At 41.0% G+C, this 60,948-nt stretch overlaps 1 long non-coding RNA gene across 3 annotated transcripts; it reads right to left on the bottom strand.

Annotated features, from left to right (window-relative positions):
* Positions 1-12,491: 12,491 nt before the first annotated feature.
* Positions 12,492-19,864, bottom strand: LOC110014759. Of its 3 annotated transcripts, none has more exons than XR_002874054.1 (5): positions 19,713-19,864; positions 19,022-19,116; positions 18,799-18,944; positions 13,027-13,136; positions 12,492-12,931 (listed from the first exon to the last, which is right to left on the bottom strand). It is a non-coding gene; the product is annotated as an uncharacterized LOC110014759 (long non-coding RNA). The 3 variants fall into 3 exon arrangements; XR_002874055.1 differs by having other exon boundaries at positions 19,022-19,110; positions 19,713-19,863; XR_002874056.1 differs by lacking the exon at positions 19,022-19,116 and having other exon boundaries at positions 19,713-19,862.
* Between the last annotated feature and the right edge of the window lie 41,084 nt (positions 19,865-60,948).

The following is a 60,948-nucleotide window of genomic DNA, read 5'->3' as shown; positions in this document are numbered from 1 at the left end:
ATCTGCATATTGAAACATTAATGTGAATAAACAGAACAGACTGGTCACTTTCTTTTTTTATTGAATCACACACCTCAGCAGGTGACATCTACGGATTTCACAATTGAACATTTTTCTGTCTTCAAAATGTAAATGTTGGATTGTCTTGGTCTATGAGCCCACTCACCCCAACAAAGACACAGGCCTAGAGAGCAACATAGAGACAAACACACAAAATCACAATCACAAGACAATAGGCAAAAATTCTGAACAAGTAATAGTTTGTTAAAAATGCACTGAACCTTTTTTCTTCAATGATTTGTGATCTTCACTGGTGTCCATGGATTACATGAAATCTTTCCACCTTTATCCACCTTTGTCATGGTAGGGAGAACACGTCAATGGAAGGGGGGGGTCATAGGATAGCACAAGGGTTAAATGTTTCAAATAAACTAAACATTCCTGTTGGAGTAGACTGAAAGTTTTCTTTATGTTTTTAAAGTTTTACTTTCAAAATCTGGATCACCTGTGTGATGTCAGATTCTGATGTATCATATCTGAATCCTGTCTTTATATTTTATGACCATACCAAAAGAAAATAGCATAAATGAAAATACTGTGAAACTGTAACTGTTTTTAACTTTAAAAATCATAACAAGTAACTACAGATATGACAAGTAACTAAGACAATTAGAAAATAGTTTAATCAAATTACTTGTGGAAATGTCTAGTAAGGCCCCTCACTGTAAACAACCCAAGAATCATCGCACATTGAACCAGAGTTTCTTCAGGAAAGCAGATTAAGATAAATAAAATTACCACAGTAAATCTGTTTTATTGGGTGGTTATGGATATGAATATGATTAACACCGAAGAAGACGTGTGACAAAAACAAAACATTTCAGGAGAGCCACTGCCACGTGTGTGAAAAATATCCCTCATAGGGTTGGTTAAAGATCATTCATAGCCTAGTAGAAACTTCCTGAACTCAGACAAAATCAAAAAACCCTGATGACATATGTACAACTGGATAACCAGACAAACAAACTGAAAACCCCCTACATATGTCGTATGTTATTCTGAAAATCTTTTACAAGGCATTCTGGATGTGAGTCTTCTCTGAGAGTGAACATCTCAGACCTGCAGAAGTCAAGCAGAACAGTTTCTCTGTGTGGAAAATGAGGCATGAAATTAAAGCTCAACTTTGTAAGTGTTAGGAATAATTAGAAATATTAGAAATAGAACAGTTAAAAACTCCCTTTTTACTATTATTACATTTGCCTATACCTTTTATTACACTAATGGTTTAAACTTAATTCACTGAGCATGTATTATCATCTCAAAATTATATTACAGCCTAAGACAGCACAAACAAGCTATTGTCCTCACAGTTTCTCCTCATCCTCCCTTTTTACTTTTTGTGTGTTCTGGTGTTTGTGCTCTGGCAAATGTCTGTGGGAACATCAGAGAGATCTGACACTTGAAGCTTTATGACCTTCAAGTATCCAGCCTGCAACAGCATGTGGGTGGGTTTTTCACACCATAGATCCCCAGACCATCTTTTGAATATGTAAATGTCAGGTATATATACCAAGCCCTGTTCTGAGTGTCTTTGTTCAGACCTGGTTCAGACCTTGTGATCCTGTTCCTCTGTCTGTAACCCTGCGTACAAATCTGTGCTGTTTTGTGCGGAGTAAATCTACACTGAAGTTAAGTAACTGTCTCTGAGTCATTATTCATTCATTTCTGTGTGCTGGAAACTGAAAGGGGAAACGAACCAACCTAACTATTTTTATTATTACAGTCCTTTCTAGAAAATCCAGTTTCCTCACAGTAAGAATCGGAGCATCATTTGATGTGCGTCATGACTTTTGAGTAAGAAATTAGGGTCTGAAAATTAATACTGTTATGATGTGGTGGGATTCAGCTTTTTGAATCATTTTAATGTCTATAATTTCAATTTGAATGAAGGCACCAACATTAGCATTGACAAAATATGAAGGGCATTGAACTTACAAAATGTACCTTTGGCAAAATTCTGTTCCATTGAGAACTGTTGAGAGCTTCTTGAATTGTATATTATACACTGTGTTTTTAGGAATCTGCAGTTTGCAGTCCTGTGAACCTGATTTTGGAAGCTTTTATGGCAAACATTATCTTCTGCCTGTCTGGGATGCTGGTTGACAGACAGTAATTGTCTCCGTAGGGATGCCAACTTCTCCCTCTTCCACCTTTTACAGCCGCTTCCTGAAATTCAAGGTGTTCCGGATGCCAGATGGGATGTGGTGGAGAAGGAGCTCTGAGCTGAGTGTCTCCAGGATGACTTAGATTATGACGGACCCTGTCACTGTGGCTGCATTCAAACAGGAAGCCAAAGTGACATAAAACTGATTTGAAAATCATTTTGATTTCAATAGAACTTAAAGACCTTTTTTGATTGGCCACAGCAGATCTATAAACGTTACTTTGTTTGGCATAGTTTGCCATTTTCTGGAATGTTGCTGAGGTGGGCGGAGTAAACACCCGTTTTTGTGCCTCTCCCACTTTTAGTTTTATTTTCAGCGTGCAGAATCCTACAAGTTATGTCAGAGATGATCCATTCATTGCGTATATTTCTGTGGGCTCACCCCAAAGTTACAGTGCATTGAAGCTAGAATCGGATGGACGTCTGATTCAAAAGAAAAGTCGGAACCCACCCTCCTCCCACAAGGGCTTATGTTGCCACAACAAACGTCTAGTTCATTCCTGCTTTCAAAAAGTGTCTTTCATTTGAACCTTTCATTCACAACACACAGCTCATACCCAAAGGCAGGGGGAGGTCAGCTGGTAAAAAAAGAGTTCTGTCCTTCTGATGTCTTTGAATTCTTGCTACAACCAGGGGATTATAAAACATAGTAAAATTTACTGAAGAGATAACAATTTCTGACTCAAAAGTATTGTTTACCAATACAACTTCATTAAATCGGGGAAAAGTTCTACCCAAACCTCCTCAATTCCATACTTTAAAATTCTTGAATGTCTTTGGATGACAGCATTTCATAGTTTACTGGGACCTTTTTACTGTCTCTATTCCTCAGACGGCTTCTATTAAACTAATCCTATTTTTCAAGGATCTTTTATAGCAAAAAACATTTTTTTTTAAAATTGTACTCAGCTTAAAAAAAAAATTTGCAGTAAGATGTTTATAAAAAAGTTTAGCATTAAAAATACACTTTTTTCCAGTTGTATTATTTTAACTGCATTAAGAAATCATTTGTATATATTTAATTAAGCTTGTCTTTTTAATTTTTGTATTTTTTCCTTTCATTTATTTTTCAGAAAGAGTTCATTAAGTTTTTGCATTTGCAGTCGTCCTATAGTATGTGCATACATTAACATTTATCAAAAATAAAATCATCCGGTCACTGCGAGGATCCTTTCAGCTGTGCTTTTGGGTTTTTGTCAGGTTTTGTTTTCCCTCTTAGTGTCACCTCGATATGTTGGGCCCTTCCCTGTCACAAGACTCATCAATCTTTCTGCCATGAGACTTGGGTTACCTAGGTCTATGCACGTTCACCGTACTGTCAATGTGTCCAAACTCAAGCCCCCCTACTGCACCCCCTCTGCCTGCCCACTTTATTGATGGGGGCCAAGCTTACACCGTCAGGGCCCTTCTCCTGGCCGGACACAGGGGGAAGGGTTATCAATAACCAGCAGACTGGGAGATTTATGGTCCTGAGGAGCAGTCATGGATGCCCTGCAGGTTCATTCTGGATCATGATCTCATTTCACAGTTCCACCACAATCACCCAAGTGACTGTCAGGTCACTGACAGTGCCCCCCACTAAGGGGGGCACTGTCCCTCACCTTCACTTCCACCCACTACTTTTTCCTCCACTCTAATTTTATCCACTGTGCTGGTTGATTATTCCTTTTGCTCCAGCCGTGTCCAACAGTATTTGAGAGTTCACTCCACTTCCAGTTCATTGAGTGAGTTCACAGTCCAGCCCTTCCTCTTTTTTTTTTTTTTTACTTGTCCTGTCCAACAGCTGAGCAAGCAGATGAGAGCTGAAAGCCTCTTGTGTTGGACATATTTTACTGTTAAAATAGGGGTTATGAATCTTTGGCCTCACTAGGTGTTTATTTGAATCAACCCTTTTGTAATTTAGGCTAAACTAGTTCTAAACTATTCATTTATTCATACATATGACACTTTTTCTGGTTGTGTTTAAAAGTCCTGCCTGCTCCCTTTGGAAGTTTCCTACTTGTTTCTCCTCCTCTGTTTCAGCCTGGGAGATTAAGTAGTGTTTGGATTTGCCGCCTCATTACTTCGTTGAGAAGCGCCGCTCCACGCCGTCCATCACTGGTCAGGAGGATTCCAGCTCCACCCCTTTACCCTGAAGGAATCCCCTGCTCATCCAGTGATGTCATCCGCCCTGTGCTGTGCGTCTCAGGATTTTTCTTCAGCCTCTGTTGTGTCAGGAAACACCTGGCACTCACCTGTGCATCTGGTGGTAAACCAACTTCCTCCAAACTCTAAAACACCAATTTTGTCTCCTTACCTCTACCTCTTTGTTCTACCTCTCTGTTCTACCTCTTCACAACAGCTGATCTTAATGTTTGATCTCTATCATTGCCAACCATGGATTCATGGATTAAATACTATTAGTAAGTAGTATTTTACTATTTACTAACATTTACTATTAGTAAATGTTTGTTTATCAGTTACATGTTTATTTGTACATTGTTGTTTATGTACTGATGATTAAAAACTACACATTAAGATTACAAAAAGATAATTTTGTATAAACAGATGAGGCGTTTTATTTCAAAGACAGAAAGCAGCGACTATCTTATGTCTTGCTCTGTTGTAAACAATGCAATATAACAATGCTTGGCATTTCAAAGGTGCTGATGGCTGCGTACGAAGCGCGTGCCACGGAAAAAAACAGCTCGTATTTATCGGGCGAGAACTGCAGAAGTGATAGCAGGAGGAGACACGCGGGGCAGCTTCAACAAACACTCTGGTTGTCTGGTCTGGTCTTCTGCCGGGGACTTGACGTGCTGCGGTCAGAAAGCCACTTTCTGATGACAGACAGAATTTTCTCTCAGTTAATTTAAACGCGCATGTGCAGTGACGTATGTTTAAGAAGATGTCCGATTGGCCGTTCTGCATGTCAATCATGACCAGTACTTGTCAGTGAGGATTTTGATTGGCTGGTGGATTTTTTAGAAGTACATTTTTTTGTGGTTATTTATCTTTGCTGACCTGCGATCTACCCTCATGTTCTTGAAGATCGACCGGTCGATCTCGAACGACGTAATGAGCACCCCTGCACTAGACAGTGCTCTGAACCTTTTTTCTTCAATGATTTGTGATCTTCACTGGTGTCCATGGATTACATGAAATCTTTCCACCTTTATCCACCTTTGTCATGGTAGGGAGAACACGTCAATGGAAGGGGGGGGTCATCTAAGATAGCACAAGGGTTAAAGAAAAATTCAAAACATTGTGTGCCAAACTACAGTACGCCCAAAATAGAAAAACAGATGTATTTCAGAAATGTATTTTTAAAAATAAAGTAATTACAGTTATAGGATAAAAAATGTAACCACGGGTGCACTCTATCAGCTTATCTTTGCATTCATACATCTTTAGTGTTCACTAGAACTGGGGTTCAAATAAACCACTTAATCATTCTACAATTTTTTTTATAAATCCAAACCGCTTTTGAATCATTTTACAAATGACTAAACGGGTCCAGACTATATTTAGATGTTTTTGTCAAACTTGCCTCAGATATTCCCTCATGAAAATCCACTAAAGGTAAAATGGAGGAAATTTGAAGGAGGGGAGGACTTTGGCCTTGCCACCATGACAGGAGCCAACAGCCCAGAGTGATCCCTGCTGAGGATCAGGATGAAGCTGCTGATAGGTGTCTTCTGGATGTGCACACGAAGAGTAAATAAGAGGCTGTGGTTGCAGTCAGGTGAATAACAGAGAAACTGAAAAGTGACAGGCGGTGGGAGCTGGTGGAATGACAGGTCTGAAGTAGAGGTAAATGCAGGCTTGATTGAGAGTCAAATGAATAGGAGAATGAAACAGCTGCTGCTGTGACATCAATATGGATGCTTAAACTTAAATCCACTTTACTGTAAAATGAATATTTAATAAAACATCTCTGATGGATCATTTAAACATGTCACTGTCAGAATTATAATTATTTAATTTTTCAGAAGTGTTTTCATGTCTATAATATCAAACGAGTCATCAGTTGCTTCTTTGGTCATTTTGCATAACTGAAAATGTTGGCATACGTATGAGAAGGAATGTTGCCTGGTGTTCTTGAAGCTATGATTCCTTCTCTCAGGTCAGTTGCTGCCTCGCTCAGCATTTATGGTATTTATTGGGGCTACGTTCTCAAGTTCTATTTGGGCATTCTCTACATGAGACCAGTCACGGACAAATTGCTAAATCTCTGTGCAATAACTAATAGGACTGTGCAAGAATCATGGGACTTGTGAAATACGGTGTATACTCTCATTTGTGCAATGGGAGCCGGTTTAGCTCGTGCTGGTTTGCGGCGCCTTCCGTCCGTGAAACCTGGGTTCGAATCCGGGCTGCTCCCTGTTCCCTTCTCTACTTCTGTGCCGGTCCCAAGCCCGGTTGCTTTGAGAGGGTTGCGTCAGGAAAGGCATCCAGCACAAAACATTGCCAAGTTTACCATGCGACTTGTTCACTGTGGCTACCCCTGATGGGAAAAGCCAAAAGAGAAAGAAGACTCTCATCTGTGCAATATTCAATAGAAATCATAATATATCACATCTGTTCCTACCTTTCACTGTAAACGGCTGGCCCGGGACCAGAGATACAAGTTTCGTTTAATCCCTGTGGTAAAATAAAACTAAATAAAATAATCTTGAATCTTAAGAGAACTTGAGTAGTGAAATTCAGACAAAACCTTGTTCTTGTATTTATCCCACTTTCATCAGCTCTTGCTCCCCAGCACCTGATGCAGATCTTGTTTGGTTGGGCGACGTTTCATTGTCTCTTGAGGTCCAGTATAGCGTGAATGGGTCTTTTGCTGAAGTACCCACACTGGATTATGTTATCTGCTCATTGCACCCCCTTGAAATTAAACCCTGGTTTTCTGTGTGCCAGTCATTTATAAGATCTCAAAAAGCTTAAATATCCTTTTAGTCTGTGAATGAACTTTAACCATTAAATTCTTTCTAAATTCAAGTCTCTGCAAAGCTCGTATGCTGAGATATTTTAGTCAGAGGACAAAAACATACTTCTACACAGTTCCTGAATCTCCCAATTTACTTAATAATTTCACTTCCTTAGTCCCGGCCTGTTTTTTGCAGTCAATCTTTTCTTTTTAGAAAGGCAAAATTCTTACATCATGTTTCCAATAGATTAAAAAGCATTCATGTTTATACAGGATGACATTTTCTACACAGTAACTTTACAGAACTGTCAAAGAGCATTAATTTAACAAGTTCTTAAACTCTTGAAATTCTCCTTGGCATGATTACGTTCAGTCATAGACAACAGAAAAATATAGTTTCTAAAATGAACAAAGAAAAAACATCTTTTAATCTTTGCCTTTCTTTGGCCAAGTACATCTTTTTAAACATGTTTCTCTGAAGTGCTCTCCATCAATTTCTTTTTAACAATAAAGAGCTCTTATAAAAAGAATAGACACATTTACTTTTTAGGTAAATCTGTTCTAGTTTAGCAGAAGTGTGCTCAGAAGTCTGTTTGTAGCTATTCTTGGCACATCATAGTATCATTTGACTTAGCAGGAATTCTTTAGGAAGACAAACCCTGTTAGGAGGTTATCATAGTCTTTCGCGTTTCTTTGAGAAGTCAGTCTCAGAATCCCTGGATCCCAGAGCATGGGCAGGAAAAAACAAAGCTGGCTTTGTTTGTTTTGTTTTTTCATTACTCTGAGGGGTGGATTATCTTACATTATCTGCAGTTTAAATGGAATAAGGAGATATCTTTCAATGGTAGAGATTCTTTCCTCATGGTTGAGCATAAGATAGACCGACAGATCTCAAGCAATTCAGAATTGAAGATGAATCTCTCTATGTGCTTGTCACTCACACCCTCACCTGCAGTCATGACCTGTGGGCTGTCAACAAGAGGTAAAGATCCCAGACAACCAGCAGAGATGAGCAGCCTTCATGCAGGGGTGCAGGGATGTCTCTCACAGAAGAGTGGGAAGTTCATTCATCCAGAAGGAAATTGGAGAAAAGCTGCTGCTTCACATTAGATGAGGCAGTTGAGAACATCTGGTGAGATTGTTGCTGTCACAAGAAGTCCAAATGCAGCAGGTTTATTAGCTCAGCTAAAAGTCCACAAAGCCAAATCAAGGTCAACAGGCATGAGATCATCAGAGGAGAGACAGGGTGGTCAAAATTCGGGTGAAAGTTGGGGCAGGCAGGCAAGCAGAGTCAGGGTCAGAAAACAGAAGGTCCAGCCATAACACTTGGTAAGGAAGGCAGAGTGGTAAAAACAAAACTCTGCATTGAGCTCAGCTCAGTGCAGAGTTTAAATATGCTGTGGTTGATTAAATGAATGAGATTCATGTGTGCAACATCCAGTGGTTAGAACTCTTGAGATAGTTACCGCTGGTGACCAGAGGGGGAGACAGAGTTCTGACTTCTGACAGAGCCCCCTTCTGTGAGCGGGCTCCAAAAACGAGGGGACCTCCGACACCAAGGTCGGGGCGCTGGTCTGTCCGGGTGGCATTTGGGGAAGCCATTGATCAGGGAGAGCTCAGTGGATGTCATCAGCGGCGACCCAGGAGCGTTCCAATGGGCCGTACTCCTCCCAATCCACCACCTATTGAAGCCAACTCCCCCGGCGCTGGGAATCTAGGATCACCCTGACGAGATAGGCCCCCTCACCATCCACCATCAAGGGGGGCATGCTGACGTCTTAAGGGTTTAGACCGTGGCCCCCCATCCAGGGGTCCACCAGGGTTCAACAGAGAGACGTGAAAGGTGGGAAAGATGCAGTTTTCGGGGGGCAACTGCAGACGGTAAGAGACAGGAGTGATTCTCTTGACTATTTTGAACGGCCCCTCGTTCCTGGGACTGAGTTTCTTGCAGGGGAGCTGTAGCCGGAGGGCTCAGATGGAAAGCCAATCTGGCCGGAAACCAGATTGGGACCTTCCCCTCTGTTCTTGGATCCAGCGGACGGCTTGTCAGAGCTGCCTCCCACGTCTCCTCACAGCGGCGGAACCACTCGTCCACAGCTGGTAACTCCTTGGGTTCTCCTGCCCAGGGAAAGAACGGGGTTGAACCCCCAGCACAAACCGAACTGGTGAGAGCCCCACGGACGCCTTCTTCAGGGAGTTTTGGGCGTATTCTGCCCAAACCAGGAATCGCCTCCTATCCTCCTGGTGTTGACTTCAACACATGCGGAGGAACCACGTGATTACCTGGTTCAGGAGCTCCTTTTGGCCGTTGGACTGAGGATGGTAGCCAGAGGTGAGACTCATGTTAATGCCTAGACCCTTGCACATCTTGCGTCACACACTTGAGGTGAACTGGGGGCCACGGTCTGACACAATGTTGTCTGGGAGACCATAGTGCCGGAACACATGATCTATGAGTTTCTCTGCAGCTTCTAGTGCTGTGGGCGGCTCAGGCAACGGGATCAGCCAGCAAGATTTAGAGAATTGATCTATAACAGAGAGCATGGCGATGTTACCTCTCAACCAGGGTGGATCCATTATGAAATCCAACGCGATGTGCGACCAGAGCGTGCTCCAGTTGAACTCTTTTGAATCAGTGTGTTCCCTCAGGGAGATAAATATCATTTCCTGATCAAAAGAAGCAAACTTCTTTCATGTGCTGTCCTTCCTTCTTGCTCTATCCCATATCAAGGTTAAATTTGTTAATCATTTGATTTATTATCAACAACTAACTAAAATTATGCACAAAAATAATAACGGGTTAGGGTTAACTAACTAGTTAACTAAAATTGAAAACCAACTGCTTACAATTAAACATTTAGCTACAGTTTATCAACTTTTTTTTAGTTTTTTTTTCCTTTCAAACAAATTTGCAGTGCTTCAGACAAAAAACCTGCCGAGTTTAGCGGCGTGGTTCGAAGCCCCGTAATAGAGGAAACATCACCAGCTGCAAGTGACAGATCGTAGCAAACACTAGTACAACATGCAAGGATAAGTTGGTGAAATGCACACGTCGTATGGATTTTTCATTTTTTTCCAATCCCTCCAAAACCTGTGAGTGCACAAAAAGGCCATTAGTGCTGAACATGTGATAAGTGCACTCTTCTAGCATGGTTCTTGGGGGCTCTTTACAGTGCAGCCTGAATGTTAGAAATTAGGAAATTAAATCCCCAATGCATGCAGCATTTGCATGTGGTTAGTAAGGGACCAGTAATCGGGTTAACCCCCTTACGGGTGGGTAACATGCATACACCTATCAACTCGGTCACATGCCAACAGGGGTACGCATGTGACTAAGGTGACAGGTGTACGGGTGTACTTGGAATGATAGGGACTATAGTAACTCATGTGAATGTGCCATTGTAACTATTTTACTACTTTGAATGTTGATAATAAAATGTAAATGTAGAAATGTGGAAACACCAGAAATTTTATTTCTTTACAATATAAAAACACAACCATCATACGTATCGTTTTAGTGTTATTTTTTATTTATTTGTCTCTTTCAATTACATGTTTACACTCCGACCTTTACTTTGGAAAAATCTTGGATTTTGTAGATAATATGACCATAGACTTATGACAAAGCTTTTGTTTTCTTTATGTCCAGTTTAATCTAACTTTATCAAACCCACTTCCATATAAATGGTGCTATTAGTGTTTTTATTAGTGGTCTTGCTATCAAACCGTCTTCTTATGCCAGGGCAGTTAAACCAGCAGATGATGGGGTAGAAAGACAGGCAGAGCAAGAATCAGCGGAACAACAAGTAATAGCATTCCTAAATAAAAAAAGCATTGCCATCAACAGCAACGACATCGAAGCCTGCCATCCCCTACCGAGGAAAATGAAAAATACCCCCCCAGCAATAATAATGCGATTTATAAACAGAAAGCATAAAAATGCCCTCCTAAAGCAAGGAAAAAAACTAAAAGGAACAAACTTTTACATAAATGAACATCTAACCAAGAAAAATGCTGACATCTCACGGAAAGCACGGTTTCTCAGAAAAGAAAACAAAATACAATCAACGTGGACAACAAACTGCAAAATTTTTCATTAAACTAAACGGCCCACCTGAACAGGCAAAAGTAATTGCAATCAGAGAGATGGAAGAACTGGATCAATTTTGAAAAAAGACGGCAAAAGTACAGTCCTCTTTAACACGAATAAAAAAATAAAATAAAAAATAATACACAACTATGGACATAGACATTGACCCAGATACCAATTTCTTTGACTTTGTAAATAACCACTGCAGTTATTACACAGAAGAAGAATACAATAGACACACAAATCCTAATCACGAACTCTCAATGATACATTTCAACAGCAGAAGCTTATACGCAAATCACCAAACCATTGAAGAATACTTACAGCAATTTAACAAACCTTTCAAAATAATTGCAATTTCAGAAACATGGCTAAAGACAGAAAAGGGCTTACACTTCCAGCTTGAGAGCTATGACTTTCACTATGTGAACAGGAAAAATAAGCAAGGTGGGGGGGTGGCTCTTTATATACACAACAGTCTTAAACACAAAGTTGTGGAGACAATGTCGGGCTGTGTTGATGATGTCATGGAATATATATCTGTAGAGATTTGTATGAAACAGAGTAACCTCATAATCAGCTGCGTATATCGATCCCCTGCATCTGACATTGAAACCTTCACAAGTGCTATTGAAAACATGTTTGCCAATTTTTCCAAGAAGGTCATATTTCTTTGTGGCGATTTTAACATAGATCTGTTGAACCCAAACAATCACACCAAAACAGAAGATTTCACGCATATAATGTACAGTTTAAGCCTATATCCATTAATCAACAAACCCAGCAGAATAACAACAAACAGCGCAACCTTGATAGATAATATTTTCACAAACTGCCTAGAAAACAGAATAAAAAGCGGACTACTAATGACAGATATCAGCGACCACCTCCCAGTATTTAGATACTTATTCATGCATTTGTCTCCAGTACACTGCAAAAAACCACCATCTTAATTCAAGAAAAAAGTACTTGTTTTTAGTAGAAATTGACTAGAAATAAGTCAAATTATCTGTCCATGCAGCTAGTAAATTTTACTTAACAAGATGTCTTGATTTAAGCAAAAATATCTAATCCATAGTAAATCGGTTAAATCTTGAAATTAGGCAAAAACACTTAGTTTAAGCAGTAATTTAAGTCAAAAAAACTAGAAACTAGGATATAGGAGCTTGATTAGAATTTATTGCCTACTAAAATTCAGAAAATACATCTTGAAACAAGCTGTTGCAAAATATATTTTTTCTTGTTTCAATACTAAAAAGAATGAAAACAAATTCACTTTTCGATTCTTTTATTCAACTTACAAACTGAGATTTGTGATACAAATTTACCCAAAGGCACTAGGAATACAACTATTTCTTTAACAACACAATTAGAATACTCATCTAAAGAACAGACATAAACATTGACCTGCAAAAGCAGTTTATCTTCCAACAAATTCTTTACTTTAATGCTCTTTCATGTGGTGGTGATGTCCCACTTGTGAATTGTATCCTGAAGGATCTCTGTCTGAATGACAGAAGGGTGGCCACGCAATTTGTGTTGGTCAGATGTAGTGTGTAATAATATGCCATTTAGAAAATCAGACCCTCGTGAAGCTTTTCTTTTTCAAACGTCACTGGCATCAAACCAATAGCAACGATTCATCTGCTGCCATCAAACACCAAGACTGGACTTGACAGGCCTCTCTTCTGGATGAAGACGTTTGGATCTTCTGTTGATTATAAAGCAGAAAAAACGTTTTTCCTTTAGTATCTCCAATGTAGTAATTTCTTTATGTATCTGCTTAGGGCAAAAATAAAAATTTACCTCCTGAACATGCAGTAAAGCTTCACTAGCACACCCCAGTTTCTTTGATGGAGGTGCCACTGGGGGAAAGAGAATGGGAAGGGCCTTCACCAGAGCAAAGTTGGCTTCCACTGAAACACAATAAATTAAATTTTACTTATTGAAGAAGAAACACATAGAACCTAGTGTTTTCTGAGAAGAAGCATTCACGCATCTAACTACATGTATCAAAAAGGCATAAACTTACTTTTATCCCTTAACAGAGATAAAAGTAATTCTCTGTTAAAGGACCAGGAATTTCTTGAATTCTTTAAAAAAGAGTGGGCAACCTTCTTAGACTTCAACAATACTCCAGACATCCCACCGTGCGTTCTTTGGGAAACAGCAAAGGCAGTCATGAGAGGGAAAATCATTTCTTATTCAACGCACAAAAAACGCAAAGAGAAAGCAGATTTATTAGAATTAGAAAATAAAATCAAAACCCTGGAGACTGCTTATGCTGCTTCAGCACAGGAACACATTCTGGGAGATCTGAAAAATTTAAAGCTGCAGTTAAATGACATCATTAATAAACGAACACAATTTCAAATACAAAGGCTACGACTTGAAAGATTTGAAAACTCTAATAAATCTGGCAAATTTCTGGCTAATCAGCTTAAAATTAATAAAGAAAAATCAACAATCACTTCGATTATGGACCAAACAGGGAATGTCACTCATGACCCGGTCAAAATTAATAACGCATTTGAAAATTTTTATAAAAACCTGTACACACCGCAGATCAATCCGTCAGAGCAAAGTATTGACTAATTTCTTAATAATGTAAACCTACCCAGGCTAAATGAGGATCAAATCACAAACTTAGATTCTCCGCTCTCGCTGTCTGAACTTCATGAAGCTCTGTTACTTATGCCCAATGGTAAAGCACCAGGGCCTGACGGCTTTCCTGCTGAGTTTTAAAGAATTCTGGGAACAACTGGCACCAACATTTTATAAAACGGTCACATCTATTAATGAGAGCCAATCAATGCCACCTAACATGAACTCAGCCAACATAATTCTTCTTCTAAAACCAGACAAAGATCCCACTAGTCCTTCAAGCTATCGCCCTATTTCTTTAATCAATGCAGATGTAAAAATTATCTGCAAAGCACTAGCACAGAGAATAGAAATAATCACTCCTCACATAATTCACTTCGACCAGACTGGATTCATCAAAGGCAGACACTCGGATGATAATGTCCGTAGACTAGTTAATATAATAGACTTTGCCACCATTGAAAACCAGGAAATGACGGAACTATCGCTGGATGCTGAAAAAGCCTTTGACAGAGTAAATTGGAAGTTCCTTATTGCTGCCCTCCATAAGTTTGGTTTTGGAGAAGCATTCATCAATTGGATCAAAATATTATATCACAACCCCAATGCATCAGTTAGAACTAATAAACAGACTTCAAACAGGTTTTTTCTTGGAAGAGGAACCAGACAGGGCTGCCCACTCTCTCCTTCTCTTTTTGCTATATTCATTGAGCCTTTAGCTGCAGCAATAAGACAGAATGAGAGCATTATAGGAATAAAAACCAAACACAGCCATCATAAAATTAGTCTTTATGCGGATGACATATTACTGTTTTTAAGGAATTTACATTCTGTAAATGAAACAGCAATGATCATAAATGAATTCTCCTCCATATCAGACTATTCCATTAATTGGAATAAGTCTGTTTTATTACCACTCAACAGGAATATGGAACAAAGACTCACAATTCCAGTTAAAACAGGAAATATCAAATATCTGGGTATCTACTTTTCCCCCAAACTATCAGAACTGGTGCAGCTAAACCACACCCCATTACTGAAAAGCATACAGGACGATCTAACACGCTGGACCAACCTGCCTCTGTCCCTTATGGGCAAGGTAGCCACGGTTAAAATGAAAATCTTACCCAAGGTTAATTATCTCTTCTCAATGATCCCCACACAACCGCTATTAAAATGGTTCAAAACATTAGACTCATCCATATCAAGCTTTCTATGGAACAACAAACCTGCAAGAATTAGTCTAAAAACTTTAAAATCTGCAAAAAGCTGTGGAGGATTAGAATTACCTAACTTCCAGAAATACTTTCTTGCAAATGGATTACAATATATCTTAAAATGGTTAAAAAATAATCCAGAAACCAACTCATGGTTAGACTTGGAACAGGCGTTATGTGGAAAGATCAACCTGTCACAGCTACCATTTATTAGCCAAACAGTTAAAAAACAGGATTGTTTCAAAAGCATTAATATAAATGCCACTTTAACAGCCTGGTGGGAATTTCTCAAAATATCAAAATCATCAATTAAACCGTGCAAAATGACACCCATCTGGAAAAACCCGGACATCCTTATTAACAAAAAATGATTCACTTCCCAGCTTGGCAAGCAGAGGGCATAAAACAACTAGAGCACGTAATCATTGATAGAAGATTCATAACTCCCCAGGAACTTCAAGACAAACATGGAATAAATAACTTCTTGGAATATTAGCAACTTAAATCAAGTATTACTAAAAAGTATAAAATTAAAGACGACGATTTAAAGCTACCGGATGTAGTTACCACTCTGATTAATTTTTCAATGAATAGAACTCTCTCCAAAATATACAAACTTTTATGTAATTTAGATAACAATATTGCCCTTCCAACAAAAAAATGGGATGCAGATTTGAGCATCAGCACAGATGAAAGCTTCTGGTCAGAACTCTGTCTAAACACCTTTAAACTGACAAAAAGTCCAAATCTGCAGCTAATCCATCTCAAAACTCTTCACAGAATTTACTACACTGGACAGAGGATGTTCAAGATGGGTCTCAGTAACTCAGACATTTGCGAGCACTGTGATAATAATCTACCCGACAGCTACATGCACGCACTGTGGTTCTGCACTCCTGTCCAGGCTCTCTGGCAGCAGGTATGTGCCGATTTATCAGTCTGGCTTAAGGTTTCAATCACAGCTTCACCGTCACTTTGTGTGCTTGGTGACATGAGTGCCATCGATATAGAAGAAGGATTAGCATCTATCATTTTCATAACTCTTTGTATTGCCAAAAAAACTATGTTAATAAATTGGAAAAACAAGAAAAATATAAACATAAGTCAACACAGAAATCTGCTGTTTGATCATATCAGCTTGGAAAAAATGTCAGCCCAAAGCTCAAGTAACTTTGAAAGAATTCAGTCTCTCTGGTCTCCTGTGGTTGACTCCATGACTTAGGGGGTGGGGGGCTTGGTCGTCGCTGCTCCTTGCCCTTCTGCCGTGGTTTGGGGTGGGGGTCGGGGCTTCCGGTGCCTGGCGGGGGCGGTGGGGGGCTCCGTTGGTCGGGGGGTTGGGTCCGGTGCCTGGGTGGGGCGGGCTGGGGCGCTGCGTGGTCCTCTGGGCTTGGGTGTGGGGGTGCGTGGTGGGGGGGTGGTCTGGCTTGGCTTGGGGGGTGGTCCCTTTGCCTGTGCTGGGGGGGGGTTGGCGGGGGGCCCTGCTCGGGGGGGGGGCCCAGCGGCGCCGGATGGGCTGCCCATCTGCACCTGGGGCTGGGACCGGCCCTTCCCTGGCTCTGGGACGGGACGGGACAACCCTCTCGGGGCCCCCGGTCGCTCTGGGTGTCACCCGCTTCGGCTGCGGGGTCTGGGGTGGGGTGGGGTGGGGGGCTTGTTGGCCCTGTCCTATGGGGGGGCGTTCTGGGGGGGAGGGGGGGCCCATTATTGGTACGGGTCGGGGGGGCTAACGGGTCGGGGTCTCCGCTGAGGCAATCAGTGGTTGCCTCGGCCGGTTGGCCTCCTCGGTCCCGTCGAGGCTTGACCAGAGCTCCTCTAGGGCCGGCGTGTGGGGGTGGGGGCCTGGGCCTGCTCCGGGGGGGCGACGCTTTCTGGCTCCTCTCTCTCTGTGTGGGGTGGGTGGTGCCGGGCCTGGGCTGTCGGTGCCTCCGGGGGTGGGGCCCCTGGGCTGGGTGGCCCTGGCCCCTTTGCTGGGGGTGGGCTGGGGGACGGCTGTTTGACCACCAGGGGACAGTCTACCAGCTTTCCCCAACTTACCCCCTTCCTCATATAACCTCATATTAGGGTGAGGGGGTGGGGGGTCTAGCCTGCGATGCGCCTTGGGGGGGGGCTACTTGGGAGTGGCCCCCCTCCTATGGTTGCCGTATGGAGTGGGCCCCCCCTCTTTCGGTTTTATTTGCACCTTAGACATGTAGGGTCCTTGGTAGGGGGGGTGCTTGGACATCACTGCAAGCAAGCAGCAGATGTCCTCCTGGCACCCTACCCACCAATTTTAACCGCACCTTAGACATTTAGGGCCCCTTGGTGTGGAGGGTGAGGGGACATCACTGTGAGTAATCAGGAGATGTCCCCTTAGTGCCCTACTCGCCAATTTTAACTGCACCCCCCGTAGTACACACACCCCTCCCCCTTCAATATATACATTCAAACATAAACACACACACATGCACACAAACACCCTCTCAAACACCCATACACGCACACACATTTTACAAGGAAGGTGGGACCTGGGTCCATCTGTCCCCTACCCCTTCCCTGGTGGGGAGTGTGGGCCCCTTGGCGATGGCGGCCGTGTCCCTTGGGTGCCGGCTCCCTGGGCCCGGCGGTGCTCTCTCCGCACGGTGGGGGGGTTCATATTACACCTGAGCCGGGGGTGTTCGTGTCCCTGGGAGGTGGGTCCTGGTCCTTGCCCCTGGGCGCTGGGTCCCGCCAAACTTCCAACATGGCCGAGCCTGGTCGGGCCATATTTATAACACCCCTTGTGGGCCGCCCTTTTTTCCCCGGGGTTCCCCCCTCCTGGGCGGGGGCGGCGGGCCCCTGCCTTGCTCCTACCTGGACCAACCGTGGGCCGGGTGGGTGGCTGCCTGGAGTGCGGAGCGGGTCTCCCTTGGGGGGTCCTGGCTCGTACCTGTGGTCGGGGCGGGGGGATGCCCGGAACTCCTGGGTGGTGGTGGGGTGCTCGTCTGGGGCTGTGGGCATCCCTCTCCGGTGGGGCCCTGCGTTGGGCTCTTCCGGCGCGGCGGGGGGGCTGCTTTCCTGGCTGGGCTGGGGCGGCGCTCTCTTTCCCTCCCCGCCTCCCTGCTCTCTGGCTCTGGGGGCCTCGCGGCGGTCCTGCTGGCCCTGGCCTGGGTGGCGGTCTTGGTCGCCCGGGGGGCGGTTGTTCCCTGCCTGTTCCCGTATGGCGTTGGGGGAATTCCGGCTGCCGCTGCTGCTGCAGCGGGGGTCTGGGTGTGGGGGTGGCTGGGCGCTCCTCCTCCTTCTTTTCACATTCCACCATCCATTTTAGAAGAACATAAACACTCACTTGAGCACAGGTGTTAGCTCACCTTTGCACTAATAGTTTGCATGATTGAATGAATGAAAGATTTCACACTAGTTGGTTTAAAGGCATAGGTATGCGTTCGTGAACACTATCTGTTTTGTGTACATGTTGACATGTGGACATTTTTGCAGCTAGCAGGTGTGTTGATAATATTTGAGTGTGTGTGAACAGGCCCCGCCCTTTTTGTACTACATTTGAACCGTACCGTAATGATAAACAACCAGTAAACCTGTCTGCTCTATGCTGCTTCATGGTCTTACCCCCCTTCCCCTCCTATTATCACCCTCCTACCCCCCCCCCCCCCTCTCTAACGTCCCTCTCTCTTCTTCCCCTCTTTCCTTTTCCGTCCGGTCCAACACCAAAGATTTTCAAACATGATTGAAATTAATAAAGTTTGGCCTAAAAAAAAAAAAAAAAAAAAAAAAAAAAAAAAGTTACTTTTATCCCTGTTGATTGGTGGCTTTATTGCCTTCTTTCATACTCTGTAAAATGACCCTGGCGCAGCAATCCTCCCATCACATTCTGACTTCCTCAATGAATTCATCATAGTGGGGAGCAAGGACTCTATGCATTTCTCTAGGCACCTGCAATGACAAAACAAGTGATGAAAAATATATATACATTTAAAATTTTTACTTTATACTTTTTACATAATACTTACATGATACAGTTCTCTGGATAAACATCCACGATGGATGAAGCTCTGGTATCTCCTCGTATGGCTCCACAATCAATGTAAGCTCGTTTGGCCTGAAACTCCAGATCAAAAAACTGTTAAGATCAGCTTGGGCTTCTACTTTTTGTACATTTCCTGCAGAGTTTTATAATGCCTAGCTTGTACTTGCATACTATCCTTATTCACTAGAAGTGATCAAAAATTGTGTTTTAATTTCTGCCAACAATAGTAACTTTTCATTCTAACTTTAAGATCATCAAGCATACATGACAAACAGTCTTTCAAACTGGCCGATTTGGGTGGGAAACTGCCCAATCTAGCAACCCTAGCATAAAACTGAGTTACCGCGCAGTATTGGGCTAGCAATAACTCAAGTTAGCTTACTACAATAGCATACTTCTTAACACTGAAATACATTTTTACTAAACAAAAAATTAATTTAACATATTTAAACAGAACCAAAATCTCATTAATTGTATTTTAAAGTATATTTATGATGTATACAGGATACTTACAAAAAAGTGACGGAGTAGCTAAAATAGTGCTAGTAGCGCAAGCTAGCTAGTTGCTCCGTTAGCCTGCTTCTCAAGATGTTTAAACCCACTTTATAATCTTTACCAGCTGCGTGGAGCGTAATGGTGATTTATTCTATGTCATATAATTTAATATAGCTTACCTCCTTTTATCTTGTCCGCCGAATATTATATTCCTAATTGTTTTTCCTGTTCGTCCTCGTCATGTTCTGGATCATCAGATGTACGTCGCAAATGTGACAAGATGGCGCTGGGTCGGTCACAATATGAAAATACTCCAAGGGTATCCCAAAAATGCAATAAATAGAATTATTTTTTTGTGTTACACTTCCTTATGCCATCATTATGAAAATAAATAAGTTATAAAACAGCATATAACGTGTTGGCTCTACTAGTTTATCTTAAGCAAGTCTTCTGAACATATTAATCCCCCTTCATTTGGTCACAATGGACTTTTCCATTTTTGCTTGTGCCCGCCGGAATGTTCCATTGAAAAATTACGACAAAACATGAAAAATACATATTTTAAAAGATCAAATATTCTACGTAAACCTTGGTTGAGTGTAACAAATAACTTCTTTTATTAAGGAAGATAATCATTGTCTGATTTGTACAATCTTTCGATTCAAAATAGATCTTTGCACAAAATATTGAGTTGGTATTGCCCAAACCAAGCGCGGTAGAATTATGATTGCATCATCTGTGGATTGCAAATTACTGTTTATAATTTAAATTTAAATCAGATAACCATGCTGTTAGAGTGAAGTGGCTTGTTCTCAATATTAACAAATATGTATGTGAAAGGTCACTAATTATCATTTCTGCGAATAAAACAATACTTACTTTTGGACCTACACAAAAGATTTTGTTGTAACAATGGATTGTTGACAAGACAGACAACATTGTATTGAAGCCAGGTTTACGAAACACTGATTTAACAGAGACCTTCTTGCTTATGAACTAGCTATACCTAATCTTGCTTACGTTTATAAGTGCTGAAAACAAGCTTGGTTATCATATCATTTCAAAATCAGTGTTTTGATCAAATATAATGTTGATGACGATATTGCAGTAAAAAACAAAAATACTTATCTATTGTTTATCCTATAAATATTGGATGAGCTATTGAACATCAGTATTCAAGTACATTTTTGGATATCAGATAATATGGTTACATCTAAAATAAACTTAAGACCTTAACCTGTGCTTAAATCAGGCCTGCAGTATTTTTTCTTGTTTTGCATGGAAAATGATTAATTTCTAAATTTACAAACTGATCAAGAAAGGTAATGCATATTTTTGTCTTAAAACAAGTTTGATAAACTTAAATTAGGACGTTTTCCTGTCCTTAAATCAGGCTTGCAGTGTTTTTTTCTTGTTTTGCATGTAAAATGACTACTTTCTAGATTTACAAACTGATCAAGACAGGTAATGCATATTTTTCTTAAAACAAGTGTAATAATCTTACACGTGGTGCTGTTTTTATCTAAAATTAAGATCAATAAGATTTTACAGCTAGTTTTAAGATTGATAATCTTAGGTAGATTGACAAAATTTGCAGTGTAGGTTAGACTACTGTAACGGCCTGCTCACCGGCCTCTCCAAACGAGCTGCAAAACAGCTTCAGTACATCCAGAATGCTGCTGCTCGAGTCCTGACCAAAACCAGGAAGTATGATCACATTAGTCCTGTGCTCAGGTCTCTGCACTGGCTCCCTGTACCTCAAAGAATAGACTTCAAAGCAGCTCTGCTTGTGTACAAGTCTCTCCATGGCCGAGCACCAAAGTACATCTCTGACATGTTAGTGCCATATGAACCATCTCGTACTCTGAGGACCTCAGGGGCCGGCCTCCTGTTGATTCCCAGAGTCAGAACTAAACAAGGGGAATCAGCGTTTCAATATTCTGCAGCTAAAATCTGGAACAGCCTCCCTGAAGTCGTAAGACAGGCCTCTTCTGTGTTCATGTTCAAATCTAGACTAAAAATTTTCTGTTAAAGTAAATTTTACGTTGATTATTTCTATGATGTATTGTGATTTTAATGCATTTTTCTGTTTTGTGAAGCACCTTGAATTACTTTGTGTACGAATTGTGCTATACAAATAAACTTGCCTTGCCTTGCCTATTTGCTAACTATGAATGCCTTTGTAGAGAAATAAAAGAGAAAAAGCAAATAGTTTACCGGAGAAAACTAAGAGGAATCAATAAATACTTTTAAATCAGAACTACAAGCACAAACCTGGAAAACTCTGTATGAAAGTAATGATGTCAACACAGCCTATGAAATATTTATGCAGGAGTTTACATCCATATACGACAAAAACTGCCCACTTACATAATCCTGTAACAGAAATCAACGTAATAAAAACCCATGGATGACCACTGGACTGATAAACGCATGCAGAAAAAAGAACAGTTTATACAAACAATTCTTAAAAAACAGAACTGTAGAAGCCAAACAGCAATACAAAAAATATAAAAACAAACTAACCAGTATCATTAGAACATGCAAAAAAGACTATTACCTGTACACAGAAATATTAGAAAAAAATAAGTCAAACACTAAAGAAATTTGGAAAGTACTGAACAGTGTCATTAGAAAACACAAAGAGAAAACAAATTACCCAGACTCTCTAGTTGGTAAAAATGAGATGTGCAATGATATTCAGGACATGACAGAGGAGTTTAATGAATATTTTGTAAAAATAGGGCCAAAGCTAGCCGACGAATTAAAATGTTCAAAAACATCAGAAAAAGAAACAGTCGAACACGGCATAATAAGAAATCCAAACTCGATGTATTTGAGACACGTGGAAGCAAAAGAAGTTCTTAAAAGCGTCAACGAATTCAAAAACAAAACATCTACTGACTGTAACGGAATAAATATGATGGTGATAAAAAAGGTAATCGATTCCATTGTTGACCCGCTAACCCATATTTGCAACTTATCCTTTCAAACAGCAACATTTCCAGAAAAAATGAAAATAGCCAAAGTAATTCCACTACACAAATCAGGAGACAAACACCAACTAACAAACTACAGACCAGTGTCTTTACTCTGCCAATTCTCAAAAATACTAGAAAAAGTATTCCTCATAAGGCTTGAAAGTTTTATAGAAAAACACAAACTAATATCCGACGATCAATATGGTTTCAGAAAAAACAGATCAACGTCCATGGCCATTACGCACTTAACCGAAGAAATTATAAATGGCACTGACAATAAAGAGTTCGCAGTAGGAGTGTTCGTCGACCTGAAAAAGGCTTTTGACACTATTGACCATAACATTTTAGTAAAAAAACTGGAAAAGTATGGAATAGGAGGACCAGCATTAGAATGGTTAAAAAGTTACATTAATAACAGGCAGCAGTTTGTCCAACTGGATCACTGTAAATCATCCCTGCTAAATTTAAGCTGTGGAGTTCCACAAGGGTCAATATTAGGTCCCATACTGTTCATCCTCCACGTCAATGAATACGCTTGGTATCAAATACACTTAAATACTTTTTATATGCAGACGACACAAGTATGGTCTGTACAGGGGAGAGCCTCAGGGAAATTGTAAAAAGAGTAAATACACAATTAGGGAAACTAAAACAATGGTTTGACAAAAATAAACTGTCCCTCAGTGTTAACAAAACTAAATTCATGATTTTCGGAAATCACCACATTCCTTCAGATTTAGAAATAAAAGTTGCCATTGATAATCACGTTATGGAAAGAGTGTCTGAAATCAAGTTCCTTGGAGTTATTCTGGACGACAAAATAAACTGGAAACCACAAATAAAGCAGGTCAGAGTTAAAATTGCCAAAAGCATAGCAACATGGGAAAAACGCGCCATACTCTCACTCACAAGGCACGTTTACTAATATATTCATCCATAATACTACCATATTTACAGTACAGTGCAGAAGTTTGGGGAAATACTTATAAAACAAACCTAAAGTGTTTATATCTCTTACAAAAAAAACTGTTCAAATTGTCCATAGAGTGGATTATGGGACACATACAAACGCTCTGTTTTTAAAGTCGGGTTTATTAAAATTATGGGATCTACTGAAACTGAAAACAGCTCTCATCATGTACAAAGCCAGATACAACTTACTTCCAATAAACTTACAGCCAATGTTCAAAGACAGAGACAGGAGTTAAAATCTAAGAAAAAAAACGAATTTCAAAAAGCAGTGCATACGAACAACAAAAAAGAAAATGTGTCTATCTAATTGTGGCGTAGATCTATGGAATGGATTGGATGAAGGTTTAAAACAAAGCAAAAGTTTACAAATATTCGAAAAATCCTACAAGAAGTCACTATTAGAACTGTATAAGGCCAGAAACGAATAAACAAAAAATGTCACTTTAGCACAGTTGCCATGCAGAATTGTATTGTGAATGTTTTGTAACTATCTGTAAATAGCAATACGCGCATTGAATACGCACATCATAAGGTTTTGTAAAAAGGGGTGGGAGCAGACAAGATTTTCTCTTCAACCCACTCCTTTTCAAGCACACTGTATTATTTTATGTCTTTTAAACCACTGTGTGTTGACTTTCTCATTTGTTTTGTGTTTGAAAAAAACTAAACTGAAACTGAAGCATGTCAATGTTGGGTTTTTCTCCTGATGGAGGCCAAAAAATAAGAAAGGTAATATTTCTTTTTTTTTTTTACTTGTCCTGTCCAACAACTGAGCAAACAGATGAAAGCTAATATTTCTTAGAATTTCATTATCCAAATTGTTGTGAATCAGGAGAATGTGAAAAAAATGCTGTTTGAAAAAGCTCGCAGATGTGACGCAAAAACTGCGATGGTTTGCAGGAGGCAGGAAGCCAGCAGAAGAGAGTGTAAACAAAGGAATTATGGGAAATACAGTGTAAGTGGAGGCTTACTTCTGTGCCAAAAGTCCCGCCCAAAACTCAGAGGAAAATCTTTGATGAACTACTGCCGCTCTGCGGAAACTATGTCCTAGAAAACGACACATATTTTGGCTAAATATTGCAAAATCCTTATGAAAAGACCACTGGGAATGCTTTGATGATAGATCAATAGATGATTGAAATGGGATTTTAAAGAACTTGGAGTGGGAATGTCTCCTGATTTGACCTCTTGATGGTTTGTCCTGGATGTCAGTGCAGCTTTGCTGAATTGCCATTAAATCTTCCTTTTTTTTAGTTGTTTAGTCCTTGACTACATGGATTTGTGGAAGAGGTGTTTTTCCTGCTGGAGAAAACCTGTGAGCAGCAAGCAGATGTGGGTCAGACTAGTTTGCCCGCAACTCCATCACTTGTTTATTAAGTGATGCAAAAAATCGGTTAATGGATTTTAAAGCATCAGTCTATGTAGACTGAATGCTTGAACTTTCTCACTCACCCTTCTCTTTTTTTCTCGCCTGTTCAACAATGCCAGAGGGAGCTTAGTGTGGCAAATAACAGCAACATAGCAAAAGCAACATCTGTGCTGCTAAACATGATAAGTGCTTCTTTGGCTGGAGAGGCTTCAAAATGAACTGTAAAAACAAAACCTGAAGGACTGGCAGGCTGCAGAACTCAAAACCGCACAAAACAAGCTGAATTCTAGACTTTTGGGACTTTAGTTCATCAGAAGGCTTTATTTCGCTTTACCATAGGAAATTCATACTAGTAGGTTTAAGGGTTGTCACCTGGACTTGTTTTTTAAAGTTGAAGACATTTCACCTCTTATCCAAAAGGCTTTGTCAATTCTGAACCTGTGGATATCCCAACTGGGCTTTCACCAGATCCCAACATACAAGAAAAACAAGATAAGAAGAAACAAGAGCCTGAATGGACCAGTATTTCAATTCCTAATATCTCAGGCCTGTCTGAAAAACTAAAAAGGATTTTCAGAGAACAGTTCATCTCAAACCTGTTAATCCTCTCAGACAAAAACTGGTTCATCCAAAGGACAAAATTCCTAGCTACAAACAGAGTAATGTTGTGTACTCTATCCACTGCAAAGAAAACTGCAATGAACAGTATATAAGAGAAACCAAACAACCTCTACACAAGCGGCTTTACCAACATGGTGGTCTCAGGTTCATTCGTCCATCCATCTACAATTGTGTTCTGAAACCCAAACAACCGGAGTCGTTAACAGTTGAAAGATATGACCAGGTTGGGGAGGGAGTCAATGGCTCCCCAACCCCAGCGGAGGACAAAAGACTCCAAACGACCCGAAACCATGTAGTCTAAGTAGACAAAACTATCCAGTTTCAGGTCTGACTCCTCCCCCCCATGAGTTCATGTAACCCTTGTGCTATCTTAGATTACCCCCCCCCTTCCATTGACGTGTTCTCCCTACCATGACAAAGGTGGATAACGGTGGAAAGATTTCATGTAATCCATGGACACCAGTGAAGATCACAAATCATTGAAGAAAAAAGGTTCAGCGCACTGTCTAGTGGGTCTGGATGACCCAACTCCCCATGTTAAAGTGCCTAGGATAGCACAAGGGTTAAACTAGTTTTTTACCAGCTATTTTAGAATTGACAAAGCCTTTTGGAAAAGAGGTGAAAAATCTTCAACTTTAAAAACCAAGTCCAGATGACAACCTTTAAACCTACTACAATGATGGATTCTACCTGGATGAATAAGAGTCTTCATAGACATGCCATAGGAAAAACTAAATCTATTTCTTGTCAATCTATTCTGTATAGAAGATAACTTTTAATGTGTTTTTATCAATTTACATTTTTACTTAAAGAAATACAGTAACTGAAGTCCAGCAATGAATGCGGGTGGCAGTGGCTCAGGCGGTTGAGCGGGTCGTCCAATGATCGAAGGGTCGGCGGTTCGATCCCCACTCCCCCCAGCCAACTGTCGTTGTGTCCTTGGGCAAGATACTTCACCCTCCTTACCTCCAGTGTGGCTCCACTGGTGTGTGAATGTGTATGAATGCCCCGGTGATGGTCAGAGGGGCCGTAGCCGCGAAATGGCAGCCACGCTTCTGTCAGTCTGCCCCAGTGCAGCTGTGGCTACATCAGTAGCTTACCGTCACCAAGTATGAATGAGGAGTGAATGAATAATGGACACAATGTAAGCGCTTTGAGTGACTTGAAAAGTGCAGATAAATCCAATCCATTATTATTATTATAATGCTTCTGCACTAAGACAAGTCTAATTAGTTCTTGGATTATATTACAGAAGATTTTAAAAAGCAATAACTATGTTTTAGAAGTCTTATAGTCCATATAGTCTGAGTACAGCCTGTGAGCTTTTCTCTTTTGAGACAAGCTGTGATCTGGAAGCCATCTTTATCAAGTGTATTTGAGATATTTTAGCATTTGCATGGTCAAGATAGATACTTTTTTTGTTATTTTTATTGCTTTATTTAGAGTTTGCAATCCCAACAAGTGTGTGTGTGGGTGTGTGTGTGTGTGGGGGGGGGGGGGGGTGCGTGCGTGTGTGTGAGTGTGGGGGTGAGTGTGTGTGTGGGTGCCCTTGGCTCTTAAATTGCGTTTGTGGTCAAATTTGTGATTTTTGTCACATTGACTTTTGAACAACATACACTATATCTAAACCATTGAAATATTGTCTGAAAGAGTTGGCATTCTTAATATTCACTCACAAGTTCAGTTTGGCAAAATAAGATGTATTTATTCAAACAGTTCCATTCGGCTTATGGCCTTCAGACAAACCTCCACCTCTCCATCTGACATGACACCAGCTTCATTAAAGTTGAATATGTTAACAGAACTTGAAATAGCAAATGAACTGGTACATTTGCAGTTTTCAAACTACCTCAGGGATGAACTGCTGCAGAGCTTCGAGTGTTAGTTTAGTTCAAGTACATGCTGAAGGCTGTTTCCGTTGTTGGAAACAACTCAACCAGTTCTCTATCAAGGATGCAAAGACAAACTTACAAATTCCCGGTTCTGCTCTGTTGTGTTATTCAAAAGGTTCAAAGTAAACAACATGACCCTCAAAATAAAACCTGACGAACTTTCTCTGCTTAATCAATGTTACTAATCAAGGCCGGGAAAAACTTGACCCCTTTTCCTAAAACCTGTGCCCCTATCGAAATGCTGCCCCCTTCTTGCAAAAAATGATTTTTTGACCTCATAATGTATATATGACCTTCTCAACTGAACCAGGATGGGGAGTAGAAACTGTTTTCTTGCTCGGTGTTCCTTTCTATTTGTATACAGTTTCACAGCGCAGGAATTTTTGTTTTAATTAGGAGACTCTTGTCATGTATCTGAGATAACCTCTATGTTCATAAATCTCACACGTCTGCGTTCTTTTCTCAGTTCTGTTTAACTAGAACTGAAAAATGAGTTTGTCACGGTTTATTGATGTGTTCTCTCCCCCACAGAATGGAACAAAGTCCAGAATACAGCAGTCCCTGCAGCAATCCGTCAGTCAATCCGTGTGTTCCTCACCTAGATAAATACATTCCTTTGCTTTAGGAGGTGACTTTTTCCTGACATGGAGAGGACATTCTACTTTGTTCCAGCTTCTAATCACTCAAGAAAAAAATCTAGCCAGTGTCAGTCAGATTTATTGAGTATTGCTCTAAAGTATAAACCTTTTGTCTGAAATCTGCATTGCTGTTTTTTATGCCGATGCTCATCTATCCAAATATGGAACCTCAGCAATCATTTAGAAAATAGGGTTAACATTCATTTCAATTCAATTCAATTTTACTTATATACCCTAAAATTACAACAATAGTCATCTCAATATGAGTAGTTGTGGTGGGTCCATAGTTCTTGTTGATGATCTGGATGTATGTTTGTGTAAAGTCTAGAAGTATTGTAATATGGAATTTGTTTAAAGGAGAAAGAAGCGAGGAGAGCAGATGAACCATGCACGAGGCAGCAGCTACTCTGTGATGGGAAAAGAATTTTAAGTCTGACACAACTTACTGGGGAGGTTTAATTGACAGTTCAAACCAGAATAATGCCTAAAACCATGGGCTTTTACAAACAATCTGTGGAAGAAAACTCTGAGAGTAGAAATGGACAAAAAACAAGAATTGTAAAATATTTAATAAAAAAAATCCTGGAGGGTTGAATAGTCTCTGAGAAAAGTCCATATTTTAGCTCCAGAGCAGCTAAAAAAAGTTACAAAAAAGTTATTTTCCAATCACCCCTGCTGAGGAGCAAAATTAAAGTTGTGCTGAGAGAATGACCACAGGGGACATGAATTCAATCCATGAGCATACCTGGCTAAACATGTCCTCTACTTTTGAATTTCACAGTCTTCAAGTTGGAATGAGTGAACATAAAACGGCAGTGACAGCATGGTAAAGGCTGTGTGTAAGGGGTTGTGTGTGCATTTGTGCGTGTGTGTGTGGAGGGGGGGTGGCATAAATAGAGTAAAGAAAGAAGCCATCACATCCTTCAAACTTATATGGTCGTTTCATTTAAATAATGAATAGATAAAAGATAATGTTACCTTGCAAGGGTTTGTGTGTTTGTCACATTACAGATAAAAGGAAAATGATTCATGGCCAGTTTAGAAAGTGATCCTCCGATTTATCCAGTCTGAAAAATAAGCAAAACCTAACTTTTACTTTTATCTGATTCATTGTGCTACATTTCAGCTACACAACATTGCATGCGTGTGTTTAAAATCACATAAGAACAGTTTAACAACCAAAAATACAAAGACAAAAAACAGTGTACAAATTTTAGAAAAAGTTTGTTTAAAAAATTATTAACAAATATTTACAAAACTTTTCACTTTTCGTTTCTGCTACTTCGGGCAGCGTTACTAAGCAGGAGGGGCGGAGCCAGAGTCTCATGGCCAATAGTATCACCTCTTGACCTGGGATGTTCTCCAGATGCAGAAAAAACTCTTTTAGTTAATGTAAAATAAAAAACTGGATTTGAGCATGAACTATTTCATGTGTGTGTGTGTCAGAACAAGTGAAGTCAATTTTCAGGAGCCTTTAAGAGAGGGGGGGCTTCTTATAGGTAGGGAGACTCCTGCTCTGATCACATCTACCACCTGATTCCTCCACCAGGGAAACAAACTGTCTTTGAGTTCCTCTCACCTTCATCTCCAGCAACAGCTGAGGCTCTCTTCCTCTTTTCTCTAAAAATACACACTCTCCTTTGAACCAGGTGTCCTTGCAGTGACTGCACACAAACACACGTGTGTGCATACTGGTGTCCATCTGATGTGGGAAGGTCAATTTGTACACACAGTCATCGCATGGGGACTTCAAAAATGGCGTCCCCAAAACAGAAATGCTGCCAAATGAATGGTGCAGCATGTTAATTTATGCCTCATGCACACATGGCCGGGTGTAGATCGACGCCTAGCAAAGCAGCAAATAAAACTAAAATGCAAGCACTTTTATTTACCTTTTTCCATATGTATTGGTATAAAGTAACTGTTAAGATGATAGAGTAGAGTAATATCTTGCTATTTTATTAGGAATCTATGAATTTTATTGACTGGACAAAAGTTTTTAGTGTTAAGCCACTTTTTTATTTATTACATTTGCAGATTTAACAACACAAAGACAAAAAAACAAAAATAATAATAAGATATAATAGACAAAAACAAGCTCAGAATCTGAACAAATATTTTGACAAAACTAAACTAAGTGAATGACTAAAATGAAACGGCATGGCAATCCAGATCAGAATCCCTAACAAAATATTAGCAACTTCAGGTTCTACATATCTAAAATAAGGACTCCAAATAAAAATAAAATAGTCAATCTTTTCATTAGGCGTGTTAAGTCTTCCAGTGAAATCCAGTCCAGTAACACTTCTTTCCATCCCTTAACTGTTGGCCCATTTTCACTGATCCACTGTAGTAGTGTAGTCTTTCCTGCAGCAAAAATCAACACATGGTCAAGTCTTTTCTTTTCTTTAGACATTGCATTTTTGCTTGGGAGTCCCAAAATGAAAGTGGTCTGCCACTTTAATGTAAACTGTCTGAAAGATTGAAAAGGGAGATGCTATTTACACAACTGACACAAACATTTGAAGCGTAATTCTATGGTCTGACCGAACACGATGTGATGGAAAGAATCGTTTCTTTACATCTGTTTGAACGGGCAGTGATAGTTACAAACAGGGTCAGCATCCGCACAGCACAGGCACACACTTCACATGTGATTTCAGCCTTTATCGCCTCTTCTCGTTTGTGTCTGTGAACTGTGTTTTTGCTCAGTTGATATTATTTGTCTGATAACACCCCATCCCCTTTTCGTATTTTCTTTTTTTTTATGAGCTGATGGTCCTCTTTACTTAAGCTTTGCCATGTCAGACAGCTGCAGTTAATAGTTTTTGTTGCACATTTTGCATATTTGTCTTCCAGCTTGCCTCCGTTGTTTCTCCTTTCCACCCACCCCAAAACAAAATGAATCGCCAAACGCTCCTTTTCATTTTTCACAGTGTAAGATAATTGCTTCTTTCTGGGTTCTCTGGTGTAAACTATAATAAATTCTGCAGATTTACCTTTCAAATGTTTATTGACCTCATTCCTCCTTGTTTTCAGTTCATTTCTGCTGTCTTTCCATGTATTCCACAGACATCTCCTCTCCAGTCAGGAGTGGAACTGTAGCTGATTGTATTACAAGGCTAATCATTGTTTACTGCCCTCTGTTGCCCATTCAAAGCTTCTAATCTGCTTCTCTTGGTCTTGAACAGTTCAGAATCAAGTTAAGTATGTCCTTATCTATATTAGACTCATTTCTGTTGGATTGTTTTTTTTTCACACCTGTGTTTACCCTCTCAAATGCAAAAATGTAAGACACACAGTATTTATGACTCTTATCTACGACGGAGTTTTAGAGCCAGTTTAGCTCGTGCTGGTTTGCGGTGCCTTCCGTCCATGAAACCAGGGTTCGACTCTGGGCTGCTCTCTGTTCCCTTCTCTACCTCTGTGCCGGTCCCAAGCCCGGTTTGAGAAGGTTGCGTCAGGAAGGGCATCCGGCGTAAAACATTGCCAAGTTTACCATGCGACTTGTTCGCTGTGGCGACCCCTGATGGGAGAAGCCGAAAGAGGAAGATCTACGACGGAGTTTTAGGGCCACCAAAAAAATAATAAAAAAAGTAAAATTACGAGATTTTATCTCGTAAATTTAGGAGATAAAAACTCGTAAATTTATGAGAAAAAAACTTGTAAATTTACGAGATTAAAGTGGAAGTGAGCATGCAGAGCAGCAGGTGAAGCAGCCGCAGAGCAGACCAACTAAACTTTGTTGAACAGGTCAGCTGAATGCTAATATAAAGACTATTTTCATTCCTCTTTATCGTTTTATGCTGAAACGGGACGTTTCATCTGGAGGAGGGGGCGTATGTAACACTGTTTACTTCCGCATTGGTGTTCGGATGACAGGTTCATGACGTAAGGTGACAGATGAACTTCAGGTTGTGTGAATGAAAAGGAGAATAAAGGCTGCAGCGGTACACTACACCCAAATGTGTCTCTGAGCTCCTTATTTTACGTATGAAACTCCGCTTTACCAACACCGAACCCCGGAAAGCCTGCTACACGGAAAATAATGTGATTTTGAGTCGCCAAAAGGTTCAGAATCTCTCTTAAACCTATCCAGAAATAGAGCTTCACAAAAGGCTCCACATATTTCATCTTCAAGCTAGGCTCCGATAAACGGACAACTTCGGTGTTTTCTCCTTAATCTACGACTTTTTTTCTCGTAAATTTAGGAGATAAAAACTTGTAAATTTAGGAGATAAAATCTCATAATTTTAGTTTTTTTTTTTTTTTTTGGGTGGCCCTAAAACTCACCTAAAACTCATAGTCGTACTTATCTGTTTCTTTTTTAATGATCTAAAGAAAACGGTTCATCTGTTTCAGTAAATGTTGCTGACTTAGTTTTCACTCTCCTATCTGTTCCTGGCCCTGCACTTTTCTGGACTGACATGTCTTAGGTTTTTCCAGTGATCTGCTTCAATGTCTCCTCCAGTTTAGGGGTTACTGCTCGGATCCTGAAAAAAAAAATCCCCTTTTAAGCTTTCTCAAGTTTCTCATGTCTATGAGGTCATTGACCAACTTGTCCTGTGTAGTTCTAGCTCGAGTCCTCATCTTTCTAAGGATCATTGAGACCCCACGAGGTGAGATCTTGCATGGAGCCCCCAGACTGAGAGACGTTAACAGTAATCTTTAACTTTTCAATTTCTTTGATAATTGCTCCAACGGTGGGTCTTTTTTCCACCAAACTGCTTGGCAATTGCCTTGTAGTCCTTTCCAGCCTTGTGGAGGGCTACAATCTTGTCTCTGATATCTTCAGACAGCTCTTTGGTCTTGGCCATATTAGTCATTGGAGTCTTAGTGATTATATGGGGTGGACATGTGTCTTTATGCAGCTACCTACCTCAAACAGGTGCTTCTAATTTAGAATAAGTGGAGTGGAGATGGCCAATTTAAAGGTGGACTAACAGTTCTTTGAGGGTCAGAATTTTAGCTGATAGACAGGAGTTCAAATAGTTCTTTGCAGCAGTAGCATACAAAGAGAACTATTACAAAAAAATCATGCAAAGTCATTTTCAGATTTTTTTAGATTATGCATTTTTAGAGTTGACATGCACCTATGATGAAAATGTCAGTCCCCAATTTGACATACAAATAATCAAAAAATTTAGTACCTGGAGTCTGGACATTGTCAATGCGCCTTTCTAAACAAGCCATTGGAGTCTGCATATGGCTTATTTGCTAAAAAAAATAAACAAAAAGCAGTGTTGATAATAGAATAGTAGCAAACAGAAACCCAACCTCTCATTAAAAAGCCCAATCTGTATAAGTCAGATTTGCATAATTCATTTTTGAGTTCTCATTTCTGTCTTTTCCGACAGTAATAACATCATGAAATTAAATAAATAAATTACAAAGTTCATAGAACAAAATCTACCCTGCAGAAAAAAACTTTAGCAAGCTTCTGCTGGAGTTGGCAGTTCTCCATTTTACAAAAGTTCCCTACATTTCTGTGAACTTTCTCAATGATAATGTTCACTTTTGATCTGGGAGCTAGAATGTAAGACACAGACTTAAAAAAAAACTAACACTGCATGCCATGCCTTTGTCTTTACAATGTTTTTGGGGGATTCTGTTCATGACACAGCAACTCATTTTGATTTTGTGAAAAACATACAAAATGTATCTCAGCAAAGGGGTTCAAATTAAGACCAGGAGTGTTTATTATCAGTCAGTAGTTGTACAATTTACAGAAGCACAACAAAATCGAGTCAGAAGTTCTCCCCTTGGTGCAAATCTAACACACATGTTGATCGATGACTCTAAACTTTACCCTATAGAGTTTTTTAAGGGTTATACTAAATTAAGTGTTTTTTAAAATACCTCACACCTCAGGCTGTGAGTTTTCAAATATAAAAAAACAAAGGTCCAACTCTTTACTTGTGTGAGTGTTTTATTGAGAGCTGAAAACGGGTCTTTCATTGTGTAGTCGCTATATAGCAGGGGTCTAAAACTCAATTTACCTGGGGGCCACTGAAAGCAGGGTCTAGCTGAGGGAGGGCCGCAACTTCAACGCACACACTCACACACACGCAACTAGTGAGTGTCTGAGAGCCAATAAATCTTTATGGAACACGTACTATATTATTACTAAACTCTATTATTAACTGTTTTCTTTACAATATTTACTCATGAAACTCTCATTCAAATAAAATACGTAAACAAAAAAATCAATAAGTAAATAAATCATTAACACATTTCTGTTTATTTAGTCTTCTATATCTGCTGTTTTCTAATTTAAACGCCCCTATTCAATCCAATCCAATCCAATCCAATCCACTTTATTTATATAGCACATTTCTCAAACTGGCAGTTTCCAAAGTGCTGTACAGTGACCAAAAACCAGACAAATTAAAAACAAAGTACACCAGTAAAATGGATAAAAAGTACAATAAAATAAAAACAAGATAAAAACACAGATAAATATAGATTAAAAAAGAATACAGATAAAAACACAGATAAATACAGATAAAAATGCAGTAAAAACACAGAGGACCACACAACTCATGTGGTGTTAATAGCTAGAGAGTAAAAATGCGTTTTAAGACGGGATTTAAAACACTCCACAGAGGGCGCTGTTCTGACATGCAACGGCAGAGCGTTCCACAGCTTAGGGCCAACAACAGAGAACGCTGTCTCCCCTAGTTTTGAGCCTCGTCATGGGCTCCACAAGCTGGAGCTGGCCCTCTGACCTCAGAGCACGAGCTGGTTTATAAATCTGAATGAGGTCAGAGATGTATTAACACAGTTCAGTTAACACTGTTGAATTATAACTATTAAACACAAATCTGTAACCTCCATCAATGGTTCTTCTGAACACGGCTTCTCTTGTCTTCTTCTCACTGATGGACACTTGGCAGCACTTCCTCCCAAACAGCTGAGACCCTCAGTGTGGATGAAGATAATGGTCAGGAAATCTGGACTTTACTTGGACTTATTGAAATTTAAGGTGGAGACGTCAGAGAGGGTGTGCTCCCAATGTTGAGTCTGTGTTGAATTTCTTTTTTTAAGTTTACTTTTTAAAACACAAATCAGTAAAGGAGAAAACAAAATTCAGTAACCATTTTTGGATTTTCTTTCTTATGACTTTTGCACATTTAAACCCACATCATAGTTATTGCAAAGCAGCCAGTCAGCCACTCCTATATTTTTATAAAAAACGGATGGAAATTCATCTTGGCGACACCAAATAAGTGCAACCAAGATGCACAATAAGCGTGTTTGAGATCACCCAGGTATATTTTTGCTTTTGCTCAAACATCACCTATCAATCATCACAAAAATATCACCAGAAAGGGGCGGGACCAAGGCGCCAACCTGAGCAAACACAGCTGGAAATGTAATACTGCACTGACTGCAAGCCGCCAATAACTACAAAACAATGCATTATGGGACATGTATCCTGATAGGTTTTTGTAGTTGACTGATCAATTAAAATAATTCAGATCATACTAAGGGGGAGAGGCAAATTAAAACTAAATTGAAAGTTAAGGACAACTCCAACTTTCTGTTTTCCTTCAGTCTCGCTGCAGCTTCGCCGTCATCTACCCCCCCCCCCACCCCCCCACACACACACAGACACCCGCCTGGTCTCCCTAACGATCCAGGCGCGGCGCTGGTTCATCTCAAACACGTCTATCGTTGCATTTTCCCCACCTATTTTCAGTGTTCTCCACAGCAACCCATCTCCTGCGTGAGCGGAGAGAACCGTTTGGTTGGGGTTGATCATACACCGGCGCGCACTTAACGGTAACCATAACCGTAACCCTCCTCCGGGTCTGTGCAGCCCAGAGAAAGGTTCAGCACGGACTGCATGCATTTAGAAAATTATGAGCGAATAAATACGCTCTAAAAAGGAAAGTAAAGAACTCCTCAATGTGGTCCGGAGAGGGGGCTGTCAAGTTTCCTGCCTTAAATGTTTCCCTGCTTTCAAGCCCGATCAGTGTCACGCCCCCAAGAGTCAAATACCCCGCTGGTTGGTCAGCTCCACGCACGAAAAAAAAAATGAAGAAGTGTCATTCATACAGACTGGCGGGCCGCAATAACATTAAACTTTCACATGAAGGCGGGGGCCGCAAAATATCATCTTGGGGGCTGCAAATAGCCCGTGGGCCGCGAGTTTGAGACCCCTGCTTTATAGACATGATCCATCCCTGTACACTGCGCATGCCCGTTGCTGCTGTGACATCATCAATATGCAACTTTTTAGTTCATAACAGAATTGACCCAAAACAAAGCCATGGTGCCACAACTATTATCTATTATGTAAGGAACAAAGCCTGACTAGGGGGTCATCATCTTAAATTAATGCAGAGGGTGGATCGCACTGTAAAGTAACCTGTGGAATAAGGTATGTTAACATCTATTATGGTATTAGTAAGAAGTAAGGATAAATCCTTCTTGGATTGCTCAGAAAAGTTTTCCTACTCTTGATTTGTTAAATTAGAACACACTGAACCTGATGTTTTGTTCTTTTTTTTTTCTTAATTGCGAAATAACTAATCAAAATCACAACAATGTGAATTTTGTGTATGTGAAAAATATGACCTTTCATCATGGATGTGGGTGATGTGTATAATAATTTATCTCTTTTGGCACCAGCCTGCAGATGGGGTGGTCCCTAAGCTGAGCGTCTAAAATAATGTTAAACAGATGAATCAAACAGGGAGATTTAATCTTCCTCAATTTAAAAGATTATGAAAAAAAATCTAACACCAGAAGTGTTTGTTTTCTGAAATGTTAGCACTTCTAGCCAACAGAATAACAAGGACTTCCTGAGGAGAGCAATGTCACATTCACTTTGTTAAAAGTGCAACTGGACATTCAGCATGTTCTTAAAAAAGCTACAAAAGGAGTGGGAAAAGCCTTTATCTGAACTAAGAACCTAAAGAGATTTCTAAAAATTCTCTAAAAATGTATTCAGAGAAATGAAATTGCTGAGCACTAACAGTTATATCCCATAAAAGGGATTTTCTCCACAATAATTTATGGTGTTTCCTATTTGTATTTTTGTCTATTAGACATCCTTTTATCTACGAATGTCATTGTTTTTTTTTGGACTCTTATCTGGCCTGTTAGTCCTACCTGCCCCAAGGACTGCAGATGGAACCTAGCAAGTATGCTACTGAAAGAAAAAATCTAAAACTGGGCTTTGTGTCTTTGTTTATACTGCTTTTAGTTTATTGTCCCTGGTAAATCAATCAATCAATCAATCAAACATTGGCATTCCCTATTATAGAGAAAGGGCCATAAAGACACTCCTAAACCAGTGGAAGCCTTTCATGAAGATTTTAAACTGTTAGAGGTGGAAAAGGTGGACAAATTTCACAACGTCCAGGATTTTTCACTCCCCCTGCAACGTCCAGAGCACAGCCAAAAGGCTGGGTGGCTCAAAATGACTAATTCAACAGCCTACAATTAGCCACCTTTCATTTGTAAATGCAGCACTAACTACCTGATCATCTGGATGAAGACATTACAGTGTCCTAGCTAACCACATTCTTTGCTCGGATCAGGGTGGGGGAGGTTTTCTGCCTCAAAAGAGCCTCCAAGTTCTGACAAACTTTGACTCCCAGTTTGTGAACTGAAAAACAAAGTTGCCTAAATTTTACAACACTGAGCAGACATTGAAAATTATCCTGGAGCAAGTCAACCCATTTGACTCGGAGGGAGAAAAGATAGTCCTTTAGCTGGACTCAGCCTGGATGGGTCACCAGTCCATTGCAGGGCCACATAGATAAATAACCAGTTACACTCACATACACACATAGGAGAAATTTAGAGTAACTTAATTTAACTGCATGTTTCTTGAACTGGGGAGGCGAAAGAGGCATATTTGATATGTTTTGGAATTTATAGTTTCAATTAGAATTTAACTAAAAACAATAAAATTTAAAATAAACAGGTGAAACAGCATATATCTTTACATTGCTGAAGGTTTTCGTTGCTCAGATCTCAAAAATCAGATCACAGATAAAGAGATTTTACTGCCATCAGAAAAGAGAGGACGACTGGAGACACACACTGCACCAATAGAAAAGGCAAAAGATGGCACAATGTGGCATGGAGAACAGGTTGGGAGGCCTCTCCATCACAGCATAATTGAATGTTACACTGCTGAGGGAAAGCCAACTGCTTTGGTCAGAAGTACGGTGTTGACTCGCTTACAGAGTTTCCTGTGTTTCCTCACTCTGGACATGCTTCGGACTATTCAGGACTGTACTGTTCAGCATGGACGTCAGACAGAAGACGACAGCTGATTCATGGCCCTCCCTGAACTAATGGGATTCATTGCCGTCCTCCTTGAGAGGGGGGGATAATACTTCCATCCATGCAAAGCGCAAGATGGTCGTCGAAAATGGGAAATCCACTGATCTCCAAAATTGTGGTCAGAAACCACTTCAAAGACATCAAGGGGCATTTACACTTTGATGTCAAGGGCACGCGCATGGAACGAGTTGGGACTGACAGGTTTCCTGTAATCTCCAATGTTTGGAGGTCTTTCGTTGCTAACTGCATCAAATCTTTCAACCCAGGCAAGATTCACCAGGAGCTTCTAGAATCAGTAAAAAAGCCGGCACAGGCAAATGTGGGAGCTGAAAAGGCGAAAAAGGAAAACCGAGTTCGGTGACAAGCTCCCACACCTGGCAAAGGGAAAGGGCCAATGTGAATGGTCAGTGCAAGAACAATCATGCCAGAGTGCGCTTTGTTGGTTGCTACAAATTCAAATTAATTTTATTTATAAAGCACATTTCATGTCAAGCAGAGAGCTCAAAGTGCTTTCCATAAAAAAAAAAAGAATACAATAAAAACAAACCCCACATATGAAATAAAATCATTAAATAAGCCACTCATAATAAAACACACTAAAACAAGCACAAGTAAAAGAGAAATGACAGAGCTTAAGAAAAGAGAACCGAGAAGGCGCCGTCCGCCCCGTCCTCCTGTTGGCCCGGGTGTCAGCATCTATGCAACACAAGCACAACTCATCCCCAGCACCCAACGCCCCAGAGACCCCCAACCCCCAGCCCCAGAGCACCAAACATGGGCGCACCAGGCCCGGCAGCCCGGGGAGTCGGAACAAGAGATGCCAGAGGACAAGCATGGCCAGAATCTCTGGGAGCCCGAACACTAACACCCCGGCCAAGGGTGAGAAAACACTAGTAAACAGTCTAAAATGTAAAAGTAATAAAATAAGAAAGTTAAGACATAAAAACAGGTAAGATATGCAAATATTACTTAAAATAAACTAAGATAAGATGATTTAGTGCCTAAAAAAAAAAAGGTCTAAAATATAAGTTAGAATAAGTTAAGATATAAAAGGACTAAAAGACATTAAACAAATAAATATTTGATAAAATAGCATATAAAATTTAAGAGTAATGTCACGGCGTGTAGACGGATCCCAGAGCAGAGTCAGACTGGATGTGTCAGATAAGTGACGTTTATTAGCTTCACCACAGGAACAAAACCAAAGGAGGCAGACTGGGGGTGAAGGCAGGAGGCTAGGCCACAGACAGCGTTCACAGGAACAAGGGCGAGGCCACATGGAAAGGAAAATAACCTGGCAGGTTGGAAGAGCCAGGGAGAGGCTTTTAAAGGACAGTGTAGATTGGGTGCAGGTGTGCAGAGACACCAGTCTAGAAGGCCACGCCTCCTGCCCCAGGCCACCCTGCAGAAGCACAAAGCTGACAAAACATTAGTACAAAACACAACAACACAAGACCAAATAAAAGAAAACCCCTAACCATAACAGGGCCCCCCCCTCAAGGCACGCCCCCCGGCGGGCAACCAGACCCAGCCGAACGGCTAGCATAAAAGTCAGAAATAAGGGCAGGGTCCAGGATGAAAGAGCGGGGCACCCAAGAACGCTCCTCAGGACCATAACCCACCCAGTCCACCAGAAACTGCAGGCCACGACCCCGCCGCCGGACCCCCAAAAGGCGACGGACAGCAAAAGCCGGACCGCCACCCACGACCCGGGCGGGAGGAGGGGGCTCGGTCGGAGGGTTAAGAGAGCTGGAGGACACAGGCTTCAGGAGAGACACATGAAAGGACGGATGAACGTTCAGGGAGGGAGGCAATTTCAGGCGGACGACAGAGGGATTGATGACACGGTCATTCACAAAAGGGCCAATAAAGCGAGGAGAGAGTTTCCGAGACTCACACTGCAGCGGGATGTCCCGGGTCGACAGCCAGACCTTTTGCCCCCGTACGTAGTCCGGAGCAGGAACCCTATGGCGGTCAGCCAGTGCACGGTTCCGCAAAGCAGTCCGGGGGTGACTGGCAGTCACACAGCGTTGAACTGCCTCCAGGTCCTGGTTAGCACGCTCCGTTTGTCCATTGGTCTGGGGATGGTAACCCGAGGAGAGACTCACTGTGGCTCCAATCGCTCGGCAGAAGGCGTTCCACACCCTGTTAGTGAACTGGGGGCCACGATGTCCTGGGGGAGTCCGTGTAACCTGAACACGTGCTGGACGAGGAGGTGGGCAGTCTCTAAGGCAGAAGGAAGCTTGGAAAGAGGCACAAAGTGGACAGACTTGGAGAACCGATCAGCAATGGTCAAAATGGTAGTGTTACGTTCAGAGGGTGGAAGGCCTGTAACGAAATCCAGAGAAATATGGGACCAGGGCCGTTGCGGTACAGGAAGCGGTCGCAGGAGACCCGCAGGTGCACGGTGGGAGGCCTTTCCACGAGCACATATAGTGCAGGCCTGGACGAACTCCCGGGTGTCTGAGGCCATGGAAGGCCACCAGAAGCGCTGTCGCAGTAGAGTTAGGGTGCGGTGAATACCAGGATGGCAGGCCACCTTAGAGCAGTGACCCCACTGCAACACTGACGAACGAGTTGATGGAGGAACAAACAGAAGTCCAGGGGGACACTCAGGAGGAGAAGGGCAGTTCACCTGGGCTCTCTGGACAGCATGCTTCACGTCCCAGACAGCGGCACCGATCACATAGGAGTGGGGTAGTATCGTATCCTGAGATGTCGGGTCTGAAGCCGGGTTGTCGAACTGTCTGGACAGAGCGTCTGGTTTCACATTACGTGATCCGGGGCGGTAGGTGAGGGTGAAATTGAAGCGTCCCAGGAAAAGGGACCAACGAGCCTGGCGTGGGTTTAGTCTGCGGGCAGAACGGAGGTACGACAGGTTTTTATGGTCAGTCCATACCAGGAACGGTTGAGATGCACCCTCCAACCAATGACGCCATTCGGTCAAGGCCAGCACCACCGCCAACAACTCCCGGTTTCCCACTTCGTAATTTCTTTCTGCTGGTGAGAGCTGCCGAGAGTAGAAAGCGCAGGGGTGCATCTTCTGATCAGAGGACGACCGCTGGGAAAGTACAGCGCCAACCCCAGATAAATAAAAGAAAACCCCTAACCATAACAAGTAAAGCTACAAGTATACCTGTGGCAAATGCAGAAAGGAGATTGTGTGGCAGTGTGTAGTATGGGCATACAATGTAGTGGGTTGAAGATATCACTTGGACCACATGATTTCTAAGCTTGTACATTTCAGTACGTATTATGTCTGTAAAGAAGTGTCTTTTGTGCATAAACAATAAATCTCATCCAAAAAAGAAAAACCAAACTGTGGTGACCTCTTACCAGAAGTGACACTAGTGAGGGGAAATAATGAAAAACTTGCGCAGCCACTTGGCTTGTCCTTTTTGCATGCCAAAAGAATAGCCTAATGGCTGTGGTGTTCATGTGCAAACTATGTAGAAGGCTGCTCTTTGGGCATGCACATTTGAACTAATCCAGCCACTTGGCTGTCCCCTGGACATTGCAGGTAGAAAAGCCAAATGGCTGCTCTACGGACGTTCTAATGTTAAACCCATTGGATTATGGGAAGTCACCTAGCTACAGTCCTCAAGACAGATGAGTAAATATTTTTGGTTTATGTGGACTGAATCCTGTCTGCTTTTTTAACGGTGCAGCTGAAATGCAGAAGATGCAGTTATTTTTATACTTCCGTAAAAAACATGCAAAAGGTCGTGGAAGGGTATAACAGCAATCATGACGAGTCTAGATATTGTGAATACTAAATTACCTAAACTATATGTGATCTTTGTTTGGGAGAAATGTATTTCTCTCATTTAAAACAGTGTTGCTACTCTATCTAAAGTAGAGATACGCAGTCTAATGGATTTAACTTGCTAGGCGTTATGGATTTCCTCTTGGATATTCTCTTACATCTGGGTGTTCATCCTTTGATGGCCTTCCTCTCGGGATATTTTGATGTCAGAAATCTATATTTAACATTTTTCTTCATCTCATTTAACTAGCATATGACAAGAAGTTCAGACTTTAAAAAAATCAATATAAAATATACAGATTTGAAAAAAAATACCTGTCTGTTACTGAATAGAAAATTAAAATCTCTTTTTGAAACAGCTTTTAATGTGTGTTTTTTTGCTAAGCATTTTGTCATTATCATGTTATAAGAAGGGTCTAGCATGTTCTGCTAATAAGTCCAAAACTTTCCCATGCTAGGGAGCATGTTTAGCTTCATATTGTTTTAACAGTTTTACATTTTGTTGGCCCCCAAGAGAGCCCTGTTCACGAGGTTTCAAGGACAAGGCCTTCGGCATAGAGATGATCTCCAACATCAGTAATTGAAATTTGCACAGTAAACATAACCAGAGTTTGCTCTGACCAACCCCAGTTTGTTCCTTAAACAGTAATGTGGCAGTGAAGCATGAACGTCTTTTAAGTTCATCCATTGGTCAACATACCTGAAAATGCATGGTATAAAAATTTGATTGTCTCCGATAAGGGTCCTCTTCCTCACAATCAAATCTTTAATTAACTCAGATGTGAATATAAACAGAATGCCAGCCACTGCCTCACTATCACAAAATGGGCAGAAGGCAGGTTCTAAGTCCACAAGGCTAAATAAGGGTCAGACAGGCAGAGGTCCAAACAAGGCATGGGAGCATCGAGGAATACACAGGAGTAATCAGGATCCAGGCCAGATTCGGGGCATGCAGCAGGCAAACAGAGTCAAACACATATTAGGGTCAGGAAATCAGCCGAACAGGATATAACACTTGTTAACACAGACAGAGTAGCACAAACAATGCCTTACACTGAGTGAGGCTCAGTGCAGTTAAGTATGCTGTGAGTGATTTGCAAATGAAAGTCAGATGTGTGGCATCCAGAGACTGTGCCCTAGGGTTGCTGGGATGTGAAGTGCACCCAAAACTCTGGAGACGATTCCCCCCGATGACCAGAGGGGGAGACAGAACTCTGACTTCTGACACTCAATGTGTGAGGACTTTGAAATTAAGTGGCTGGAATAATATACAGGGACATGTGTGCAGAATATGGACTGGAAACCCCAAGGTCATAATGGGAAACACCTCCAGAAGTGGTAGAGAATGAGAGGGCAAAGATCCTGTGGGACTTCCAGATCCAGACTGATAGAATAGGAATGGAAAACCAACCAGACTTTTTAGTACTGGACAAAGAACATAGGAAAGCCGTTGTAGTGGATGTGGCAGTGCCAAGCGATGGGAACATCAGGAAGAAGGAACATGAGAAACTGGAGAAATACCAGGGACTCAGAGGAGAACTGTAGAAAGCATGGAAAGTGAAGGTGACAGTGGTGCCTGTGGTAATTGGAGAAAAGCACAGTGCTAGGAACAGCTAAGATACTGCAGGACCTTCAAGCTCCCAGGCCTCTGGTAGAGCACGTTCTTGGAGGAGAAACCACCCGTGGAAGGGTAAGAGGGGAAATATTATTAGTGGTCTGTATGTCTTTCTTTGGCCATTTTTGACCATACATGGAGGGTTCCCTCCCAAATCCAGCATCCTGAGACTGTATGCTAACCACAAGGAAGGAGGCTGAGGACTAGTGAGCGTAGAAGCCACTATCCAGGATGAAACATCCAAGATGCATGAGTACATCAAGCTCAAAGCCTCAACTGACAGTGTGCTCAGTGAATGTCTCAGGCAATGGAGAGCAGAGGATACAGTGCTGGAGGACAGACCCTCATGGGAGGACAAACCCCTGCATGGGATGTACCAGCGGACCATCACTGAATTGTCTGACATCAAGAAGTCCCACCAATGGCTAGAAAAGGCTGAGCTACAGAACAGCACTGAAGCACTCATCCTGGCAGGAACAAGCCATGAGCACCAGAGCCATAGAGGCTCAGCTCTACCACACCAGACAAGACCCAAGGTGTAGGCTGTGCAAAGAGGCACCTGAAACAATCCAGCACATATCACTCCGTGGTAGATCTTGTAAACTGACAGAGAGGGGTCAGCGGATGCTGAAGCTCACAGTGCAAAGAGGTTACTGACTTTCTGCACAGTCAATTGCTACAGTGCTCCAAATTTCATGTGACCTTCAGATTAGCCCAGGTACAGCACGCAGAGAGCTTCATGGAATGAGTTTCCATGGCCGAGAAGCTGCTTCCAAGCCAAACATCACCAAGTGCAATGCAAAGCGTTGGATGCAGTGGTGGAAAGCACGCCGCTACTGGACTCTAGAGCAGTGGAGACACCTTCTGTGGAGTGATGAATCCCACTTTTCCATCTGGCAATCTGATGGACGAGTCTGGCTTTGGAGGTTGCAGGTGAACTTTACGTTTGGGACTTGTTTTTGTTTTTCAGGACTTGGGCTTGGCCCCTTAGTTTCTAGCTTAATGAACTGGTGCTCTGTACAGATCAGCATTAATGACAAGGTCACACTGAAACATAAGACAATCATTGGTTGTGCCCTCTCCTACTTTTGAATGGAAAATCATACTAAAGAGCAGATTTGGAATCACCTCGCTGAATAAATTATAATCTGTGCACGTTTGGTTCAAAATATTCAAATTAAATTTTAAAGAATTTCCATTTCATTGAGTGATAGGTAGATGAAACATTTTTCTATGAACAAACGTCTGTGTAAATATAGATGTATTCTCCCAACAGATGTTTGATGAAGAAGGACTTGGTAACTTTTCTCTAAATCAATGCCTTTGAAAAGAAGACCGTTAGGACCAGCTGAAGCAGGCAGCCAACATGAGGACTGACTGAACACAAAACTAAAGTACGCTAAAACTATCTCCACTTTCACAGATAATATTACGTTCTAAGCTTCATATTTTTTTGCTTTGAAGTTTGTATCCACAGTTGGCTGGGGATGCTGGTTTTGATCTGTTTACTTCTTATAATTAATTTTTCCTTTTCCAACTTTCCATCTTTGAACTTGATCTTCAACAAAGGGAAATTACTTTTTTTTTTCTGTTTCATAATTTGCTGAAGAACCATCAGAGAAACAGCCATGTAACTCTACTTATCTTAAGTGAGTGTGTTCAGAAGTAGAGTGCATGCACTGCCGTAAGAGCAAGCAAATAGTTTTATTATCACTGAATCATAAAAAGGGTTTTGTAGAAGTTGAAAAATAATGGGTCCCCTTCAGTTTTTTTTAAACTGGTCCATTTCTAAACATTTAAAAAATATGCAACATGTATCTGTTTAAGGTTAAAAACACAACTCCTTCAGTTCCTAAAGACTCTACATAAAACAAATGAATAAGAGATAAAAATAAAGTATGGCTTATCAAATATTAACACATGTTGATACACATGAAAGAATTAATTTGTGAAAGATTTGCCTCAGTGCTATTTCTCATTCGTCTAATCCTGTGGTGGTGAACAGTTTGCACATTGATACTTAAAGTACACCAAGACACCTATTGGAGTCATATTTACCGTTTTATGTGAGGTGTGCACATATTTTCTTTTTTTAATTTTAGCACGGCTTGAGTGTTTCAGCATCAATTTCACGCCATTTTACATGTCATCACACAAGTGCAGGTGTGTGTCCGTATCTGTGCAGTTCAGTTTTTATTGCCTCATATCTGATGGGACGAATGTCTGCAGATTTCCACAATTTCTTTGACACATTTAATCTTTGCTCTGCGATAGACCTGCCAGTTACATCTCAGAGGCATCACAGTTTTATTTGTTTAACAGAAAGGGTGGATGGGCAGGATTCATCACTTTAAACACTGCTTCATTTTTAAAACATCTCATCTTCAATAACTTGTCCATGTTTATTTTCTTTTGATTTATACTCATAAAGGCAACAGTAGGTGTGTGCTAAAAGCCAATATTTTAGTCTGCATTCATTAACAAAATGTAAAAAATATTACTTTAAAAAGAAAATATTCAAGCTGCACCTTTTGAACATTTTGAATGGAGAGAAGGTTAATTTATTTTACAAGTCACAGATACAGTGAAGGAAATTAGCATTTGATTCCTTGCTGATTTGATAATTTTACACACTTAAAAAGAAATTGACAGTCTGTCATCTTAATGGTAGGTTTATTTTAATAGTGAGATACAGAAAATGAAGAAATTTACCTCAAAGAATGTACATAAATGTATTTGCATTTGATTGAAGGAAACAAGTGTTAAGTAACCATCATGAGTTCTGTTTGACACAGACCAGTTAGACTCTGAATTAAAGACACCTGCTTGAACTAATCACCAGTATAAAATACACCTGTCCACAGATTCAAACCATCATTCAGACCCCAAACTCTCCAACACGGGAAAGACTAAAGAGCTTTCAATGAATTTGAGGGGGAAGATTGTAGACCAGCACAAGACCAAAATGGACAGCAAAACCATCAGCAAGAAGTTGGGGACTAAGGTGACAACTGTTGGTGCAATTGTGCCAAAACACAAGAGCATGACCATCAATCCACCTATAAGTCTGGGACTCCAAACCAGATCTCACCTGGTGGGGTTTCCATGATCATGAGAACAGTCAGAAATTGGCCTAAAACAGCACAAAGGGAGCTAGTTGATTACCTCAAAGCAGCTGGGATCACAGTCACCTAGAAACACATTACACCACAATAGTTTAACAGTGCTTGCAGTGCTGGCAAAGCCCCTCCCCCCCCCCCCCCCCCCCCCCCCTGTTTAAGAAGGCCCATGTGCAAGCCGACCTGACTTTTACCAATGAACACCTTCATGATTTAGAGAGTGACTGGCAGAAGGTGCTGTGTTCAGATGGGACCAAAATGGATCTCTTTGGCATCAACTCAAAGCATTTGGAGGACGAGAAATGCTGCCTGTGACTCCAGAACACCACCCCCTGTCAAGCATGGAGGTGGAAACATTATGCTTTGGGGGTGTCTTTCTGCACATTCACCATGTTAATGGCAGGATGGACAGTGTCATGTACCATCATGTCCTGAGTAAGAACATCCTCCCCTCCTCCAAGAGGCTTAAAATGGGTCATGGATTGGTCTTCCAACAGGGGACTGCCCCAAAACCTACAAACTAAGGCAATCATCAGTCTCTGGACCTCAATCATATAAAAAAACCTATGGAGAGACTTGAAGCTCAGAGTCACCAAGCGACAGCCACCACATCTGAATGACTTCAAGTCATTTACGAAGGAGAGTGGACCAAAATTCCTCCTGATAGGTGCAGAAATCTGCTCATCAACAAAAGAAATGTCTGACTTCTGTGCTGCTAATAAGGGTTTTGTCACAAAGTACTACATGTTTCTGACAAGAGGTTTCAAATACTTATTTCGCTCAATGGAATGTAAATAAATTTATATAAATTCTTTAAAGTCAATGTCTTGATTTTCTCTCATTAGTCAAATAACCCTACCATTAAAATGACAGACACAATTTCTTTTAAAGTGGGCAAAGCTACAGAATGAGCAAGGGATCTAATACTTATTTCTTCCACTGTATCCCCTTTCAAACTAATGTGGTTGGTGTACCTTTTCCAGATTAGTTACTGTATCTGTAAAACGGTAAAAAGTATTCCCATGTGATGAGTTTATGGGTGATAATTTTATTAAGTGAAATAAAAATTTCTTTGAAAAGACACATAAGATGTTGTTCACCTTTCGGCATACCCTTTCAGGGGTCACCACAGCGAACAGATCTGAAGGTCACAAAAACAGAGATTCTGAACCTTTAGGCGACTCAAAATCAGATTATTTTCAGTGGAGCCGGCTTTCCAGGGTTTGGTGTCAATAAAGTGGAGTTTCATATGTGAAATAAGGAGCTCAGAGACACGTTTGGGTGTAGAGGACCGCTGCAGCCTTTATTTTCCTTTTCATTCACACACCCTGAAGTTCATTTGTCACCTTACATCCTTAACCTGTCATCCGAACACCAATGTGGAAGTAAACAGTGCATACGCCCCCTCCTCCAGATGAAACGTCCCGTTTCAACATGAAACAAAGAGGAATGAAAATGGTCTGTTAAATTAGCATTAGAACGTTGACAATCCCAAAAAGTGCTCCTCCTCCTCACACAGACGTGGAGATCTTGTCTTTAATGGAGTAAGAAAGGATTCAAGTGGACAGGTGCAGGGACACCGACGCCGTTGACGACAGCTTCATCGGGCTGCAGAGATCCTGCAAACCACCATCAATAAATAAAACATTAATAAATCGTAAATCAAACAAATGAGCTTTAAACATTTGGAACGTTATCAATAAACATTCAGCTCACCTGTTCAACTAAGTTTAGTTGGTCTGCTCTGCTGCTGCGCGGCGTTCACTGTCTGCTGCTCTGTATTCTCACTTCCACTTTAATCTCGTGAAATTATGAGTTTTTTTCCGTACACTTGCTTACGGAAGTGGATTAGGGCCATTGGAGAATGAAAAAAAAGGGCTTAGAAAATACTGACTTTTTTCTCAGAATTATAAAACTTTGTCGCACCGAATAGTTTGAGTCTGAATTATTTTTTTCTGCTGGTAGGAAAAAAAAGTCCTCATTTCCGTTGTGCTGAGGTTAATGCTATTGCTGCGGTTATGTCGTTAAGGCTGCGGGTAATTTCGTTGTGCTTTGGATAATGCCGTTGCTTTTTTTCTTTTGTATGTAGTGTGAGCCTTGTCGGTCACCGTACCTTTGATTTTAGATTACAAAAAAATTAAGGTAGAAACTGTATCATTCACAGAATTTTGCTAAAATAAACAGCCTAATCAGGTGTTTTAGGAGGTTTTATGACAATAGGAATAAAAGAAATACACTATTGACTTCCACTTTCACCCCTCATTGCTGAACTCTGTTTTTGCATCTTCTGCTGATTGCTTTGATTTGTAACATTGTTTTATTAGCTGGAGATCTTCAGGCAAACCCTGAGCTCAAGGAACCTAAACTTGATTCCATGGAGTTTGGAGAACACCTTCTAGAAGGAAATGTTTTCTAAAGAGACCATGCAGGCGGAACACATTTTGAAAGACAACAACAGTACAGTTCTTTGGGAAAAGGAAGCTTGGATAAAGGCACATCATGAACTAACATCGAAAATAGGTCCACAATATTCAAAATAACGCTTTTACCTCTGGATCTGAGTCAATTACAGGCATACCCCTTCCTCCATCCCCTGGGGGGGGGTCCCAAACCAACAGCTGGCTCATCTCTGGCGCTCCTCAGCCTCCCTGCAGAAGAAATATATTTCAAGTGGTTGTGTCAGTCATTCAACCCTGACCCAGAGCTCATCACCACTGATGAGTGTTGTAACAAAGATCTATCTGCATAGTAGGAGCTTTGGTTTATGGCTCAATGGACAGCAGACTCTGCACCATTCCTCCCGTCGATTTCAAATCTCCATCTTTCCTCACTTTTGAATAGGAATTTAAAATGCTTAAACTGGTCCGCCATAAGCAGGAGCACTCCACACACCCACAGATGAATAACTTTGACTGGAATTCAAATTCCAAAAACGGATTAATAGCTGTTTAATTCTCAATAGAAATCTATGAGGTTCTGGTTTCTTGGAGCCAGTGAGTACTTTCTATTTGAAAAAAGGGGGGGAGGGGTCACTCTTTTTTGCCGTTAAATGGGCGATTAATATCATGGATTTGCAAACGACAAATCTGCAGAAACTGCGTGATTCTATCATGTCAATATGGACCAAATTCTCTGAGGAATGTTTCCAGTACCTTGTTGAATCTATGCCACCAAGTATTAAGGCAGTTCTGAAGGTAAAAGGGGGTTCAACCTGGTAATAGCAAGGTGTACCAATAAAGTGGCTGGTGAGTGTGGATTTTATGTTAATTTATATTTAGAATTTAAATCAGAATGCTTTTAATGCTTTTAATGGCACATAGTGCATTAGTTTGTAGTAAGTTCTGATATAAACATAATAAATGTGCAGCAAATATTGAAAAAGTTGGCTTAATCTGACAAAAGAATCAGTTAATTGTATGATTGTTGAAAGCAAGCAGTATTTTATCCACCAACTTTCTTATAGTTTATCATTATTTTGCCAGATTTTTAGCGCTTCTCCTCTCAGGCAAAAGCAGCTATCATACCATCAAAGGTACTTTGTAAATCTTAATTGTGAGGAGTGTGCTATCACCGTTGGTACCAAAATCTAATATAGCTTATTTAAAAACACTCTTTTTCATAAAATAATTGCCCTTAGGAAATGAATGAGACCAAGCAATTACCCATGATTCCTCTAAATCTTGTGTTAAGTGTCTGTTTATATTAAAGGAAACCTACTGGAAGTTTCAAAAGAGCTGCTAAAGCAGTTTAAAGCTACTGAAGCTATCAATAGCATATTAAAACTTTCAAAGGGTATCAAAAGCTACAAGAAATTACAAAAATGGCTTTAAAAAGCTTTAGAAATACCCGTCAAAGTTTTAAAGATAGCTACTTAAAAAGCCTTTTAAAGCCTTTTAAAAGTGATTTAAATACCTTTTAGCCATAAAAGCTTTTTAAAAATGGATGAAACCAAAGTGTTACCGATAATTCCTCAAAACCACTAGTCAAGTTCCTGTTTCTTCAAGAGGGAACCGGCTGGAAGCTCCACCTGCCATTCAGTGTCATATAAGCTTCATCATTGCTGTGAAAAGGCTTGTGTCCTCATAGTTTAAGCAACTGTATAAAATATTTGTAGGTAACATTATAAACAGTGCTAATACAGTTAAGCTGAAATCTCTGAATTTACTATAGATAAAAGAAAATACAACATCATGGTCCTATGGGGTGCCAACAATTTCTTGGTATGTGAGCTACAAAAGATGTTCTTATATAACTACAGGTGGACGGATGGTCACGTTTAACCGCAACTGAGCGAATGTCGGCCCCTGGTCTGTGGATATGGCTCAAGAAGCACGTGTTTCTGAACAAGCTCACATCCTGTAAAGAAACTGGATTCTCTAGAAAGGACTGTATTAAATATATTAGGTTCGTACCCCGTCAGTTTCTTGCACACAGAAATGGAATGAATAATGACTCATAGACAGTTACTTATCTTTTGTGGAGGTTTTACTTCGTACAAACACGAAGGGGACAGACAGATGAACATGGTGCATTCAAAGTCCGAACCAACGAGCTCAGAGATGGGCTTGGTATATAAACCCTGCATTTGCATATTCAGAAGATCGTCCGATAGACCCCGTGTGAAAATCACGCCCACAGGTCGCTGCTGGAGAGGCGCTTCGAGGCTAAGGTGAAGATAAATCTGAGGACTGTTCAGCAGATCACACATGCACAGAAAAAAGGGAGTATGAGAAGAAACTGTGAGGAAAACAGCTTGGCTGTGCTGTCTTCAAATGTAATATGATTTTGAGATGACAATACATGCTTAGTGAATTAAGTTTAAACCATTAGTGTAAAAAAAGGTAAAAGTTAGTGTAATAAAAGTAAAAGGGAGTTTCTAACTATTCTGTTTCTAATTATTCCTAACACATCCCCTTTTGTGAAAACTGCTGTGCCGTAGACGTCCGGGTCAGATAGTCTCTGACCTGCAAGATCGAGGACGCACGCGGGGCTGGCTCGGGCCTCGAAAGTGGTGCTCCTTCAGGGACCCGTCGTGCAGCTGGGTAAGAAAAGGAAAGAAAGATAAAGGGAAGTGCCCTTAGTGTAGTTAAACACAGTGACAAATGTTTTAGAGGATGTTTGATTGGCTGTTCTGCATGTCAACTAAGTGACATATTATGTGGTCTTGGTAGGAGGGGTCAATTGATGAAGCAGAAAAGAACCTCAAACGAGGTTCATCGTGAGACACGCATGGGGTTCAGATCTGCGTGCTGATGCCCCACTGAGGCGCAAAACATCAAAAACTGGAAAAGGTTGAAAAAAAAAAAGTATTTTTCCGTCAGGAAAAAATTAATTCATAGATTTTCAGCTCTGTTGAACCATTACAATGTTTGTTTTTCCCTCCATAAATTCAAATGACTTTGACCTGCGTCTTTACCAGCTGGTTCAGCGCGCTTCAGGCCGTCTGTCTGCGACACACGCACACTTTTTAACCGAAGGCAGAACCTCCTCCAAAACCATCAGAACCAGAAAAGCTAAACATCACTCTATCAGAACCTCCCTGAGCCGAGGAGCACCCACTTTCCCCATGGCAAAAGCATCTGGGAACATGTGACCTTCAGTGAACAACAGGATTAGTGAAAATATATTTAATAATTAAGTTGCACATTACACAAAACAGGAATGCATGAAAAGATGAGGCTGGGGGAGGGACATGAATCTCTTTAATAATATCAATACAAATACGTGTTTTCTTCCTGCGGGACGGGAGACGATACAAAATCAATGCATCTCTATTACTGTGCGGGAATAAATTCTCAGAGTTTTGCGGGTGCGGGCGGGAGTGTAACGCATACGTTGCGGGAGCGGGTGGGATTGGTCAGAAATTCGGCAGGCAGGAGCGGGATGAAGAAAATAGTCCCGCGCAGGGCTCTAAGCCAGACTCATAGCCATTACAGAGGCTAAGATTGAGATGTCCACATGATGTTGCAAGTCAGCCAAGAAAGTTCCTTATCTTTACATTCTCAAGAAATTCAAAACAGACCTCAGCCACATGTAAGACATTTGATTTTTAACCAGCTCTACTACTTCAGCACTCTAACAAGTGGCTTAGCCTTAAGTCCACAAGCCCCAATTCCTCTGGGGAAGATGTGTCTCTGGCAAAATTAGGTCTTTGAAGTATACTTCCCCTGCTGACAATATCCCCATCAAAGGTCAACTTCACACCCAGATCATGCCCAGTGTTGGCAGTGTTGTCTGCCCCTGAAGCATCTGGCACGTTGCCAGAGTCCTTGTTGAGTCAGTCAAGTCAATTTCAAGCAAAATCCTCCCATCCAAGAGGAAGGCACAGTGTCAGCAAGGGCCACATGACGTTGTTCCTGAGTACAACATTCAGAGTACAACAGGGCAACTGAGTTAGCCAGTCTCCCTCTTCATTTTGACAGCTATTCTAACTTATAGTGCTCGCCATTGAGCACTGTGTTTGTTTGGAAAAATGCAGCATTTCTATGTGAAAGCTGAGGACTCCAAGATTTAAGAATCAAACACAGTAAGACAAACCCCAGCCCTTACATTTGCATATGTTTGGTAAAATATAAATACAGCTCATGTAAAAACTATTTTCTACTCAGAAAATGTCTACAATTGATCATTGTTATCTGCTTGTTTGCACCTGTGCATGTCCAATTCTTTGCTTTTGACCCTATAATTTCCTACCTCAATCCCTGCAGGATCATCAAATAGTAAACTGTATACACTCATGTCATGTCTTTTCTTTTCTTTGATAAATGCTATGTTAAGTATAACATACTCATCAAAATTCAAAATCTAAATGAGGTGATTTGGCAAATGAGGTGACATTTCTAGCTTTAATAAATACAATATACATAAAACACATAATACTCCAAAACATATTATAAAAAAAACGTGCTTTTCAAAAGCATTTGCGATCTGTTAATGTTATCTGTCCTTGGGCTGAGAAACAAAGCTACGGATCACTGAGTACAACCAACGTCCCAAAGGTTAAATTGTTTCTGTCTGATATGAAACATGCTTTACTTTGATACATCCTCACCAGGAGTTTGAAGCTCCTACAGAATGTTATCAGAAATTATGAGCAGGAGAAATTATAACCTAGTAAAATCTGTGCAGAATTTAATGGTTTATGCCATGAGTCTTTGTTGGTCTTTGCAGCCTGCCTTTGGCTCCTCCCAGACGGCCTCAAAAGACAAAAAATAAGGATTTTTGTCTATGAAAAGCCTTAGGCTGCATTCACCCCGAACACGATTATTGTGTCAATTTCTTATCGACTATTTGGGTGTGCTGCAAATTTGCTGCTCGACACTTGTCCAAAAATGGGTTTATAAACTTGACACCCCAGGTTCGGCGTCTTGCCAAAGGACATTTTGACCATGGTCGGGCATGGCAGGAACTGAACCTGCAATCTTCTAATAAGAGATCAATCGCCCAACCTCTGCACTACATTTATGATGTTTGTGTGACCGTGTCAGATTGTCCTTACGCCACACTAGAGTACTGGCCCTTTACTGACTGTGCACAATTGTACACATGGTGTGTGCACATGATACATAAGTGCTCATTGGATGGCCCAAAAACTACACTGTCTAGTTTCCAACAGTCGGACTGCATGTAAGGAGCATTCACTTACCACTTGAACAGCACTAGCAGGTCCCTCTCTTCAGGGTGTTGAAAAAAAATCGAAAATTCATTTGACACAGGTACATCTAACCTACTTCACCCTTACTCTGCCATGCATGTTATATGAGTGTTTGCAATGACCTGTTGCTTACAGCATGTCCGTAGAAAAAAATGACATGAACATAAAGTGGTCTACAACCTTGTTATTTCGTGTGGACCACCTCTTTCCAGGCGTCACCTCCAGGTTTGCCCGTTTTTTTGCCCACAGAGTGCCATATCTATCTGTAAGTCCAGTTGCGACAAGGGCTGAAGGAGTTTTTTCTATATATTCAGTGATGATGCTTTTCTCTTAGGGTGAATTCAGACTGAAAAAATCCTTTTGGTCCGGATTGGGTCCTGAACCTTGCGTTTAGTATGTACTCAGACCGTCCTCAAGCGGCCTGGTTCAAACCAAAGCTTGTAAACAAAGGCATGTGATCTCTTCAGTGATTGGTCAGGAATTATGAAAGCGGGGCAAAACTGGAGGCAGAAGTTATGGAATTCCTGCGCTTTGCAATCCTTGTTGGGATGGTTCACTTATTCAAACTTTAATTTTTGCTGACCAATTTCAAACATCTGTATCAACATCAGGCTCAACACTTCTTCCATGCTGCTATGGTTCGGCTGAGTCATGCTGCAAGGTGGTTACAGGCAAGAAGACGACTAAGAACTTTAAATTTGACACACATTGCTTCTCACTGTTTGATCAATATGTCATGTTTTAATGAGCCTGCATTCATTCAATCACATTTTAATTAGTTACTTTTTCTCACCGTTGTGGTGTTATGGCATTGTGTTGAGAGAATTCTGTTAAGGAACTACAATTTTTTTTTTTTTAATTTATTTTAATATAGGGGACAGCGCATATTAATAAACATTTCTGTCAATATGCCAGAGTTAGCCAAAGGGCTATTTTTCATCTGCAGTCCCTGGGTAGATGTTAAAATCACCCTAAAAGATCAAAGTAAAATTACATATTTACACAATATTACATACATATATTAAACAATGCATTCAATAAAATTAGCAGTTAACTTAAAAACAAATTAGGGATAAAACAATCCAAGATCAGACAAATGTAAGAACATACGTGCACATAAAAGACATTACAGTAGCGAGGATCAGCGAGAGGTAATTAACTCAGCGTTGACAGTTCTGATCGTCAATGAGCCATTTCTTTAATTGTGTCTTGAATAAATGATATGTATTTTGATTTCTGATAGTAACAGGTGTGAAGTTCCACTCAGTAGGTGGCTTTTAAGATGATGTGACAGCACTGGGTGCTTGCCGCGAAACAGCATGTAAGAAGCCATTTCAGCGGTGCTAAAATTAACGTTCTAATAATCAGAATCAGAATCCTTTATTGTCATATGCACAGCTTTTACACTGACATACGATCTTGTTCCAGTGCAACAGTTGGACCTGTTTTCTTTTTGATAACACAACAGTCACGACATTTGTCATCCCTTGCTTCTTTCCTACTCTGCTTGCATCATTTGAACACTGGCTACAGTGGCCATTTTGGTTCAGTCATTCCGCTTCGAGAACAAATTAGATTCAGACTGAAGAATCTCAGAGTGAACCGAAACTCAGTCCGAATGGAAACAAACCAAGACCACCTCTAAAGATGGATCAGAGAGTGGTTCCTGGTCCCGGACCAGGGTCTGCTTAGATGTATTGAGATTGAAAATGTGTTTGTGTTTATTTTAAGCAAACCAAATGTGTCCAGAATGAATACATCCTTAGAGATTCCACTTATTTCCAGTTTAAATATTTCTTGAGGACTGTTTCATGTTTGTTGTTTTCCTTGTATTGATTTGTTAGACCTAAATTCTTACTTTTGTTCAGTTCCTCCCTGCTCCTGGGCTCCCTCCTGTTAGTCCAGCACTAACACAAAGTAAAAGCAAAAATCTCCTATCATACCTAAGAAATGTTGGTGAAAATCAGTAACATTAAGTTATCATTATTATGTGCATAAATTTAGTACTGATCATTTTTTGGTAGTCTATGCTAAACTGAGGATTGCAAACGTCTTTTGATATGCTAACAGTGTGAGAACAGTGAGGTCAGCAGCTGTCCTGTCCTCTATGGGATGTGAACATGGAAGAATGCCGGCCTGCAGGAGCTGTTTCAGAACTGTAAATATGTCTATGCTGAGCTCTTCACCAGCATGTGCGCAAATGTACCCAGACTCCAGTTATTCCTATCACACACAGTGTTTCTTACTGCACTGTCAGAGTAGGGGCAGTTGACTGAAAAATCCTCAGATTGGTGCACAGTGATATGATAAAAGTCAGAGGAGCTTTACCTACACTCAGCCTCATGTGGATTTTTCCAGAGTCATTGATGTATTTGTGAATGCTTTCTGGACAGAGTTCTTTGTTGAGGATATCAGAGAGAACATTTATTTGCATAAATACCTTCCACGGTCTTAGAGACTGTCATCAATCACTGCTGAAAATAACCATGTTTCATCATCTATAGCAGATAGGAGGAAATCCTAGATTATAGAATGCAGAAGCTCACAAGATTAGGATGCATTCACACTAACATGTTTGATCCACACCATAGTTGGTCTCCACATATTGTTTGTTTTGTTTATTGGTTAAATAAAGCTTTGTAAGAACAATAGAACCAAGAGTAGAAATGAACAAAGAGAAATTAATTAGGTAAAAGAGCATTATCTGTTCTGAAGAGACAAACGTAACCTTAGCATAAATGTGAAAAAGCATAAAGGTAATATCCGGTGGTGGAATGTGATGTGGTGAGGAAGTAAAGGTTCTTTCAATGATGTGATCTTTTTTGGAGTTTTTACTCGTCTTGATCAGAGCTCATTTTGGCCAATGTTGCTGAAGCGTCTTTATTTCTCCTGGTGGTTTAGCCTGCATCAGTTTTTGATCCTCTTCTGCGAGCTTTATGAGTGAAAGCAAACCAAATTAAATGCTGTGAAATTTATCCGCCTTCCCCACTGACTTGAGTTACCGGGATCATCATGTTTTGAAGGCAACAAGGAGACTTTGCAAGGGTTAAACACAGTAAATACTATTACAGTTGCCAAAGTGTACGAGAATGTTTTTTTAATATCTTAGAACAGAAGATGTGCCAAACTCCTGCTTTAAAATGACAAAAATTGTCGACATGTACACAACGTATAAGTATGCCAGTGTGAACATTATTTGTATTGTGTACATGTCGACATGTAAACATTTTTGGAACCAACAGGTATGTTTGTAACGTTTGCAAATATTAAAGTTCCCTTCCACAATAGTTTTTTCTATTGTAAAAGCATTCCCAGTGGTCTTTTACAGTTTTTCCCAAAACTGCAAAAGACCACCCAAAAGTGTTTTTGCTAAAACACTAAGTGCTTTTCTCTAAACCAATCAATTCAATTCAATTTTAATTTGGAAAGCCCAAATTCACAACAACAGTTGCCTCAATGGGCTTCGGACGGGTAATTGTAAAATGAACGTACAATTAAAAGGATCCTAAATGCACAGAATTCAAAAGGAGATTACTAAACTTTAACTAAACAGACTAAACTAAACTTAGACCCCCCTTCGCGGTATGGAAAAACTACTACAAAAACAGCTTCCGGAAAAAAACGAAGAAAACTCAGGGGTGCCAATATGAAGGAGGGATCCTCCCCCCGGACGGACAGGCGATGTACCAGAACTCTTAGAGAAGAATGAACTTATCTAACTCTACAACTAGATATTTAAAGTCCAGCAGATGAGCCTGTGATGCACCGTGAGGGGAGGAGCTACTTGGCAGTTGTCCCCCCTCCCATGGTTGCCTCTCGATTTTATTAGCACCTTAGACATTTAGGACCTCTTGGTGGGGAGGGTGATTGGACATCACTGTGAGTAATCAGGAGATGTCCTCTCAGTGCTCTACCTGCCAATTTTAACTGCACCCCCTTAGTACACACACCCTTTACCCCTCGAAATATACACTCCAACATAAACACACATACATGCACACACACAACCTCACAAACATATACACATGCATTTCACAAGGAAGGTGGGACCTTGGACCATCTGTCCCCTACCCCATCCCTGGATGGGGGTACCAGGCCCTCGGCGATGGCTGCCGTGTCCCTAGGGTGCTGGCTTTCTGGGCCCAGCAGCCCTCTCTCCACGCAGGGAGAGGGATCCCTGAGTTCTCTGGCAAGACCAAGAACCAGGGATCACATCACATCTGAGCCCGGGGTTTGTCCGTGTCCTTAGACCCTACTTCATGGAATGACCAAAGGGAAGCAAGTGAAAGGTCAACCCTCTACTCAGCAGGTTCAAGTTGTTACATCTGCATCACGTCTGGACATTCAAAAAGAAAATGACAGTGAAAATGTTGTCTGGGACAATGTCGGTTTCAAACAAGTCTGCTCATAAGACACAAATTCAACACAAATCCGCAATTTCTTTTAGTTTTCCTCCGCTTTGTTGTGCCTTCCCTTAACCCAATTGAAGAATTTTTATCTACTTTTTATTGGAAGATTTTCCAGAGACAACGATACACTCGAGAAAACCTGTTGCAGGCCATGGACATGGCTTGTGATGACATTTCAACAGTGTCTTGTAGAGGCTGGATCAAGAACACAAGATCCTTTTTTCCTGTTGTGTCGCTGTGGTGATCATTGCCTGTGATGTGGATGAAGTCCTCTGGTCTGATCCGCACAGAGATAAGATGGAGAAGTTAAATTAATGTGAATCTGGGCTTACAGTAAAAATATTTAAAAAATGGTCTCGGGGAAAGCCAAACCCACTGAGCGGGGACAAGATTGGGACCCTCCTCTCTGCGGCAATCAGCCTGCTCCCGGGTCATGAAGGCTGTGGTAGTCAATACACAGCCTCTTGGATGTAGTCCTGCATGGCATCTGACACAGGTGGAGAAAGTGGTAACACCTTGGTGGGCATAATTCTGGGCCGGAGGTCGATGGCACAGTCGTAGGACAGGATCTTTGAGTTGTTAAGCCTAGACGCCCCTGATGTTTTTTCACATAGCCCTAGCCCAGCCGAACTAGACTCCGTAATGGCCGCAGCTATTGGAACTACAGGTGAAACTGAAGAACTAGCTGTGGACCCCAGGGTTTCACCTTCCCTTGAACAATACCTTTTCATCATGTTAACATGGCATACTCGGGTTTTCTGTCTGTCTGTCGACGGTCAGGCGTCTTAAGTACATAGTTTGTCTCACTGAGTTTTTTCTTAACTATGTATGGACCAGAAAACCTGGTAGACAACGCAGAACGGAGTATAGGTAAGAGAAGTAGGACTTGATCACCGGGCTGAAAGGAGCGAACCACTGTTTTTCTGTCAAAGTGTCCTTTCATCTTTTCCTGAGAGGAGGCTAGAGTGTCACGAGGGAACGAGGGAACATGCTTTTTTTAGTCGCTCTCGTAACTCTACTACATACTCAGGGAGATGTCGAACAGGCTTCTCAAGATCCACTAATCTCTCCTGTAGAATCTGAAGTGGTCCTCTGACCTGATGTCCAAACACTAATTCAGCAGGGCTGAATCCCAGAGACTCTTGTACTGCTCCACGAGCAGCAAACATCAAAAAGGGAAGGGACTCATCCCAACTCATACGAGAAGCCAGACAATGCTTGCGGACCATTGACTTCAGTGTTTGATGAAATCGTTCTAGTGCTCCTTGGCTCTCCGGATGATAAGAACTAGACGTAACGTGACGGATACTCAATCTTTTTAATACTTCTCTAAAAACCTTGAACTTGAAGTTAGTGCCTTGATCTGTTTGTATTACCTTTGATAAACCAAACACTGAGAAAAACTTCAACAAAGCCTTAGTAATAACATTAGCTGTTATTCTCTTCAAAGGGACCGCTTCAGGGAACCTTGTAGATGCACACATGATGGTAAGTATAAACTGGTTTCCGGTTTTTGCCTTCGGCAGTGGTCCCACACAATCAACAATGACCCTCTCGAATGGTTCCTCATGCACAGGAATAGGAACGAGGGGGGCAGGCGGAACTACTTGGTTTGGTTTTCCTGCTAACTGACATATGTGACAAGTGCGACAGTAGTGAATGACATCAGACTTGAGTCCAGGCCAAAAGAAATGTTTAAGGACACGATCATAGGTTTTTGTAACCCCCAGGTGTCCCGACCACGGGTGATCATGAGCCAGCATCAACACCTGAGGACGAAAGACTGTAGGCACAACCACCTGATTAGTCACTGCCCAGTCATCACCAGGGTTTCCGCTTGTCCATCTGCGCATTAGTAAGCCATCATTGTAAAAAAAAATTCTCCTCATGTGGCTGGTAATTCAACTGTTGTAGGACCCGATGTTAAAGACTTAGGTGAAACCTTAGGCAATCTGTTAGTTCTGCCCTTCACTGAAACACGTTCTCCAGCAAAAAAGGAATCAGACAAATCAAGACCGTACTTCTGTGTTTGAGCCCTGGTGACAACACAATGAGGGAAACCTTCAAAACCTGG

Source organism: Oryzias latipes, chromosome 10, assembly GCF_002234675.1.
Source record: "Oryzias latipes chromosome 10, ASM223467v1".
Classification (NCBI taxonomy): Eukaryota; Metazoa; Chordata; class Actinopteri; order Beloniformes; family Adrianichthyidae; genus Oryzias; species Oryzias latipes.
The sequence above is the reverse complement of the archived record's forward strand: the minus strand, read 5'-3'. Positions and strand labels throughout refer to the sequence as shown.